This window comes from Pagrus pagrus (assembly GCF_965226575.1).
Source record: "Pagrus pagrus genome assembly, chromosome: 15".
NCBI lineage: Eukaryota > Metazoa > Chordata > Actinopteri > Spariformes > Sparidae > Pagrus > Pagrus pagrus.
Genome location: NC_140199.1, coordinates 25,847,555 through 25,919,144, shown reverse-complemented (window position 1 = coordinate 25,919,144; position 71,590 = coordinate 25,847,555). Strand labels below are relative to the sequence as shown.

Here is a 71,590-nt window from a genome sequence, read left to right as displayed (position 1 = left end):
TGCTGTGTGATGAAACTGAACATTTTAGAGTAGCCTTTTATTGTGGCCAGCCTAGGCACACCCATGCATGTGCTCACATAGGGTCCAAGTGGTGCTTGAGCCCCTGCCCTTTTTGCCTCGTATTAAAAAGTGCCCTTTGTGTGTGTTTTTTTAATGAATACATAAATTCCTGTTGTGCATAGGAATGTAAAAAAATGGCGGTATTACAACGCCACGGTTATCTACCGCACGCATTTCCTTGTAATACGGTGTTGTGTGTGTGTTGAGCCTAAAGCCGCTTCTGTGTCCACTGCGGCTCCGCTCTGTCTCTCACAGAGGAGAGAGAGAGAGAGAGAGAGAGAGAGAGAGAGAGAGGGAGAGATATGCACTTTCTCCTACAATGTAAAACATTCAACGAAACGAGGAACATCTATTTTAATAAGTTCAATTCAGTAATCTCAGAGTTCAAAGACCTGAACGACATCAAAATTAAAAATACTCCTGGGAGAAGGAGATGGGGCATACCTTGCTGCCCAATATGTGTCAACATGCCACAACCTGAGGGACAGTGAGTGACCAACACACACAAACACACACACTGTATATACTGTATATATAATTAATGTAAATCAATCTTGGTGTTGTGTTTGTGTTGTTATTTGTTATGTTCTGTCCGAGTGTTTGGACAGATGCTTTGGCAACATTGTTGTTAAACTTTCATGCCAATAAAGCCCCTTTGAATTTGAATTTGAATTTGAGAGAGAGAGAGAGAGAGAGAAGCCGCTGCCTCGTCGAGAACTCCACCACGCACATAGATGAGACGTGACAGTGGAGCGACTTGAACCTTTGTGAGTTATAAATCCATTAACATAACTTCCTTGTGGGGGCTAAGAAAACTCAGACTCAGACAACTTTATTAATCCTTTTGGGCGGTTCCCTCAAGGAAATTGAAGCGCCATGTCACTCACAGCACTGTTACACACACAGTAGAAAGTATACATATAAATTGAACAGTTTGACGGCACGGTGGACAAAGGAGTTTTCTAGTCTGTTTGTCCGGCTCTTTGGAGCCACAAGTCGCCTTCCACTCATTCAACGTGCTTAAATATGAGTCATATTTCAGAAAAGCGCCCATTTGTGCTTGTTAAGCTAACTGCTTGTTAATAAGGGTTGTAGCACCCTATAATGTAATAATTTCCTGAAAATGTAATAACGCCTGAAAATGCAATAAAATTTGCACTTAACTCAATTGAAAATGTAATAAAACCCAATAATGTAATAACTTCACCAATAATGTAATAAAATAATCTGACTGATATTGTAATAACATTTTTACCGATAATGTAATACCTTATTACATTATTGGGAATTTATTACATTTTCAGGAGTTCAAAACTGATAATGTAATATATATGTTCATTTTCAGTCCAGAGTTCTACATTTTGTGTTTTGAGAATCTAAGAATGTTATATACACTGGATTTGAAACAACAGAATAACTATTGCTTCCCTAGATGTACCTCTTCACTTCACAGATTTCCAACAAATCACTACCTCATGAAAACAAAACAACTTTCAGTAACACTTCATTTGAAGAGGGTATACATAAGCATTCATACTGTAACACCTGCATACACATTACATGACACCTGACATAAACATAGGCCTACATATCAACTTGTAAATGGTTATTAAATCACTTTCAATGTCAAATGGACATCTTACTCTATGTCAAGTGGCATAGTGGTCAGCTGACATACTGTCATACTGATACTATATTATGAGATTTACCTGTATAAATAAAGGTTAATAAAAATGTCAGCATCAAAATGACAAAACTTGATGACAAGTGGCATCCTTTTTGGGGTTTATACAGGGCTTCTGAAGTTGTATGATGTTTCTATGATAGTACAATTCAAATTTGGTGAACATACTGTATCCTGGTTTGGGCTTCCAATTTTATATTTATATTTGCACTTAAGGAAACTGGTCACCTTACTATGTGACTAGACTATTTCTAGAATTGTTTCTCCTGTGCAATCACCTGCTGAATTTCAACTTCATACTGTCAAGGGACGGCAGTATGAGGACCCAAATGCGGACAAATGAGGAAGCAACAGGTGGAGTTCACACGTTTTATTTTTGGCTTGGAGGGAAAGCAGGGGTGAGGGTCCAGGGTGTCCGTGGAGGGGGCAGGTTGAGAAGGGAGCAGGCTGGTGTAGAGACAGGTGGAGCTGAGTGGGCAGGTTATTACCGAAACAGAGAAGAACAGAGTTACAGTGTTTCTTTTCTCAGGTCTCAATATAGGCTATTCAAGCTGTGTACTGACTGAACAGTGACGATTTGGCAGCGTGGATGTGGCAGGGCTGAGTACAAGTAGGCTGAGTTGACTGCAGGTTGGGATGCAGCTGATTGGGCTCTGCTCTGTCTCCGGCAAAAGTGAAACCACTCTGCTCACACCACACGCACACACGCACACTCAAGCAGCAGTGCCCGGTTCTCAAGATAATTGAGCCACATTCAGACAGTCAGAAATTCCTGCCTTTATAGATGAGAAACATGCAAAATGACCATGTCAATTGCATTGAAGTTCTGTGATTTTTATTTGTATTTAATCTTTATTTATACAAGTAAATCTCATATACCAATATGACAGTATGTCAACTGGCCACTATGTCACTTGACATAGAGATGTCAATTTGACATTGAAATTGATTTAATAACCATTTATGAGTGGATTTGTAGGCCTATGTTTATGTCGGGTGTCATGTAATGTTTATGCAGGTGTTATGAATGCTTATGTATACTCTCTTCAAATGAATTGTTACTGAAAGTTGCTTTGGTTTTGGTTTGTGGTTGTTTTCATGAGGTAGTGATTTGTTGGAAATATGTGAAGTAAAGAGGTACCTTTAGGGAAGAGTTACCTGGGGTCTCCAGTGCTACTCAGAAGCTTATATCTGAGCTGGAGTTCTGGGCTCCCAAGGAGGAAAGTCCATCACCCACTCAGTAAGACCAGGATGTTGTTGCATGTCCCTGAGTATTTGCACATATGCATATGGCTGTATGGTACTCAAGGTCTGCAATTTAACCAAACAGTTATTCTGTTGTTTCAAATCCAGTGTATATAACATTCTTAGATTCTCAAAACACAAAATGTAGAACTCTGGACTGAAAATGAACATATATATTACATTATCTGTCAAGTATTACATTATCAGTTTTTAAAAAAAAAAAAAACTCCTGAAAATGTAATAAATTCCCAATAATGTAATAAAATTATCAGTCAGATTATTTTATTACATTATTGGTGAAGTTATTACATTATTGGGTTTTATTAAATTTTCAGTTGCGTTAAGTGCAAATTTAATTACATTTTCAGGCGTTATTACATTTTCAGGAAATTATTACATTATCTAATATGACAGCTGTGTAGGCTGTTAATCTTGCCACAAATCTTAAACTTCTTCCAGATATTGAGTTTATTGTGACTTTGCTGTTGTAAACATTGCTGTTCCTACTAACATTCACAGTAGCAGTCAGAGTAGTAACTTCGTGGTTTTGTCACATTTTTAGATGTGTAGCCTGTATTTCTAGTTTGCACTTGCCCTCCCATGATTTTCTTTTTGTTATGCAAGCTGTGTTAATGTGTTAATAAATGTTAATAAATAGCCTAATAATAAACCAGTGTTTTATTGCTTTTAAGAATTGCAGCTGAATTGCATGTCTTCCAAACCTCAGTATTATGATAATGTGAATAAACTCATGTTGACAATAACTTGTTGACACAAAAGAAATGGCAATTGCATATCACTCACAGCTACACAGGATAAACAGCTAAGTAGTTAGCTTTCTATAAGTACTTTGTTTATTCATTTTACATTAAGGCCTGAAAAAAAATTTGGTGTGCGCGCACATACTGCCCTTTTCTGACTTTGAGCCCCTGCCCCTCGATAATCATTTGCACGTCCCTGGGCACACCTGTGCAATAATCATGCTGTCTAATCAGCATCTTGATATGCCAGACCTGTGAGATGGGATGGATTATCTCTGCAAAGGAGAAGTGCTCACTAACACAGATTTAGACAGATTTGTGCACAATATTTGAGGGAAATGGTCTTTTGTGTATATAGAAAATGTTTTGGATCTTTGAGTTCAGCTCATGAAAAATGGGAGCAAAAACAAAAGTGTTGCGTTTATATTTTTGTTCAGTGTACATGAAGCACATTTATAGTGTCTGATGGTGCAAGAACAACTCTTCAAATATGAACCAAAAGCAGGGAAGTGACTTTGTAGCTAAAATGGTTTAACTGTCTTGCTGCTACTTTTCCAACCACTGAGATGACATATTGCCATTAATTTTTGATTAATAGTCTCCAGTAGATCCCACATTCGATCCAGGGTTGTTTTATAATATTAAAGACCAGCGGATTCAATTATTAAATGAAATAAATGAAAATAATTCTGCTTTTTTTTTGGTAAAAAAAAAAATGTTACAAATTTGCGTTCTCTCACAACAAAGTGTCACCTGTCTTTAGGCAAATAAATGCTGAGATTTGAATATGTACCTATTAACAAAAGTAAAGTGCAGATTTAAAAAAATGGATTTCAATAATGTAAAGTGCTTTGTAACTCAGGTTTCATATAGCTTTACTCACTGTGTACAATTATTCGATCACCAATTCAAAATGTAGCTCCATCACTGTGTGTTTTGCCACCAAACCAAATTAACTGCCTTGAAAGGAAGAGGATGATAAGAAATCAGGAAGTAGATGACTAGACAATGCATTGGTGTTGCCTGTTCATTTGTCAAACTGCACTTTCTCTGCGACATGGCTGTTCATCTCAGAATTCTTGTCATCCTCACGGGACTCACAGGTCAGTCACAGGGGTCGTTTTATGTGTAAAACTGTTTAATATCATGTTTGAGCTGATCATGTCAGATGATGAGTAATTAAATATACATACATATATTCTGTTATTATTTAAATGTCAGTCAGATGAGTGGGATGAGTGACAGCATAGACACGTCTGTCTACTATCAAACAGTAAACATCATTTTCAGTGGGCAGGTAATATAACAGAAGAATATTGTTTGCTATATCTGCAGTAAATCATGTATCTCTGTTTGTTGCAGGAATTCGCAGCATAACTACAGTCAGTGAAGTGTCAGTGAAGGCTGGAGGTTCAGTCTCTATCCCATGTCTCTATGAGTCACGATACAAACACCATGTGAAATACTTATGTAAAGGATCTGATTAGAACTTCTGCTCGGATGCAGTTAAAACAAACAAACAAAGTTCAGGGAAGTTTTCAATCTCTGATGACAAACTCCAAAGAATCTTCACTGTGACCATAAAAGATCTGATGGAACAGGACACTGGTCATTACTGGTGTGCTGTGGAGATTAATAATGGGGGAGATGTAGGAAAGTCTTTTCACCTGTTAGTCACTACAGGTAAGAACCCTTTAGATATCTTTATTCAGTTCCTTTGTTAAATTTGAACAATTTGTAAGAAATACACTGAGGGTTCATTGGCTACCCACATTATTCTGCTCAATCATTTTCCCCTGAAGGTACACCCGCTCTTTATGTGGATCATCAGGAGATTAAAGGATTTGTTGGAGAAGAAATAACCATCAAGTGTTACCATCCTAACCCTGGAGAAATGAAGTGGTGCAGGCTGGGCGGCTCCTGTGTGACGAGGTCGTCTGGATCAATAAAAGGAACAACAGTGACCATCAGTTGGAGCGTTAATGTTTTCACTGTGACTATGAGTGGACTGAGGACAGAGAGCAGCGGCTGGTATTTGTGTGTCAAAGGAGATTTCCAGATGCCAGTGCATTTAACTGTTACTGAGAAACCTACCACTAGTAAGTACTACAATTAAAACAGTATGAAATATCAGTTTATACATATTAGTCAGGAGCAGTCTTTTAGTAAATGATGTGATTTAACATAGAAGAGATAATAGCACTAAATATTTGTCATCTTACTCATCAATGTGTTGTTTTGCATTAAAGCCACTGTTGCAGCAACAACACTCTTAACCACCACTCCTCAGCCTGGGAATACCACCACTGCTTTTGCAGACAAAGAAACCACCACAGTTCAGGGTGAACAGCAAAGGTAAGGTATGAAGAGAACTGCGGCCATTTTGTGGCCACATTAAACAAAAGCTGTAAAGTAATCTCTGTACATACTGTTCATATAAGAACTGGGTTTATAAGGTGGTTTGGTGTTGAACTTGAATTATAATGCAGTAATATTTGAACAAGGGCATCTTGTTTATCTTAATTACTTTGCATGATGTGTTTTTACATATTCATTCATGCTGCAGTGATTCAGTTGACCTAAAGATCCTCATCATCCTTCTGAGCTTGTTGATCTTCATCATAATTGTCATCTTGTTCATCTGGTTTATGTTGAAAAAGCACAGTAAGTCTTAATATTTTTGTCATTTATAAATATCTATTTCTAATACAGACTACAGTGCATTAAGAGTAACAGGAGTTTTTACTGTTTCACTTTTAGAGCAGGCCAAAGCTGCAGCATCAGCCTCAGCGGTAAGATACGGTTATTTTTTCCCCCCAACTTTTCACAAAGAAGGCTGTCAGGATGGACCGTATACAGGCCATTTGTTTACTACTCCAAATGATCAGAGAACATGTTCTGATGTAGAGATAGATATTTATTTATATAAGATAAAATAGAGATTACAGTTATCAGATAGAAAATTAACAGATTGGGTTTACAATTGCAAAGTGTTCCAATTATGGAGGCTAAGAAAGTGCTCACAATCCTGGCACTTTCCAAGACTTTACCCCAGGACTTGCTGGCCTTGCTCCAGAGCAGGGTTAGCCCTGAGCTGTGTGTGGTTATCCCCTGAAAAGACGGGGCTAAAAATTGCCTGTGTGAAACAGGGCTACAGTAAACAGAGTAGTCATGAAGTATTCAAGAATGTCACATTAGCTGCGTGTTCCAACGGACATTTAAGCCATGGCTAGTAAAACTGCATTGGGAATTTTTCCTCCCTGGCTTAGGTTAAACCCTTGGTTAACAATTTGTGTGTGATAACTTTTTGACTTGTGAAACTTGCCAAGTCAAGTCAATGTCTGTTGTCATTATATGATGATATTTATATTGCCCAAAATCTCAACCTTTAGCCCAGGGCTATGCAGTGTGAAAAGCCCTTTGGTTGTGAAGTGAATTGAGTTTAATCAAAATCAGACAGTGATAATGTCATTCATAACTGTCTCTCCTTCCTCATGCAGTGTGGACATGATGTACAGCTCTGTGGTTTTCAAGAGGCCAAAAGGTTTGCAGAAGGTAAATGTCAAGAAAACCGAGTCTCACACTGATTGTCACGTTGTTCAGGAGTTTTTTTCTTGACCGTTCTGTTGTAGTTCAAAAAATAGTTTAGATGTTGACTAGTAAATTTATCACCTTTTCCCCAAAATCACAAATCACATTGCCTCAGGGGTTTTACAATCCGTTCAGGGTCAACTCTTAGCTCAGGGCTATGCAGTGTAAAATGCTCTTCGATCTAAAATGACTTGAAATTAATCATAAACAGAGAGTGATCATCTCATTCATAACTGTCTCTCCTTCCTCATGCAGACTTCATATACTGAGAGCGATGTGGACGTGATGTACAGCTCTGTGGTTTTCAAGAGGCCAAAAGGTTTGCAGAAGGTAAATGTCAACAAAACCCAGTCTCACACTGATTGTCACTTGTTGTTTAGTAGGTTTGTTTTTCCAAAACATAACATTATATTTTTGTTTATCTGTTTTCTATATTAATTTTTTTACATCTTTCTTTTCCTGCAGGTTGAAGCAGATGATGACAGTGTCACATACAGCACATTGGCTTAGCACCAGCACAGCCTTCAGCCATGTCTCCTCTGTTTGTCTGTCTATATTTAAGTCTACTTGGATGAGTTTTTTAAATGGTAGTGTCGTAATGTGTTATCTGATGTCATCATTTGGTTGAGCAGTAACTTCTCTCTACTCTGTTTAACACCTTCTCTCTACTGGTTCCTCTTTTGCATTTGAAAGAAGCTTTGCCCTGTCTGCTTGTCTAGTGTTTGACAATATTAACAACTAGTTGTTGTTGTTATTGTTGTAGTATTTATGACTCTTAAAGGTCACATTAAGTTTGCATGTGTTTTGCATTTACAAAGAGGTGTATGTGTCTGTTATAAAATCATATAAATCTTCATCGGTCAGTCTTGTCCTCTCTTCATGACATTTTTATTGTCAGACAAAGCTGCTTCACAAACAGATGTTTCTGTAGAGCCAAACAGCGCAGACATCAGCTGCTTAGTGAAGGCTCTTAGACATTTCTGGATCAACAGTCAACTGAAATAAAAACATTGGCAACAGATGAAACAAACTGCACTGAGAGATAGACTGCTGCTCTACATCGCACATCATTTAACAATTGTTGTAAAATAGGGTATGAATAGACTTGCTGTGAAAAACATCTGTGAACACAAACACCAATGAGTCACACTCAGGACCTTTGTTGCATTTCTGCCTCATTTTCTGTTCACTCTCTACTACCTGTGATAAAGACATAAAATACTTGTGTTTCTGGTTAGAAAAGGATCTTATAAACAAAAAGGTCTGTCTCCTTAGGAGCTGTTTCTGTAATGTTGTCAGACACTTGGAATAACAACCTCAGCCTGTCAGTGGCAAAAACAAACACTTTTAGTGGACTTAACTTTGACCTTTGTTGCATCTCTCCCTCATTTTCTGTACACTCTCTATTATCTGTGACAAAGACATAAAAAGCCCCTCAAAATATTTATATGTGAATGTTACTGCCATCTCTCAAATTAAGTGTTAATACGGAGAAATACACATACGGGCTGGAAGAGCTTGATCCCCTAACCCTGCCTGCTTTGTTTATGACACAGCAACAGCAATGTTCATTACATGTCTTTAAACCATCTCAAAAGTGCCCTCTCATATGTATATTCCAGTCAGCTCATAAACTTAGAGACATGGCCATTTCATTTCACTCATACGAGTTCACCAGAGGGCCTGGAGCTCCACCTGCCTGTTGGTCAGAGCTGCTGCTACCAAGATTTTGTCTTGTGATATTTCAGAGTGAGACTTCTCCTGTGTGCTTTGCTATTGACCCAAATGAACTGCCTTAAAAGGAGGAGGAAGATAGATTTTTAAATGTGTGATTTGATTGTGGTGGGGTATACTCCCCTAGTACAGAGCAAGGTGTAGTGCTGGTGATTGCAGCCTTGACTCAACTCCTCCCTCAACAAATTCCCTAATCAGGGCCAAGCTTTAAGGCACCTGTGTGCCATTGTTCTGCCTCTGCTGTGGCTGGCAGTGTTTGGTGTCCCAGCAGCTGCCCATGTGAGGAATCTCTGTTTGCCCCTTACTAGAGTGCTTTCTGTATTCAAGTCTGCAGGGGCGGTTCCTCATATGGGCAATATGGGCAGCTGTGCAGGGCGGCATGAGCGCCCGCAAAAAAGCAAACAAACAAAAAAAAAAGAGAGCGGACAGTTGCCCACAGTAACCGGCTCTGTAGCAGCCGCCTCTGGGCTTTTCGCGGCGGATCGCCCCTGGTGCCGACCCGTACCGGCTGCCTTAAATTTGTTTGCATTCATTATATCCGGTTTTTGTATTGCTCATTTACACATCAAGTCAACTATGTCATGTTGCCGCGTGGGAAGTGGGTGGCTGGGCGCCCCCTGTTTTGTAAAGGTGTGTCTGCTGCTGCTGAGAAAGTCTCACATACAGAGGCTGTGGAAGAAGGGGGAGGGGGAGGGGGATAGGTTCACCTCTGACCTCAGCTCTCCCTGCTGGTGCGGGGAAGCGGTGAAGCAGGGGATTCATCTAGTAGTGCACAACTAATGCAATTAGTAGGCTAAAGTCAATCGCGTCACGAATTGCTTCCAAATGACGCACATTTCAGCCACTGTCGGTTAGAGGGACTATATTGAGTGACACACACTAACTGCACAGTCATGCTCCAAAAGCTGTGACCTATCAGATTCTGTGACACTAGAGGGCTGACAATGGAAAAAAAACAAACATGTGAGTTATGAGAGTACTACAGAGTCACCATCTTTGGTAACGGTGACAGTACAATAGACAGCATGACCACGGTAAAAACTTTTGCAGTGACAGTTTGAAGTGATAGGAATAAAATAAAATCCCCATCACATGTAAATGCAATTACCCTGATAATGTTTCTTCTGTGCTGCTGTTAACAGCTCTGTCACACATTATTCACCACGTGTTGCACAAAAGTAGACCTGTGAAGAACAACTTGAACTTTTAAACTGAAACAAGAAATACATTTTTGTAAATGTCTCGACGACATACAGTTTGACGTACTATATGTCGTCGAGACATTTACAAAAATTTATGAAGTTGATGAGGTAAAACATTAAATATATCGTCTTTGTAGTGTTTTCAATTGAATACATGTCAGAAAGGCTAGTCAAGTTTCCACATTCTGTTCAGTGTTTTACACTGCGTCACAACTTATTCGGAATAGGGCCTGTAAGAAGGTCTACATTCATTTAAGCTGGTTTGGAAGGGTTGAATGGCAGTCCTGCCAGTGATAGTGAAGCTGTATTCAAATGATTGTGCTGTTAGTCAAGCAAAAAATGCAACATAACATAATATATAATGAGATTAATGTCTAATTTCATATTCACTCATCACAGGGCTCACAAACTGGGAGTGATCCTAATGTGCACTACTCCACCATTGTTCATAATCAACATGTGGCAGCCCAGAAGAAGGTAAACCACACAAGGAAAACTAGTAAACTTAAAGACATTAAACACAGTTTCTAAAAACACATTTGCCCAAATGTGTCTTTGTTTGTCCTCATCCAGCATAACCGTACACTTGAAGAGAGTGTGACGTACAGTACCACTGTCATGAAGGATAGTGTGCAACAAATGCTATGTGATTAATCTGAACTCGTATCAGCATCTCAATCATCAGTTAACAAGTCAATTAAATTGTTGTTAGTCCATAATGATTCAGCATTCTTCTCTCTGTTCTTGTTTTCTGTCATTAGACTGAACCAGCAGACGGTAGTGAGATATACAGCACACTACAGGAGCTCCAAAATAAAAAAATCTGATGTACAACTTTATGCACAGTGTCTTTCTGTCATTCTGAATAAATCAATGTATCCTGCAGTCTGCATCAGAGATGTGCTATCTTGGAGACTCCCTGTGTTATTTTGTACAATCTGCACACACACAGTTTATCTATGTTGAAATAAAATGATGAAAATCTTCTTTTCCCCAGAAGCACATGCTTAAAAGTCAAGAATTCAGGTGTTAAGGAATGGCACCATGGTGCTATGTTGAGACAGTTGAAAGTGATGAGAGGAAGTTGTCAGTGTGGTTTTGACACACACATGCAGCACCTTTAGTGTCTGATGGTGCGAGGACAACAGTCCAAATATGAACCAAAAGCAGGGAGGGGACCTTGTGGCTAAAATGGTTTAAGTGTCTTTCTGCCTCTTTTCCAACCACTGAGATGACATATAGCCATTGAAGACAATAATGATTCACAGAGCACTTTAATGTATTTCATGGTATATGTGATCATCTAATTGTTTATTAATAGTCTCCAGTAGATCTCCTGTTTGAGCCAGGGTTGTTTTATAATATTTGGGATAATCAAAGGCCAGCAGATTCAGTTACTGCGTTAAATAAATTCAAATAACTTCTGCTTTTTTTTGATAAAAAAAAAAAGTGACAAATTCCTGTTCTCTCACAACAAAGTGTCATCTGTCTTTAGGCAAATAAAAGCTGAAATTGAAATACGTATCTAATACCAAAAGTAAAGTACAGATTTTTTTTGTGCTTTATAACTCAGGTTTCATATAGCTTTAGTCACTAGATACAATTGTTCGATCACCAATGCAAAGTGTAGCTCCTTCACTGTGTGTTTTGCCATCAAACTAAATGAACTGCCTTGAAAGGAGGAGGAAGATAGATTTTTGTTCAAGAAATCAGGAAGTAGATAATTAGACAATGCATTGGTGTTGCCTGTTCATTTGTCAAACTGCACTTTCTCTGCGACATGGCTGTTCATCTCAGAATTCTTGTCATCCTCACGGGACTCACAGGTCAGTCACAGGGGTCGTTTTATGTGTAAAAATGTTTAATATCATGTTTGAGCTGATCATGTCAGATGATGAGTATTTAAATATACATAAGTATATTCTGTTATTATTTAAATGTCAGTCAAATGAGTGGGATGAGTGACAGCATGGACACGTCTGTCTACTATCAAACAGTAAACATCATTTTCAGTGGGCAGGTAATATAAAAGAAGAATATTGTTTGCTATATCTGCAGTAAATCTCTGTTTGTTGCAGGAATTCACAGCATAACTACAGTCAGTGAAGTGTCAGTGAAGGCTGGAGGTTCAATCTCTATCCCATGTCCCTATGAGTCACAATACATAAACAATGTGAAATACTTATGTAAAGGATCTGATTGGAACTTCTGCTCATATAAAGTTCAAACAAACAAACAAAGATCAGGGAAGTTTTCAATCTCTGATGACAAAATCCAAAGAATCTTCACTGTGACCATAAAAGATCTGATGTATCAGGATACTGGTTATTACTGGTGTGCTGTGGAGATTAATAAAGGGAGAGATGTAGGAAAAACTTTTCAACTGTCAGTCACCAGAGGTAAGAACCCTTTAGACATCTTTATTCAATTCCTTTGTTAAATCTGAACAATTTGGAGGAAATACACTGGGGAGGGTTCATTGTTTGCTCTGGAGTCTGATTATTATACCCACATTATTCTGCTCAATCATTTTCCCCTGAAGGTACACCCGCTCTGTATGTGGATCATCAGGAGATTAAAGGATTTGTTGGAGAAGAAACAACCATCAAGTGTTACCATCCTAACCCTGCAGGAATGAAGTGGTGCAGCCTGGGCGGCTCCTGTGTGACGAGGTCGTCTGGATCAATAAAAGTAACAAGAGAGACCATCAGTTGGAGGGTTAATGCTTTCACTGTGACTATGAGTGGACTGAGAACAGAGAGCAGCGGCTGGTATTTGTGTGTCAAAGGAGATTCCCAGATGCCAGTGCATTTAACTGTTACTGAGAAACCTACCACTAGTAAGTACTACAATTAAAACAGTATGAAATATCAGTTTATACATATTAGTCAGGAGCAGTCTTTTAGTAAATGATGTGATTTAACATAGAAGAGATAATAGGACTAAATATTTGTCATCTCACTCATCAATGTGTTGTTTTGCATTAAAGCCACTGTTGCAGCAACAACACTCTTAACCACCACTCCTCAGCCTGGGAATACCACCACTGCTTTTGCAGACAAAGAAACCACCACAGTTCAGGGTGAACAGCAAAGGTAAGGTGTGAAGAGAACTGCGGCCATTTTGTGGTCACATTAAACAAAAGCTGTAGAGTAATCTCTGTACATACTGTTCATATAATAACTTGGTTCAATAAGGTGGTTTGGTGTTGAACTTGAATTATAATGCAGTAATGTTTGAACAAGGGCCTCCTGTTTACCTTAATTACTTTGCATGATGTGTTTTTACATATTTATTTATGCTGCAGTGATTCAGTTGACCTAAAGATCCTCATCATCCTTCTGAGCTTGTTGATCTTCATCATAATTGTCATCTTGTTCATCTGGTTTATGTTGAAAAACCACAGTAAGTCTTACTATTTTTGTCATTTATAAATATTTATTTCTAATACAGACTACTGTGCATTAAGAGTAACAGGAGTTTTTACTGTTTCACTTTTAGAGCAGGCCAAAGCTGCAGCATCAGACACAACGGTAAGATACGGTTATTTTTTCCCCCCAACTTTTCACAAAGAAGGCTGTCAGGATGGACAGTATACAGGCCATTTGTTTACTACTCAAAATGATCAGAGAACATAGTCTGATGTAGAGATAGATATTTATTTATATAAGATAAAATACAGAATACAGTAATCAGATAGAAAATTAACAGATTTGGTTTGCAATTGCAATATGTAATTGACTGGCAGTGATACAAGTTAATATTGTTATATGGGAAGTAAAACTTTGTTGCAATTACGTGAAAGCAAAATGTTTAGGGTGCGATAATGAATGGCTCCTTTTTCAGTCTCTAACATTCAGTTTGCTCCTTCCCCTCAGGCTGAAGTTGACATCACTTACTGTAATATTGAGGAAATGAGAAAAACTTCAAGCCAGGTAATCCATAACTGCAGAGATATCAACAAAATGAATGTAAAATGTGTAAAAGTTTCAGAGGATCTTCTCCCTTTTAAGGCTGCATGATTGAATCAGTAAAGGTTGATTTTTTTCAAAGATAAATCTTTTTTGTTTTTGTAATTAAGAATTTTTGTTATTATATAAAAAACAGCAATCACTATTTGTTTATTATGACCCAATCAGTACTAAAAAGTAAAAGTCACAAAAGGCACACTCAAATATAAAATCTTATTTCACCATTCACAACGGAATCTATCTACAACCCTGATTCAGAGAAGTTAGGAGGCTGTGTAAAACATAAATGAAGACTGGAACACTCTCTGAAGTCAGATTTCAGACGTACCTTACCACTCCCGAGCTCCAAATCCAAGATTGCTGCCCTGCTTATCAACAGCTGTGAATACTGTAGAATATACTGTTTATTAATTGTGTGTGTCTCATTAAATCAGTCTTACACACAGTACTGTCTAACTTCTATCTGTGGACATGTTGCTTTGGTGGAGCAAAATACTGTGTAATGTGTTGTCATCCACTAATATTACTAACAATGGCTAACCTGGTATTCTGACATGCACTGGAACTTAGTCATCTCGGATATGATGTCAGAAAATGAAGCGCACCATTAGTCTTCTTGGCTCGAGGCTAAGAAATCATTCACACTGGCACAATCCTTGCACCTTCCCAGACTTTAGCCCAGAGCTTGCTGGCCCTGCTCCAAAGCATGAGCTTGTCGTGCTAAGGTCTAAAGTGAAGTGTAGTTACTCTGCATTCAAGAATGTTCAGCAGACATTTAATATCTGAGGCCAACAGAATGCAGCATGAATTGTATAGCCCTGGGCTTAGATTAACCCTGGTTAACATTGGCCTTCAACATTTCTGCAGGGTCAACTCTTAAAAACACCCCTTGGTTGTAAAATTACTTGAAATGAATCAAAAACAGAGAGTGATCATCTCATTCATAACTGTCTCTCCTTCCTCATGCAGACTTCATATACTGACAGCGATGTGGACGTGATGTACAGCTCTGTGGTTTTCAAGAAGCCAAAACGTGTCCTAAAGGTAAATATCAACAAAACCCAGTCTCACACTGATTGTCACATGTTGTTCAGTAGGCTTTTTTTTTATTTGTAGATGTTGCCTTTTAATTTTGTCACTTTTTTGGAAACATAACATTATATTTTTGTTTATCTTTTTTTTATACTAATTTTTTTACATCTTTCTTTTCCTGCAGGTTGAAGCAGATGATGACAATGTCACATACAGCACATTGGCTTAGCACCAGCACAGCCTTCAGCCATGTCTCCTCTGTTTGTCTGTCTATATTTAAGTCTACTTGGATGAGTTTTTTAAATGGTAGTGTCGTAATGTGTTATCTGATGTCATCATTTGGTTGAGCAGTAACTTCTCTCTACTCTGTTTAAGACCTTCTCTCTACTGGTTCCTCTTTTGCATTTGAAAGAAGCTTTGCCCTGTCTGCTTGTCTAGTGTTTGACAATATTGACAACTAGTTGTTGTTGTTATTGTTGTAGTATTTATGACTCTTAAAGGTCACATTAAGTTTGCATGTGTTTTGCATTTATAAAGAGGTGTATGTGTCTGTTATAAAATCATATAAATCTTCATCGGTCAGTCTTGTCCTCTCTTCATGACATTTTTATTGTCAGACAAAGCTGCTTCACAAACGGATGTTTCTGTAGAGCCAAACAGCGCAGACATCAGCTGCTTAGTGAAGGCTCTTAGACATTTCTGGATCAACAGTCAACTGAAATAAAAACATTGGCAACAGATGAAACAAACTGCACTGAGAGATAGACTGCTGCTCTACATCGCACATCATTTAACAATTGTTGTAAAATAGGGTATGAATAGACTTGCTGTGAAAAACATCTGTGAACACCAACACCAATGAGTCACACTCAGGACCTTTGTTGCATCTCTGCCTCATTTTCTGTTCACTCTCTATTACCTGTGATAAAGACATAAAATACTTGTGTTTCTGGTTACAAAAGGATCTTATAACCAAAAAGGTCTGTCTCCTTAGGAGCTGTTTCTGTAATGTTGTCAGACACTTATAACCTCAGCCTGTCAGTGGCAAAAACAAACACTTTTAGTGGACTTAGTTGCCCTTAAGGGTTACATTGCATGCACACAGTCAAAACACTGGAGAGATTTTTCATTACTCCACATATCACTGGAAGGATCTCTTCTGTAGCAGGATCTGGTTGTTGAAGAGGATGTGGGGAAAGTAAAGCAAATCATACACATATATTTTTTACATGTCCGGTAATAAAGTCTTTCTGGGAAGAGGTAGAGAAATCCATTAAAGACATCTTGATATTAAGGAATCCCTGACATTCAAAAATTGGCTGGGTATTAACATGCACCATAGAACAAAACTAAAGGAGCGAAAGGTGTTTAATATGTTGCGACCAACTGCACTGAAGCAGCTGACAAGGATATGGAAACAACCCAAAACACCAGAATTACATAAAGTATTTGAAATGGAGAGGCTTGCAGTTGTGGCTATAAGCAGCTTGGAGAGGTGGAATAGAGTATATTTGGGGTCATCGACAAGGTGACAAAGTGCTTTGATAGCCTGGTGTAGGACAGATGTTGTGTACATGATGCATTCACATACACCAAATGCGCGTGCACGCGCACACACACACACACACACACACACACACACACACACACACACACACCTTCATCATCACTGCCGTTTTATTTTTTTTATTTTATTTTACTTTTGAATTCTTCTGTTCTGTCTCCCCTCTTTTTTGTTTTATTTTTGTTTCTGTTTATTTTTGGGGAGGTTGTTGCTGTTTGTTGTTAAATGCTATAAAAATGTAAATAAAAAAAAAAGGGTTACATCGCAGCAGAAATTTTTGGAAAATGGGGCCCCGATGTAAAATGTCCTTTAAAGGCTACATAAATTACTGATATAACAGCTAAATTGTAAATTATGCTTTTTCTTTTTCTGTTTTTAAAGGCTTTTTCCTCCATCTTTTACAGCTATTTTCAACGTTATTTAAGTTGGTTGAAGTTAAAATGGCATATCTGTAAAATAAACTAGAATTAGCTCCACACCTGAAATGAAAATATTAAATCTATTGACCCATTTTAAATATATCCAGTGAAAACATTATTTTTATTTTTGCGTAGTTTTATTTAATTACCAATCACAAAGTCTGCTGCCATTCATTTGTCTCACAGACATTGCTGCCAGTGCTGCAACTATAGCCAACAATGCATAAGGATGGTAAAGACTCACTTGAATGATCAAATAGCACTTTTCAGCCCCCTTTAATGTTTTTGCAAATCACCATGGAACTTCCAAGGGAATTTCTTCCTAACTTGCATGAAGTGAAACATTTTGCAGATTTCCCAACATCCCCTTTATGTTGCTGATCACTTCCTGTCATCCCCAGTTTCCCTTCACTTGTGTATAAAATCTCTTCATCAAAATAGCCCTTGTTCTGCGCAAAACACCACAACTTTGTAACACTGTACAGACCATATCCTTTGTACATGTTTGCCAAGAGTAGTTTAAATAAGAGGCAACAAAAGTTGACCAAACTAAGGAAGTACTTTTTACTCAATCGTTGTGTTGACATCTTGGCATTCAGGACTATCTTGGTCAAGAAGCTTAATTTATTTTATGACCATGACCATAGGTGTTCCAGTAGGTAGGCTATCTGATATTGTGGAGAATATCCACTCATCAGATTATAAATGGATGGGCTACTTACTGTGTGCAAGGCCTACTTATAATTATACCAAAAAACCCTGTGGCCTGATGCACTATTGACTTCATCGGCCAACTTATGTAATGCCACTGCCTTACTTACAGATACAGTTGCATCATCTTCCTGTTTCTTTGGTCAAGTAGCAATACCACTCAGTAAAATGACTCTGTCTGTCTGCATGATAATGACTGCAATAACATCATCATTTGTGATGACCTACCTTTGTTTAATTCATAAATTGTGGAGACACTTATAATGTAATATGCAACAGTTAATATGAATGGCTACAACACGCAGGTCTTAGGAAGGAAGGAAGTCTTGTTGCAGGAATTTACAGCATAACTACAGTGATGTAAGTGTCAATTACATCTGGAGATTCAATCACTATTGAATCATTTTGGTGGTATCCCAAGGTAGATTAGGATCCTGTATATCCTATATGGCATCCTGTATCCCATTATGTATCCTGTCATATTATTCTGCTAATCATTTTCCAGGTCTAAATTGTAAGGGAGGTGCAGTTTCCCTGCTATTTCTATGCTGTATTGGCTTAAATAGTAACCCACTGCAGTTGACAGATATATCACGGTTCCAATGTGTTTATTTCCACCTCCACAACTACATTACTTATGCACAACTGTCAGTTAAGTCAGCCTTTATGTAGGAAATTAACCTATTAAATTTAGCATAAACATAATTGAGAAACAACATGACAATATGCAGCATTAACAGACATGTCTGAAGCGGGAACAGCCCTGATAACTCTGAGACAGTGGATTTATCCATTGCAATTCAGCACAGCCCTCTACTGGACAATGGAACAGATGCAGTATATTATAAACTACACTGTTGTGCACTTTATGTTAACCACCAATAACAATACAGTTGTTTAGTGCATTTATCTCAACAACTGAAGTAATCAGTAACACTACCAAACTGAACTATAGTTTCATAAAGTTACAGGGGGAAAAAAATAGTATTAGAAATACAGTTAGCAGCAATATGTAGTAGTTACACAGTCATCTGCCACAAACAGTCTGTCTGACAGCCAGGGGTGAAACATCTTTAAAAAAGGACACCAGCTGCTTGTGGTGAGGCACCAGCGGTTAAAAAGTCATGACGCATTTATGTTGAAACAGCTGCAGCCGGTAAAGGTAAAATGGTAAATTAAAGTATTTCTACAAGAGCTCTGTGATAAACTTTAACAATACGGATTTTACAGTGCTATCATGGCAAATTAATTTGACAACTAGAATGTATTGCCATGGAATAGGGTTAAGATAGCCAGGGTTCCCAGAAAAAGAATCCTCATGACTTTGGTGATCCCCTTTTCACTTTAGATGCATCAAGCCAATATAACACCTACTAGTAGATTACCATAAAATTGTGTAGTCATTTGTGATTTCAGAAATATGTATCATGCTCACTTTTGGTGATGCTTTGATCTTTTCAGCTAGGTCCAATTTTTTAGTTCAGAGTTAAATGTCTATTAACTACTGTATAAGGTACTGTAGATCTCCATGAAATTAGGTACAGATACATTGAAATAACCTTTACAATAACTTTTGTGATACCTTATCTTTTATCTAACAGCATCATCAGGCCAAAATGTAAAGTTAGTCCAATACTTACAGTATGTTTGGTTTCTGACCAAATTAGTATTAATTTTGTCAGTTATTCTTCGTCTTTATCCCAACATTAACAGTCCCTAAGAGTTTTTTGTCATAATTAATATGTATGTATGTTATGTTGGCATTTTGCCATGTACATTAAAGGATAAGTACCGTTTTTTACAACCTGGACCTTATTTCTGGCAAAACATATGGTCATTTACTCACCCAGATAACTTTGGTGTCATTCGGCGTCGTTCGGACGAAATTAGATCCAGTGTAGCGGCGATATATCCATATAATGGGAGAGACGGGGCAGCGACACACAGCCTCTATATAACGCATTATCTGCCACGAAACTAGTTAATTTCATCAATATTTTGTTATGAAATGCTAGTGCTATTAGCCTCTGAGTCCGGGCTCGTCTATTGTCAACATCCGGGGTCTGTAGGCTGATCTACTACCTCTGACCTGGAAGATGTCGTCTCTGAGCTGCGCGCGCACCCGCGACAGCGCGGCTTGTTTACCTGTAGCTGCTACTGCTAGTTTGACCCCGGATGTTGATAACGGACGAGCCCGGACTCAGAGGCTAATAGCGCTAGCATTTCATAACAAAATATTGATGAAATTAACTAGTTTCGTGGCAGATAATGCGTTATATAGAGGCTGTGTGTCGCTGCCCCGTCTCTCCCATTATATGGATATATCGCCGCTACACTGGATCTAATTTCGTCCGAACGACGCCGAATGACACCAAAGTTATCTGGGTGAGTAAGTGATCATATATTTTGCCAGAAATAAGGTCCAGGTTGTAAAAAACGGTAGTTATCCTTTAATACTAGCTCAGAACACTGACACTGTGCCTTTAAGGACAGCCTCACAGAGCCTGTGGCCATACATACAGCAACTTTTGAAACTTAACTTAGTATATCTGTGATGACAAATATGGGGCTTACTTTCGTGTATATTTCAATTATTGTCGTTCTCCTTAACCATGACGTGTTTGAGTTATCTCAAAGTGGTAAATGGTTATTCATTTAATGAACATGATAATTATTTAATTTCATGTGAACTGCTTGATGCAAAATTGAACACTTCAGAAGCTGTTTTCAGACAGCGACATTTGGTTAGCTCTGTCAACAAAGGCATACATGTTATTTATAACATGTTATGTATATTTTAGCATACATGGTAATTCTGTTTTTTATGTTCTAATTGATGTATTTTTGAAGCTGCATACAGCAAGGGAAGGAAAAGTGAAGTTACACAAGAGAAACACTTCAGCGAGGGAATCATGCAGTGATATCAAGAGCATTTCATTTTATTTTCAACTGACCGTACAACTTTCTGAAAGCACGCTGTAGCTGCATAGATATTTATAGACATCATCTTAATAACCAATGTAAGACAACTTCCTGACAGTTGGAGGAAGAGAAATTTAAAGTGGTACAATTAGGAAATTTAGGAAGTAGACAGTCAGTCCTGCTGTGCACCGGCTCGTGTCATTTTCTCTGCTCACTCACTGACATGGCTGTTCATCTCAGCTTTCTTATCCTCCTCACTGTACTCACAGGTCAGTCAAGTTTTGTTCTACAGTTTTTATTTAATAGATTTTGACTATAATGAGCTAGTATGTGAAACAACAACTGATATGAAAGTCTACAATATGCAAGTCATATGAAGGAAACTATTATTTTGAATATGTCCATTAAAATGTTGCATTTGTTCTTGTTGCAGGAATTCACAGCATAACCACAGTCAGTAAAGTGTCAGTGAAGGCTGGAGGCTCAGTCTCTATCCCATGTCTCTATGAGTCACGATACATAAACAATGTAAAATACTTATGTAATGGATATTATTGGAACTTCTGCTCATATGCAGTTAAAACAAACAGACAAAGTTCAGGGAAGTTTTCAATCTCTGATGACAAAATCCAAAGAATCTTCACTGTGACCATAAAAGATCTGATGGAACAGGACACTGGTTATTACTGGTGTGCTGTGGAGATTAATAATGGGGAAGATTACGGAAAGTATTTCCACCTGTCAGTCACCGGAGGTAAGATCTCTGTACATTTCAAATCTTTTGTTTCTTGTTTGTTTGTGGAGAAACACTATAGAGGGTCTCATTGTTCGCTGTAAAATTTCTTTTCAGTTTTTGTCAGTCAAAAGTAATGACAATACATGTCAAATTTGTGAAAGTATGCATCCATCAGTTGTTAATGCTGTAACACTTTTGAAAAAGGTATCCACAAATTGATTTGTTTCCCCTCCAGGTACACCCAGTCTCTATGTGGATCATCAGGAGATTACAGGAGTAATTGGAGATAAAATAACCATCAAGTGTCACCATCGTTATGCTGGAGTGATAAAGTGGTGTAGGCTGGGTGGCTCCTGTGTGACGGAGCCGTCTGGATTAATAGATGGAACAGAAGTGACCATTGATAGGAGTGTCCCCAATGTTTTTACTGTGGCTATGATTGTGCTGAAGACAGAGAGCAGCGGCTGGTATTGGTGTGTGCAGGGAGACTTGCAGATGCCAGTGCATTTAACTGTTCATGAGAAATCTACAACTGGTGAGTAATTTCCGTAATTATATATTCTGAATATAAATTTGTAAATTATAATCTTGATGTAATATAGATAAGATATTATGATTCATTAGTACGGCAACAAGTTCAATTTGTGAATCTCACCTCTGTTTTGCAGAAAAAGCACCAACCACAGTTGACAGTGAAGAGCACAGGTCAGAAGTTTTGCATGTACATGAAGCTACATTGTTTTTGTTTAAACCAGTCTGTTTATCTTAATTCATTTGTATTGTGTGTTTTAAATGCATGCTGCAGGGATCAAGTTGACCTAAAGAGCATCATCATCCCTTTGAGTTTGTTGATCCTTGCTCTAATGGTGACCTTGTTCATCTGGTTTATGTTAAAAAGACACAGTAAGTCTACCCTGATATTTAATAAATCTAACTCATACCTGTTTATTTATTTACCTCTTTATTATTCATGAATATTTATACTTTAAATGTAGACTATTGTGCATTCATGTCATTGGGCAGTGACAGTTTATAAAAGGAGTTTTCACTGTTTCACTTTTAGAGCTGACCAAAGTAAAATCGTCAACCACAACGGCGGTAAGATATGTTGATTCATTTCCCAGAAACAAGACATGCTATTGTGAACGTTGGCTTAACTTGCAGTGATACCAAGGGAAATCAAGCTAGTACAGGAGAATATCAAACCCTATGGGGTTTCTTTTTTTAAGCAGGTCATATAATAATCATATAATTTGGTGAATAGAAAAATGGTGAATTCCAGCCAGAGCTAGAAAAGAGAAGAAGAAGAAGAAGAAGAAGAAGAGCTTCTAGGGCCGGATCTACTAAAATCCCAAATTGCTTGTACTAATCTGCGTGGGCAATCTAGAAATTTGCGTGTGAGGTTGAACCACGGTTTGCGGGCGATTTACTAAGAGTGATTGCATTAATGACAACAGGTGCAAACGCGTTGGAGACACGCCTATTTAAATGAGGGTTTAGCGTGTTTCATGGTTTTCAGCATGGCAAGTTTGAGAGAGCGAAAGCGCAAAGTGAAATTGGACCCTTTGGAATCAGAAGTGTTGGTAGAGGAAGCGAATAAACATTTCAATGAGCTGCAGCAAAGGTATCTGGCGGTCGCGCAAAGGAATGCCGTGTGGGAGAAAACCGGTGAAAAAAGTTAATGCTGTTGGAAAAAACAGGCGAACAGTGGATGAAGTGAAAAGGAGATACCAAGACATCAGAAGAAGAACAAAAGAAAAATTGGCGTATAATAATATAAATATAATAATAATAATAGTAAACTTGCAAGGAGTTTTGTTATTGCAGGTAGGCTATTGCGTGACTCCTTCTCGTAGCTGGCTCCAAATCCGCTCTGAGTTCCTCCAACAGCTCCAAAATGGCAAGGCTGGATAGGCGATATGTTCTAATGATAGTTTCCTCATTCATCCCAAAAATGTTCACACGAGGGTGAAAAATGCGTTCTCGGCGTCTCCTTCCATTGTGTCGGCGACTCCTTCTTGCAACAATAACGGCAGACATGTGTGCGCAATTACGCATACAAACCGTTTGCACCTCCTTTTGAGACGTGTTAAATATAGACGCAGTTTCTATGAGCAAAATTGCTTTCCGGTTTGATAAATCACTTTGCGTGTGCTAAATTAATATATTTACATTTTCTCCACCCACAACACGCACAATTGCGTGTAAACGCCCCATGTTGCATATTCATTGCTGCAAACTTACTAACTGAATGCAGACGCGCTATTTTGCACCTTTGACAGACGTAACCCTTTTTGCGCACTGTTAGTAAATCAGTTTGTACATTTTTTTGCGTGTGCAAGGAGTTTGCACACGTTTTAATACACGCAAACCTTTAGTAGATCCGGCCCCAAGTGTACTATTTTGAAAATAACCACAGAATGGTATAGAATAAGGTTTTAGTAACTCTGGTCATTACACTGATTTTGTGTTTGCCTTAAAAAAGGAGTGGGGGGGTCGAGGTGCAGGGTCTAGCTGAAGTCTGAACAAGTGAGTCTTGAGTCTTTTGCGGAAGATGGCGAGTGATTCTGCTGTCCTGACGTTGGTCGGGAGTTCGTTCCACTACTGGGGCGCCAGAGCAGAGAAGAATCTTCTTCGCTGAGTGGTCTTTGTTTCCTTTTAGCGATGGCGGTAACAGCCGGCCAGCTGATGTAGTAGAGCAAAGTGCTCGCGCTGGGGCGTGTGGTCTGAGCATTGTTTGGAGGTAGATGGGTGCAGTTCCATTGACGGCCTTGAAGGCATGCACCATCGTCTTGAATCAGATGTGGGCCACAACAGGAAGCCAGTGGAGGTCACAGAGGAGGGGGGTCACATGGGAGAATTTGGGTAGATTGAAAACGAGGTGCACTGCAGCGTTCTCGATACGTTGCAACGGTTTAGTCGCAGAGGCTGGGAGTCCAGCCAAGAGCGAGTTGCAGTAGTCCAGGCGGGAGATGACCAGCGAAGGGACCAGGAGTTACATTACGTCCTTTGTGAGGAAAGACCGAATCCTGCGGATATTGTAGACGGCAAATCTGCAGGATTGGGCCACCACGGTGATGTTGGGGGTGCAGAATAGTGCGTCGTTGAGGATTACACCCAGGTTCCTCGCAGTTGATGAAGGTGATACCATGATGTCCTCGACAGTGACTGACAGATCCTTGAGGGGTGTGAGGGCAGTCTTTCCCCAGGATGAAGAGGAGTTCAGTTTTTACTAAGGTTGAGCTTGAGATGATGCGCAGTTGTCCAAGCAGAGATGTCTGCCAGACAGTCCGAGATGCGCGTGGCAACGTGGGTATTGGAGGATGGGGGCAAGGAGGGGAACGGTTGGGTGTCGTCAGCATAACAGTGGTAAGAGAATCCATGTGATGTAATTGCAGAGCCTAGTGATCTAGTGTATAGTGAAAACAGAAGCAGTCCTTGTACTGAGCCTTGAGGGACACCAGTTTCCAGAGAGCAGGGTTTGGACAAGGAGCCATTCCACGTGACCTGAAAGGTGCGATTTGTCAGATATGATGTGAACCAGGTTAGAGCAGAGTCAGCGATGCCAAGTTCGGCCAAAGTAGAGAGGAGGATTTGGTGGTTGACTGTGTCACAAACAGAGGATAAGTCGAGGAGAATGAGGACTGACAAGTGGGACGAGGCTCTGGCGGCATGGAGCGACTCTGTCACTGTGAGGATGGCCGTCTCAGTGGAGTGAGCAGTCCTGAAGCCTGACTGCAGTGAGGGAAGGGGAGGGGGTAGAGGTGAGGAGCGAAGAGAACATGGAAAATAGTTTCCTGGGGTTGGAGGCAGAGGAGTTGATCTTTTGGGGGGTGGGGGGTGATCGTGCTGGACGGGAGGTAATGGGACAGAGAGCGTTTAAAGAGGAGGAGAGGGAGGATAACAGAGTAGAGGAGTTGATCTTCAAGGGGGGAGAGAAAGCGACAAAGTGGTGGTCGGACACAGTGAGCGGGGTAACTACAGGACCTTGTGAAGACAAGGTGTAGCCCAGACTTCATAAGCTGTGAAAAGGTTCAAAGAAGAAAGAGTAGAAGTTTGTTATTTAGTCTGTCTATGTATGTATGTGTGAGAGTGATAGCTGGCATTTATAGGGTTAACCACGTCTCCCTGAGCAGAGAGCGTAGTGCGTCATGACGTCACGGGCCAACCGCGTTGCAGTTGCGCGCAGCACTCTGGGAGTTAGGTAGAACGAGAGGAGAGACCACACCGTCTGGCTGTGTGAGGATAACTCTGCCTGAAAAAATATCCAGAAGTGGTTAAAACAGAGTAAAATGATCAGAGTTTTCGGTTGATGTTTCCTGCTCAGCGGTCAGGTTTTTTGTGGATATGATTCGGTGAGACTTGATGTTGAAAGAGGACAACAGTGACACCAGTAGTCGACGTTAGAGAGAGGATACCAGCAGTGGACAGCCACCAGGCGGCTTCCCAGACACCTGTTCGAGAGACGGATCCGGAGAACCAGATGGCGGGCTAGAGCAGAGGAATGAAGGACAACTAAACTTACCTCCCTTACCTGCGGTGTGGTAGGACAGTGATACTCACAGATTAAAGGGCCCCAACGAAAAAACTGAGCTCATAGCAAAAGAAAAAAAGACAATACAGACTAAATACACCAACAACAAAGGACACAATTTTTTGTTTTTATTTTATGTTGTGCACGCTTTATTATTTTTCATATTCAATTTAATATTGTTGTCATATTGTTCTTGTTGTCTGATAATACATTTTTGGAAACTAAATTTGGTGTGAGTGTGTTCAATGTTGATGTTCCACCCTGGGCTCCATGAGCGTTTCCTTAAAATTCTGGTAACTAGTCCAAACTGAACTGAAATTGAAACCTAATACTACTTGTGACCTTATCAGGCAAAGAGGGGTTACAACAAGGTCAAGTTGGTTCCCGGCCCAGTGGGTGGGTGGAGAGGGGGAGAGTGTGAGGTCAAATGTGGAGAAGAAGCTGATGAATTCAGATGAGCGCAGCTTCTCTGGGGAGATGTTGAAGTCACCCAGGACGACGAGCGGTGTACCATCATCAGGGGAGTTTAGGAGTGCGTCCATCTCATCATAGAAGTCACAGAGAGGACCAGGAGGGTGATAGATCACCACAATGTTGAGCTTGAAAGGAAGGGTGACAGAGACTGTGTGGAATTCAAATGCAGATCTGGATAGGTGGTCGAGGGTAAGGACCTGGTAGGACCACGTGTGTGAGATGAGTCCAGTTCCTCCTCCTTGACCTGTTTGTCTCAGGGGGTGTGAGAATGAGTAGGCAGTTGAGAGGGCAGCTGGAGTGGCAGTGTTTTCTGGAGTGATCCAGGTCTCCGTAAGGGCCAGGAAGTGGAGAGTCTGCAGGGAGGCATAGGCTAAAATGGTGTCAGCCTTCTTGACTACAGACTGGCAGTTCCATAGCCCGCCTAGTACTTCAAGTTCAGTACCGGTGGAGAATGTTGGGTAACAGAGATTGGCTGGGTTATAGCCTCGAGCAATGGGAAATCTTCTCCGGTTAGATGTCCTGACTGGGATTGGGAGGGACTCATGGCTGCGATCTGTGGTGGACAGTGAGTTACTTGGACTTCCTCGATAGACTCCCGCAGAGAGACTCCCTTAGTCTTCGTTTGGCTGTCCTGATGCTGCAGCTGAGGCTGTAGTGACTAGCCCATATGTTCTAAATTTACCTCATGCAGCCTTAGCTCCACCCTGCAATCAAGCCTATTCAACACACCTGACTTGGCAGAAACTCACTGATAGCTACTTAGCTTCAATTGAGACAAAAAATCTAGACAAGATTAAATAATTCAACTAACTTTCCTCACAGAATGCCTAAACACTGAATCTACAATTTCTCCTTACTCACCAGCAGTAGTTCACAACTTGCTTCACATGGACAAAATGCGTAAAAAACAGCGTTAAGCTGCCTTCATTTTCTGTAATAACATTCAGTTTGTTCTTTCATCAGGCTGAAGAGGAAGTAACATACAGTGATGTTAAGCATGTGAGACAATCTTCAGGCAAGGTAATCCGTAACTGGTACCATTAACGACAGTAAAAGACACTCAACTAGAACTTAATGTCTCACCGTGCACATATGTTATTGATTAAAGCAAAAAGTAACAACAAAAGAAACATAAACGGTTAAACTGCGTAACTGATCTCTGTTTCTTGTCTGTCTCTTCCTGTCCACTCAGAGGTCAGATGCTGTGATGAAGAGTGATGTGGACGTGGTGTACAGCTCTGTTGTTACACAGGGTGAATTTTAAAGCAACACTAGGTAGTTTGGACTCATTACTACCCCCAGCTAGTTGAGGAGCGCAATTATCTGTTACCTGTGTTGTAAATACTGTCGCTGTATAAGCATCCCTGGGGAAAATGAATACACATGAATTTGTTGACGGAGCCGGCGAATCATGAATGAGTGTTTGTAGTAACCTGCCGCAATGCAAAACCTGCATTGTACAACATGAGGGGAAGACTGCGACTGGCAGTGGGTCACAATCATCTGAAAAAACCTCAATCGAGTGCCAACAACAAGCTAGATTCAGAGATAGCAGTTGGTAGTTTGTTAGCATATAGGCTGCACAGCACATTAACATGTTAGAATTATTCTCATACCGAGTTGGTTATAGTGATTGCACCGACTAAGGTACTTCCAAAACACGATGCTTGGGCATGAATGTGTTTAGTAACATCTGAAAATATAACTAAGTTTTCGGGAGTTACTAAATACAATCACAAGTTGTGACGTTGTGTTCGGCGTAATAACTACAACCAACTCGGTATGACAACAGTAAGTAACGGTTACATGCTGGCATTCTGACATCCCAAAAGTCCGACATACCGCCATTCCGACATGTCACCATTCCGACATACCACTTTTCCAACATGCGAACGTCCCGGCATTCCGACAAAGTTTCACCATAATCCGCAACCCCATAACCCTAACCCTAACCCTTTTAAAAGATGTGTCGGAATGGCAAGACATTTAAAAAAGAAATAAATACCACCATTCCGACCTTAGGAGGCAAAACATGTCAGAATGATGGGATGTTTCATTAAAGGTTTAAGTGTTGCCATTCCGACAATTAGGGCCTAATGTCGGAATGACGTTATGTCGGAATGGCGGTTGCCTCCCATAAATAGCATGCTTACGTTACCGATGACAACAATAGCCTAATGTTACCTCCTGACCACACTGTTCAACAATTACGTTGATTATCTGCATGAACTAAGGAATCTGCAAGTTTTCAAGACAAGATGTTCATAGTGTTTTAGTAAGTTAGTCATCGTTTACTCATACACTTTCTCACATTCATGGTGAAGCTTCTTCACAGTTTTTTAGCCACGTTAACAACATGGCTGTAGTGATGAGGGTCTAAGTCTGTCTACCTGCCACTGAATTATAATACAGAGCCATGTTCCCAGCGAGCAAAAAGTGGTCTAGATCATGTCTTTTAGATGTAATTTAAGGACATCCAAGACGTCTCAGAATGAAAGTTTTTTATATGTCTTTTCTGGACGTGGTATAGACTTTAATATGTTGTTTATCAACTAATTCTGGCTGTCAGTGGATGCCCAGCTCATAGCCAGTATGAACGTCTATTTTCAACTAATTCTGGATGTCAGTAGATGCCTAGATTATGGCCTGACTGGACGTCTTTTTTCACCGTAATTTATCGACAAATTCTGGCTGTCAATGGACGTCCAGTTCATGGCCTGGCCCGACGGACAAGATATAGACCTATTTTGGACGTCCACAGACGTTGCCTGCTCAATGGGTTGTAAATTGTGTTATGCCATCCAATACATTTAAAAGTTATTACAATTAAGATAATTGGTCGTTTGAATGTAAGATGTGCTTTCACATGTGTTTTATTGGATAGTACCTTTGATTGATGTGTGTTTTGCCATATTAAGATTCGTGCTCCACTAGCCTGTCCTGCTATTGTGCAGTTGGAGTCGGCTCCTTTTAAATGTTTCAGTGCAGTGTGTACACTGATCTTCAACAGGGCAAGATGTGGAGCAACACTTTTTTTGACTGTAGATTGTAGACTGTTTTTTGGGTGTAAGAAAATCATCATACAAATAAAATACAAATTTTGTGTTGATTTGTTGTTTGTGATGTCCGTGGAATAAACATCAGTGTTTTACTCACTCCGTGCCTTATCATTGGATATTCAATCAGGGGGAGTTGTTAGACCACACATGTCAGAACCCTTTACATCCTGCAGTGGCACCAAAGGTTTTTTAACAAGTTGCCACTACAGTCAGGTCAACACTTTTTGTTTATGACCACTAGACTCAGATTTGCCTTGTCCTTAGAGCTAATAGTAAATGTTAGCATGTTTACACAAAGTAAGAGGATGAACATGGCAAACACATGTACCTGATAGTATGTTAGTATGGACACTGTGGACAAGTTTAGCATGCTAAAGTTAGCATTTAGCTCAAAGCACCAGTGTGTACAGTGAACAGCCTCAGAGCTGCTAGAATGGATGTAGATGCTTTATGGTTTCTCTTTAATCTTTCTTCCTAATTGTTAGTATTGTTCTGTTTTCCAACAGCTCGAAGCAAAAGCTGTGACTGTTACACGACAGATGTTACCCCTACAGCGGCATCTGATCATCTACTCAGTGTTTTTTGTTCTTTTTCTCAAATGACAGTGTTGCAATGTGCTTTCATCATTATCGTTTGGCTTTGCAATAACTTATTCCTACTTCTTGTATTTTGAGGTTTCACACCTCTTCTCTATTCTTTAGTAAGGAGGTGTAAAAACCCTGGGCCTAGTTTTTTTTGTATATTAAGTGAAAATCAGGAATTAGAAAATCATTCCGTCAGTGCGCTTGTTCATGCAGTTGAGTCTTACTCTGCTCTCTCTGACATGGCTGTTACCCTCAGCTTCCTCCTCGTCTTCATCGTACTAAAAGGTCAGTCGAAAGTCATGTTACAATTCATACCTATGCCTTTTTAGGCTTCTAATGGTCAGGGCAGATGATGTTAATGAGGACAAGTATATTTAGTAAAATCCTCAAACTTTGTTTAATATTTTAAAAATAATATATTGGCATGAAATGTAAAACAACAGCTAATGAACATCTACAACAGGCAGGTCATATAAAGGAAGATTGTTTTTTGTGAATATATTCATTAAAGTGCTGTATTTGTTCTTGTTGCAGGAATTCACAGCATAACTACAGTCAGTAAAGTGTCAGTGAAGGTTGGAGGCTCCGTTTCTATACCATGTCTCTATGAGTCACAAAACATAAACAATGTAAAATACCTATGTAATGGATATTGTTGGAACTTCTGCTCACATGCAGTTAAAACAAACAGACAAATTCAGGAAAGTTTTCAATCTCTGATGACAAAATCCAAAGAATCTTCACTGTGACCATAAAAGATCTGATGGAACAGGATACTGGTTATTACTGGTGTGCTGTGGAGATGACGGGGGGAGATGGAGGAAGGTATTTTCACCTGTCAGTCACCAGAGGTAAGATCTCTGCACATTTCAGTTTTTGTCAGTCAAAAGTAATGACAATACATGTCAAATTTGTGAAAGTATGCATCCATCAGTTGTTAATGCTGTAACACTTTTGAAAAAGGTATCCACAAATTGATTTGTTTCCCCTCCAGGTACACCCAGTCTCTATGTGGATCATCAGGAGATTACAGGAGTAATTGGAGATAAAATAACCATCAAGTGTCACCATCGTTATGCTGGAGTGATAAAGTGGTGCAGGCTGGGCGGCTCCTGTGTGACGGAGCCGTCTGGATTAATAGATGGAACAGAAGTGACCATTGATAGGAGTGTCCCCAATGTTTTTACTGTGGCTATGATTGTGCTGAAGACAGAGAGCAGCGGCTGGTATTGGTGTGTGCAGGGAGACTTACAGATGCCAGTGCATTTAACTGTTCATGAGATCACTAGTAAGTACTATAAGTGATTAAAATTTATTCTAAAAATCTCTAGCATAAATGTTAGGATTCAAGCCTACAGAAGTGATATGAGCATTAATTATTATCATATAATGGTAATCATTGGGCAATTTTAAATTATACACCCACAGCACATTTAATCACCTTGTCACCTACTCCTGCAAGTGAAGTGCCCACAGCTCAGCATGAACAGCCAAGGTTGGTGTAGCCTTTGCTTTACCTTATAGTATTCAGAGAACTGCAGCCATTTTGTGGTCCATCTTTATATGTGTTTTACTGACACTTAATAAGTTTGAGATTCATTTAAATTAACATTTACAGTTTTGTGAAACTGTTGTATGTTTTATAACCAAGATGATGAAACGATTTTAGGCTATATTGTGATGACTATGAAAAAATAATCTATTTGTTTGTTTATTTTTAATTAATTTCTATTGTGTGCTTAAAATTTGCAGTTCCTCCAGTTTCTCAACAAGTTTTATCATCCGTCTAAGCCTTTTGGTCTTTGTTTGTAATGGTGACCTCGTTCATCTTGTTTATGGTCAAGATACGGAGTAAGTATACAGTAAAGTGATGAGTTCATGTGAAAAACAATGTGCTTATTCTGAAATATCTTCACTTGACTGTGCAATATAATAATACACATTGTGCAATATATATTTGTATATTTTATATAGTATTTATGTGTACAGTGTTTTTTATGTTATTTATTATTGTAAATACTTGCTGCTGTCAATATCCTGTGCTACACTGAGCCAAATGCAACGAAATTTCGTTCTGATCTGCACTGTGAGGTGTACTTTTGAATGACAATAAAGAAAAGTCTAAGTCTAATGTTTAGATTGAAATGAGGATTATTGTGAATTATTGTCATTGAGCATTCTCAGTCAGTCATTTTATTGTCTCTCTCTTTAGACCAGACAAAAGAGTCTTCAGCCACAACAACGGTAAAACATGCAGATTCATTTCCCAATAAAAGTTTTCACAGAGAAGGCTTTTGACTATGCTATGTACACTGTACATTTTTTATTGATAAGAAGATACACCACAACTGGAACTGAACCAATCATGTCTTTGATCATAAAGCTATACTATAGTTTGGAAAGATGGTCATGTTGGTGTAATCTAATAACTTGTGTATTCTGTAAATGACATTTGTTTGTCTCCTTCTCAGGAACAACAGGAGGAAGTAAGATACACATCAGACGGTGCTGTAACCTTCAACCTTTAAAGCATAGTATGTTACACACACCAGTACATTTAAATGCTTTCTTTGTTTTACATTCGTCACCTGTAACTAAATTAAACACATTTGAAATTGATCAAAATTTCACATGTATCTCTCCTTCTTTACTCATAGGTCCCATGAGAAGAGTGAAGTGGAAGTAATATGAAGTTCTGTGGGGAAGGGTCGCTATTAAATACACAAACCCAGTCACTTTACACATACTTTCATTCAGTATTTTCTGCAACCTCTCTGTTGTTGGTCTCACCAAATGAAAGTGTTACATATTAATTAAGTCACTTCATTTGTTTTTAGTTGATTTGTTTTTTTCAAACTTGCATCAGTCTTTCTTTGCATAGCATAGTGTCTGTCACGATCTCATTTTGTGTGGGATTATTTGTGTTTTGGTGCTCGGTTCTGTTTTCTGTTTTGCTTGCAGAGGTGCACTGAGAGGCTGGGCGGAGTTTGCTGTCCCTGGAGTCGCTGACGCACACGCACCTGCAGCAGGTTGGCAATCCGCGCCTGCTGATAGCCCTGCTCTCCACGCTACCTGCTGCCAGATGATTTCGTCGCTCAGACGCGGTAGATGGCTCAGTCGATGTTTGTTAGTTGGTCTCTAGTGTACTCGTGTTCCCAGTTTCAAGATCTAACTTTGCTTTTCTCTGCCTCCAGTGATCTCCTGCGCGCTCGTCTGCCAGTGACTCCGTTCCCAGAGAACCAACTCTCTGCACCTCTGCAGTACACAGCCTTGCCCTGCATTTAGCGGAGCGTCTACACGCCGCGCAGCTCACCAGCGCCACCGTGAGCTACTTTCAATAAATTGCCTAAATGACCTGATCCTGCCTCGTGTCCGCTTTTGGATCCTGCAAAACTTCATTCAGTGTCACAGTGTCATTGCTCTTCCTTCCTCATTTCCACCTTTCATTTGTTCTCTAACAGGTTGAAAATATTTTGTCTCAGCAACAATTGTGTTCCCTTTTTTTTCAGCTCTTGACATGCTGGCTTTGGCATGTTTTTTTAAGCTTGTCTGCATTATGTATGTTGGGTTACTATTGGTATCCTAATTTTATTTTCAAGATGTAAACTCAAAAGATATGATAAGATAAAACAGGAAAAATTATGAGCCTGAAAAGTTGTCCAGGAGGACGCGTGTACAATGTATTGAATTAAACACTTTTACTAATATTTTTATTGTATGTGCCCTTTTCATTCCTTTTAAAATTTGTGCACTTTTATATTAAATATTAAGATAATAAGTTGTGATGTTTAATTTAACTGAACAAAGATAACACTCAGTGTATGGTGGAGTATATTACCCTTTATTATTACACGGCTCTATTGAATGCTGCTCTCTGATTGGTCCATCGCTGCGTTCTACGGTCTGTTATTTCTGTATAATGACCGTCGTCAAGTATAACAGACCGTTGCTAGGGACGGCGCTCTGATCCGCCCCTGCAACATGTAGCAACATAAGCAAGACAGCACCGCTGTCCAGCTGCTCTCTCAGGCCTCGAAAGTCGTCAGATCATGTCTGTGACTGGACACATGAGAGCAGCTAGGGACGGCGCTCTGATCCGCCCTGGCAACATATAGCAACATAAGCAAGACAGCTGGACTTTCAACGCGTTACACCAACCACAGCACGCTGTCCAGCTCCTCTCTCAGGCCGGCCCCGAAAGTGAAAGTGAAAGTTAAAACTTCACCGAGCAATCCTTGTCGCTGCTGAATCATTGTGGGTGATTATTTATTATTTATTTCAGTCGTAAGGCCGTGTAATAAGCGGGATAATGTATAGTTAGTCGGTTGCTTCGCGTCGGGGTTCCATACAACCTGTCGGGGTTTATTTCTCCATAACAACCTCCGAACTATACATTATCCCTTACTAAATAGCTTTGTGAAGCATCAAATATCCCAGCTAGCAATTTTTTGATCTAAAAACGTTCTGAGAATGTTACCTAGAATGTTCTTGTAATGTTTTCAGCGGGAAGTTTTCTCTAAGTTCCCAGAATGTTCTAGGATAACGTTCTCTTAAAACATTCTAAAAATGTTTTGTGATAACCTCCTTAAAATGTGACAACATTGCTAGAACATTATGCCCTGATGTTCTTGAAAACGTTTTCAGATGAAAGTTTTTCATGTTCCCAGAATGATACTATTTTAGAGTTGGATAACATGCTTTGAAAAAAAATCTATAAATGTTTTGTAAGATTTCATTAAAATATTTAAACATTTCATCTTAAGACTAAAATGTCCTGACTAACCACTGGTCACACATGTAAAAGTTTGATAACATCAATATTCAAAAGTCTCTCAACAGAATTATTTATTTCCATTCATTTATTTAAAACAAGGATTAGGGTTAGGTTTTTTCACTTCCACTTTCCCCACCCAACATTCTGCTACAACCAAAAAAGCAAAAAAACAACAAAAACTGGCAAAGCCCCCGAACAAGTGCACTTTAAACTTAAACTTAAATATTTGGCATCATCTTAATATAAATCATTAAAACAATAAAAAAAATCTAAAAAAAATTCTACAGTGCCTATAGAAAGTCTTCATACCCCTTCACTTCACACAATCTACACACAATATATCATAATGACAAAGCAAAAACAGGTTTTAAGAAATTTTAGCAAATTTATTGGTCCCTGTTTTTGCTTTGTCATTATGATATATTGTGTGTAGATTGATGAGGAAAAAGATACATTTTATCAATTTTAAAATGAGTCTATAACGCAACAAAGTTTGGAAAAATGAAGGGGTATGAAGACTTTCTATAGGCACTGTAATATGATGATTGTGTGTAAGAGATAAACCTTAATTTTTGCCATAATGCTAAATAATAATTTATTATTTGGTTTGTGAGAGCGATCTGATGCTGGTGTGTGCCATGGTTTGTGTAGGTGAGAGGTGAGAGGTGTTTGTGTTCATGTTGTATATGTGTCGATTTAGTGTGGTCACGCTGTATAGTTGTTGATTTAGTCCGAGTCCTCTGACAACAATGTGGGGCTTCTGCTCCCCTCAAGCACTGCTGCATTTTCATTACTCTGAACCATCGATGGACTTTCATTGTCTTCAGTCACAGATGGTCCACTTGCATTATCCACCTGCATTATAACAAAAATAGTGTTTAAAAATTAGATTGAAATTACAGGCCATTGAATATGCTGTAAGTACTGGAAATAACCAAGTAATATCCAAGTAAAATAGATGTAATATCTAGTAATAGCATTACAATGACTTTTAATTACTATATAATATTCAAGTAAACAAGACAGTCAAATAACGGCGTGGCCTCCCTGTGCAGGTTCGTTCACATACTACACACCTAGTAACTCGCTATATCCAAAGCTAAAGCCTGCACAGGGAGGCCACGTCATTATTTGACTCTGTCTTCATTACTTAAATATATAGTAATTACCAGTCATTGTAATGCTATTACTAGATATTACATCTATTGTTCTTTTACTGTAATTTAACTGGTTTAAAGGGTCTTTTATTTTTTAAAGCTGTGACCAGCAGCTAGTTCAAGTCACTTTCAGTCAGTTCTATCGGTCTCAAATCTGAAGGGTGCAATAACAATCCATGCCACTATAACACTATACAAATCATTTATTTACAAGAAAAGATAAATTAAACTAACAGTTAAAACTGGTAACTCCAATCTAGTCCCAGGCAAGTGAAGTTTTTCATTTATCAAAACCAGTCACCAAAATGCAATTTATACCTTGTAAGTCAGCAGCAATGATGATGCAAACTTACCCAACTCCCCCCCCCCAAACAAAAAACTAGACTGCACCATTGCACACATTCTTATTTGTTGCGCATCAATATGCTCAAATATCTAATTTCAACTAGAATTCATACAATACTAGCCCAAACACAAGCCTAATGACAGAAAGGCATCTCAATGTGCATCATAACTCACATGCCACCTCTAGCAAACATGCATATCTGCTCACAGCTTATCACAAATTGCGTGCTTGTTTTTTTTTCGCCAAAAGGAAAATGAGGGTGACAACGCATTTTTTTTAACATTTGTTTTTGAACGAATGCTTAACACTGACCTGCGTCCGTCTGTGGGGAGCATATCTCAGGGTATGATATACAGGTTTCAACCATCTTCTGCAGGGTCTCGGGGTGGTTCTTCTGGCTGGCCTCTAAAGATGAAGAAAGACGGACAAAAAAGATCTAGAAAAGCAGATAGTTGAAGTGTTTTAAGATGAACTTTATGTAGCTTAAGCTGGACTTAAAGTTCTTGAGGCAGTAGTTGAATTAGCTGAAGCAGTATCTGAAATGATAATTGATTGTTTTTTAGCAGCGCTTTTCTAAGTACTCAAAGAGCTTCAATTCATCCACCACCGATGTGTGGCACCCACCTGGATGATGCACGCAGCCATTTTGCGCCAGAACGCTCACCACACATCAGCTATCACAGTGGAGAGTAGAGGAATGAAAGTGCCACATCAAGGGATGATTAGGTGGCCATGATGGAAGGAAGGCCTGTGCGGGAATTTAGCCAGGCCACCAGGGTTTGGGTTAATGGGCCTTCTGAACAATGGGCAGTCCCCGCTTTCACCCGTCATCTCCTCCAGTTGGTCATGCCCAGAATATCAAAAGAAAGGTGAGACCTCCTGCTACACCAGGATGTACTCACCAATTTAAAGGTAGGCCTATGTGTAAGAATCAGAATGACACCGATGGCCATTAGGGCAACTGCAGACAGCAACCTGTTGCTCGCGTGCCAGTGACCATAACAGTGACAGCATGGATTTTGCGTTTGTTGCTTTGTTGCTGATAAAGTAATTAGCAAACGGCAACCTAGCCAATTTATCAGCCCTGGGACGGCTGGGAGTCTGGGTGGATTAGCGGACGTCATTGTGGTGTGTTTGGTCGTGTCTTGGCTTGCATTGGCTTTGGGGAGGTAACTTAGCCTGCTTCTCTGGAGCTGGTGTGGGTTGGGACCTTTTTATAATAAAAAAAAAATCTGTCATCTAAGGCCGTAATAACATCCTGAAAACATTTTCTGCATGTTGCTTTGAGAATGTTCTTCCTTTGTTATCGTGTAACATTGTGGGAACGTTTTATAAAAAACGGATCGGAGGTCGAACATGCTGAAAACCTTTTCCGAGTGTTGCTTTGAGAATATTCGTCCTTTGTTAACATATCACATTACAGGAATGTTTTAGAAAAAACATTCTGTAATCTGAGGCCTTAATAACATCCTGAAAACATTTTCCGAATGTTGCAGTGAGAATGTTCTACCTTTGTTAACATAAAATTGTGGGAATGTTTTATAAAAACCGTGATGTAATCTGAGGCCTTGATCAGAATAAGAATCAGAATCCGAAATAGTTTATTGATCTCCAAAGGGAAATTGCTTACGTTACAGCTGCTCCCATTCAAAGTTCTGAAAATGCAGAAAATAATAATAATAATAATAATAATAATAATAATAATAACAACAAAAACAAAACAAAAATACAAGAAATGTACACTCCACTAGAATAAATATACATTATACACAGAGTATGTGGGATGTGGGAACATTTCCTGCTAGCTGGGATGTAGAACTTAAAGAGGACCATGTAACTTATCAATGTATTGTGTGGTAACAGAAGGGAGCTGGTGATGTTGATACAACTATTTGATCACTTTTGGTGAGAAAAGGACTTTTTTGTCAACTTTGCAAAAACTGGACTGCTAAGTCAGTATACCTCAGAAAATGTTATATCCAAATGTAGATTTTTTTTTAAAGTTTTGAAGTTTTTTGGCATTTTTTATTGATGTCAGAACACTGACACTGTGCCTTTAAGGACAGCCTCACAGAGCCTCTGGCCATAAATACAGCAACTTTTGAAACTTAACTTAGTATATCTGTGAGGACTAATATGGGGCTTACCTTCATGTATACCTATGTATTTTAATTATTGTCATTCCCCTTAACCATGACGCGTTTGAGTTATCTCAAAGTGGTTAATGGTTATTAATTTAATGAACATGATTATTATATAATCTCATGTGAACTGCTTGATGCAAAATTGAACACTTCAGAAGCTGTTTTCAGACAGCGACATTTGGTTAGCTCTGTCAAAAAAAGCCTTACATGTTGATATTTTAGCATACATGGTAATTCTGTTTTAATACATACGTAGTTATGTTCTAATTGATGTATTTTTGAAGCAGCATACAGCAAGGTTTCAGAGTCCATCTGGTTTTCTGCTTCAACACATGGTGAAGAGGAAGTAAAGTTACACAAGAGAAACACTGCAGCGAGGGAACCATGCAGTGATATCAAGAGCATTTCATTTTATTTTCAACTGACCGTACAACTTTCTGAAAGCATGCGGTAGCTGCATAGATATTTATAGACATCATCTTAATAACCAATGTAAGACAACTTCCTGACAGTTGGAGGAAGAGAAATTTAAAGTGGTACAATTAGGAAATTTAGGAAGTAGACAGTCAGTCCTGCTGTGCACCGGCTCGTGTCATTTTCTCTGCTCACTCACTGACATGGCTGTTCATCTCAGCTTTCTTCTCCTCCTCACTGGACTCACAGGTCAGTCACAGGGAACATTTTATAGTTGTGTATGTCTAATGCTTCTAATGTTCACAAGATGATATAATAATAACTGCTGGTTAGACAAGTTTTGTTCTACAGTTTTTAATAGAATTTGAAGACTATAATGAGCTAGTATGTGAAACAACAACTGATATGAAAGTCTACAATATGCAAGTCATATGAAGGAAAATATTATTATGAATATGTCCATTAAAATGTTGCATTTGTTCTTGTTGCAGGAATTCACAGCATAACCACAGTCAGTGAAGTGTCAGTGAGGGCTGGAGGCTCAGTCTCTATCCCATGTCTCTATGAGTCACGATACATAAACAATGTAAAATACTTATGTAAAGGATCTGATTGGAACTTCTGCTCATATGCAGTTAAAACACACAAACAAAGTTCAGGGAAGTTTTCAATCTCTGATGACAAACTCCAAAGAATCTTCACTGTGGCCATAAAAGATCTCATGGAACAGGACACTGGTTATTACTGGTGTGCTGTGGAGATTAATAATGGGGGAGATAATGGAAAGTATTTCCACCTGTCAGTCACCGGAGGTAAGATCTCTGTACATTTCAAATCTTTTGTGAAATCTTGTTTGTTTGTGGAGAAACGCTATAGAAGGTCTCATTGTTTGCTGCAGAATTTCTTTTCAGGTTTTGTCAGTCAAAAGTAATGACAATACATGTCAAATTTGTGAAAGTATGCATCCATCAGTTGTTAATGCTGTAACACTTTTGAAAAACGTATCCACAAATTGATTTGTTTCCCCTCCAGGTACACCCAGTCTCTATGTGGATCATCAGGAGATTACAGGAGTAATTGGAGATAAAATAACCATCAAGTGTCACCATCGTTATGCTGGAGTGATAAAGTGGTGCAGGCTGGGTGGCTCCTGTGTGACGGAGCCGTCTGGATTAATAGATGGAACAGAAGTGACCATTGATAGGAGTGTCCCCAATGTTTTTACTGTGGCTATGATTGTGCTGACAGAGAGTAGCAGCTGGTATTGGTGTGTGCAGGGAGACTTACAGATGCCAGTGCATTTAAATGTTCATGAGAAATCTACAACTGGTGAGTAATTTCCGTAATTATATATTCTGAATATAAAATTGTAAATTATAATCTTGATGTAATATAGATAAGATATTATGATTCATTAGTACGGCAACAAGTTCAATTTGTGAATCTCACCTGTTTTGCAGAAAAAGCACCAACCACAGTTGACAGTGAAGAGCACAGGTCAGAAGTTTTGCATGTACATGAAGCTACATTGTTTTTGTTTAAACCAGTCTGTTTATCTTAATTCATTTGTATTGTGTGTTTTAAATGCATGCTGCAGGGATCAAGTTGACCTGAAGAGCATCATCATCCCTTTGAGTGTGTTGATCCTTGCTCTAATGGTGACCTTGTTCATCTGGTTTATGTTAAAAAGACACAGTAAGTCTACCCTGATATTTAATCTAACTCATACCTGTTTATTTATTTACCTCTTTATTATTCATGAATATTTATACTTTAAATGTAGACTATTGTGCATTCATGTCATTGAGCAGTGGCAGTTTGTAAAAGGAGCTATCACTGTTTCACTTTTAGGGCTGACCAAAATAGAATCGTCAACCACAACGGCGGTAAGATATGTTGATTTATTTCCCAGCAACAAGACAGAGATGTGCTATTGTGAACGTTAGCTTAACTTGCAGTGATAGGGAAATCAAGCTAATACAGGAGAATATCAAACCTTGTGGAGCTTCTTTTTTTAAGCAGTTCATATAATAATCATATAATTTGGTGAATAGAAAAATGGTGAATTCCAGCCAGAGCTAGAAAAGAAAAGAGCTATAAGAAGAAGAAGAAGAAGAAGAAGAAGAAGAAGAAGAGCATCAAGTGTGTTATTTTGAAAATAACCACAGAATGGTATAGAATAAGGTTTTAGTAACTCTGGTCATTCCACTGATCTTGTGGTCATCTTAAAAAAGGAAGTATTTATTTACTGTCATGTTTAAGTCATCAAACCTGATCGAGTCTGATAAAACAGCGTAAAGCTGCCTTCATTTTCTGCAATGACATTCAGTTTGTTCTTTCATCAGGCTGAAGAGGAAGTAACATACATGGCTGTTAAGCATGTGAGACAATCTTCAGGCAAGGTAATCCGTAACCTGTGGTACCATTAACAACACTAAAAGACACTCAAACAGAGCTTAATGTCTCACCGTGCACATATGTTATTGATTAAAGCAAAAAGCAACAACAAAAGAAACATAAACGGTTAAACTACGTAACTGATTTCTGTTTCTTGTCTGTCTCTTCCTGTCCACTCAGAGGTCAGATGCTGAGATGAAGAGTGATGTGGACGTGGTGTACAGCTCTGTTGTTACACAGGGTGAATTATAAGATCTGAACCCAGCCTCATACACTTTCTCACATTCATGGTGAAGCTTTTTTGCACAGGTTTTTAACCACGTTAACAACATAGCTGTAGTGATGAGGATGTAAGTCTGTCTACCTGCCACTTAAGTATAACATAGAGCCATGTTGTAAATTGTGTTATACCATCCAATACATTTAATAGTTATTACAATTAAGATAATTGGTCATTTGAATGTAAGATGTGCTTTCACATGTGTTTTATTGGATAGTACCTTTGATTGATGTGTGTTTTGCCATATTAAGATTCGTGCTCCACTAGCCTGTCCTGCTATTGTGCAGTTGGAGTCGGCTTCTTTTAAATGTTTCAGTGCAGTGTGTACACTGATCTTCAACAGGGCAAGATGTGGAGCAACACTTTTTTTGACTGTAGATTGTAGACTGTTTTTTGGGTGTAAGAAAATCATCATACAAATAAAATACAAATTTTGTGTTGATTTGTTGTTTGTGATGTCCGTGGAATAAACATCAGTGTTTTACTCACTCCGTGCCTTATCATTGGATATTCAATCAGGGGGAGTTGTTAGACTACACATGTCAGAACCCTTTACATCCTGCAGTGGCACCAAAGGTTTTTAACAAGTTGCCACTACAGTCAGGTCAACACTCTGTTTATGACCACTAGACTCAGATTTGCCTTGTCCTTAGAGCTAATTAGCAAATGTTAGCATGTTTAAATGAAGTAAGATGATGAACGTGGCAAACACATGTACCTGATAGTATGTTAGTATGGACACTGTGGACAAGTTTAGCACGCTAAAGTTAGCATTTAGCTCAAAGCACCAGTGTGTACAGTGAACAGCCTCAGAGCTGCTGGAATGGATGTAGATGCTTTATGGCTTCTCTTTAATTTTTCTTCCTAATTGTTAGTATTGTTCTGTTTTCCAACAGCTCGAAGCAAAAGCTGAAAATGTTACACAACAGATGTTACCCCTACAGCGGCATCTGATCATCTACTCAGTGTTTTTTGTTCTTTTTCTCAAATGACAGTGTTGCAATGTGCTTTCATCATTATCGTTTGGCTTTGCAATAACTTATTCCTACTTCTTGTATTTTGAGGTTTCACACCTCTTCTCTATTCTTTAGTAAGGAGGTGTAAAAACCCCGGGCCTAGTTTTTTTGTATATTAAGTGAAAATCAGGAATTAGAAAATCATTCTGTCAGTGCGCTTGTTCATGCAGTTGAGTCTTACTCTGCTCTCTCTGACATGGCTGTTACCCTCAGCTTCCTCCTCGTCTTCATCGTACTATAAGGTCAGTCGAAGGTCATGTTACAATTTATACCTATGCCTTTTTAGGCTTCTAATGGTCAGGGCAGATGATGTTCATGAGGACAAGTATATTTAGTAAAATCCTCAAGCTTTTGTTTAACATTTTAAAAATAATATCTTGGCCTGAAATGTAAAACAACAGCTAATGAACATCTACAACAGGCAGGTCATATAAAGGAAGATTGTTTTTTGTGAATATATTCATTAAAGTGCTGTATTTGTTCTTGTTGCAGGAATTCACAGCATAACTACAGTCAGTAAAGTGTCAGTGAAGGCTGGAGGTTCAGTCTCTATCCCATGTCTCTATGAGTCACAATACATAAACAATGTAAAATACTTATGTAATGGATCTGATTGGAACTTCTGCTCATATGCAGTTAAAACAAACAAAGAAAGTTCAGGGAAGTTTTCAATCTCTGATGACAAACTCCAAAGAATCTTCATAGTGACCATAAAAGATCTGATGGAACAGGATACTGGTTATTACTGGTGTGCTGTGGATATTAATAATGGGGGAGATGTAGGAAAGCCTTTTCACCTGTCAGTCACCAGAGGTAAGAACCCTTCAGACATCTTTATTCAAATCCTTTATTAAATTTGAACATTTTTTGAGGAAATACACTGAGGAGGGTTCATTGTTTGCTCTGGAGACTGATTATTAGGCTAACCACATTTTTCTGCTCAATCATTTTCCCCTGAAGGTACACCCGCTCTGTATGTGGATCATCAGGAGATTAAAGGATTTGTTGGAGAAGAAATAACCATCAAGTGTTACCATCCTAACCCTGGAGGAATGAAGTGGTGCAGGCTGGGCAGCTCCTGTGTGAAGAGGTCGTCTGGATCAATAAAAGGAACAACAGTGACCATCAGTTGGAGGGTTAATGTTTTCACTGTGACTATGAGTGGACTGAGGACAGAGAGCAGCGGCTGGTATTTGTGTGTCAAAGGAGATTTCCAGATGCCAGTGCATTTAACTGTTACTGAGAAACCTACCACTAGTAAGTACTATAAGTGATTTAAATTTATTCTAAAAATCTCTAGCATAAATGTTTGGATTCAAGCCTACAGAAGTGATATGAGCATTAATTATTATCATATAATGGTAATCATTTGGCAATTTTGAATTATACACCCACAGCACATTTAATCACCTTGTCACCTACTCTTGCAAGTGAAGCGCCCACAGCTCAGCATGAACAGCCAAGGTTGGTGTACACACACCAGTACATTTAAATGCTTTCTTTGTTTTACATTCGTCACCTGTAACTAAATTAAACACATTTAAAATAGATCAAACTTTCACATCTATCTCTCCTTCTTTACCCATAGGTCCCATGAGAAGAGTGAAGTGGAAGTAATATGAAGTTCTGTGGGGAAGGGTAGCTTCCTTCCTCATTTCCGTCTTTCATTTGTTCTATAACAGGTTGAAAATATTTTGTCTCAGCAACAATTGTGTTCCTTTTTTTCAGCTCTTGACATGTTGGCTTTGGCATGTTTTTAAGCTTGTCTGCATTATGTTTGTTGGGTTACTATTGGTATCCTAATTTTATTTTCAAGATGTAAACTCAAAATGTAAATGTATAGAGATAAAACAGGAAAAATTATGAGCCTGAAAAGTTGTCCAGGAGGACGCTTGTACAATGTATTGAATTAAATACTTTTACCTATTTGTAAACTTACTTCACTAATACTTTTATTGTATGTGCCGTTTTCATTCGTTTTAAAGTTTGTGCACATGCATATTAAACGTTAAGAGAATAAGTTGTGATGTTTAATGTAACTGAATAAAGATAACAGAGCAACACTCAGTGTACTGTATGGTGGAGTACAATACCCTTTATAAATAGCTTTGTGAAGCATCAAATATCTTGAACTCAAAGAGGAACATGTAACTAAAGGGAGCTGGTGATGTTGATAAAACTGTATTTCATCACTTTTGGTGAGAAAAGGACTTTTTTTCATCAATTTTGCAACAGCTGGACTGCTAAGTCAGTGTACTTCAGATCATTTTATATTCAAATGTAGATTTTTTTCCCAAAGTATTGAAGTTTTGTGGCATTTAAAAATGACTTTGAACTTCACACTTTTCTGAATTAAGAATAACTTATGTATCGATTAAAACCACTTAAAGTTCATTGAGTCTTATGTTTTATTATAAGAGTGTTTTTGTTTGTTTATTTTTATTTTCTACTTGTTAAAGTTTGCTGCATGGAATTACTTTGAGGACTATCGAGAAATGATAACTCCTGTTTGTGCTTGAAAATGTTTAATACATTTTTACTTACTTTGCATCTACAGCATTACATTACAACATGTAGTCTATATTGTTGTTGGGGAAGCTACTAAACTGGGACAGCAGTAACAGCAAAACTACATTTAGGAACAAATTAAGGAAAATTAATTAAGGAAATTAAGGAAATTTAGGAAACAGCTTCTGCTAGTTACGATAAACAAATTACTTCAATTGTGTCCAGAACAATTCAGAAATGCACAATATGTTGCTCTTCAAAAGAGGCCAGTTATTTAGCTCAGTGCTATGGCGCTGGAAATGGGCTTTCATTGAGTTATTTAAAGGGGTAAATAAAAGAATAAGCAAGAAACAAGGCATATTATATAAAATGTACATGAGAATGAGAATAAATAAATAAATAAATACATACATACATACATACATACATACATACATACTTACATACTTACTTACATACTTACCACTAGCACAGTGACGCTGTCATGTCTGACGTGAAACCATTTTTGTTCAGGCACATTTGTGGCCGCCCGGGGTCCTGAGCCGGGATGTGATAGGTCTGGATTTCATTGCAGTGCAGTCTCCTTCAGCTCGCCCTCCAACCGGTGACGCCTGCCTCGGCCGTGCGGTGTGAGGAACATCTCTAATAAAGTCACTTTAGTTTACCGGTAGCCCCATCCTTTACTGGTAAGCGAGCCATTTATTCAGTCTGAAGCTGTTAATGAACTCCAGAACTAGCAGGAATGAGTTTTTAAGCGTGCTTTACACACACCGGTACTCTGCAGGCTAGCAAAGTTAGCAAAGCTAGCTGCACTCGGCATGCTGCGTCTGACACATGTCAAGCAACAGCAGGGGAGTTTGGCTTTGTATTGCACGTCTCGTGCCACGGATAAAAGTGGCAGGTGTGCTACAAAGATGCACTCGGAAAATATTTTAAAATCTACTACTTTAATGTCAGCGATCGTTACGTTAACCTCCCTACGGCCTAGTTAGCAGCAGTTGGGTAGCAGGCTGGTGATGCCAGTGAAGAGGCTAATTAACAAATCCCGCTAATTGGTACTGGCATGTGCCTTGCCACACCTAGCTGTGCCTGCCAATTCACGTGGAGTAGTTTAATAAAGGCCAGGCCTGAATTAGTTACTCCAGTGCGGCAAAATGGCTCCTCTCAGTCAGTAACCTTGTCCACCGGTTGTCACACTTGGACTGCTGTGACTACCTGCAGCACTGAAATGCTGTTACTGTGTCAGAGGTGTTTAAAATAAAAAGCGAAACTAGACTTGTGACTGTCATAGTCAGCAATTAAAACCACAACTTGTAAACGGAAAGTTATTTCATTTTGGAGAGAGGGTTTGACAAAGTGCAGCAAAGGCCAGATGATATCCCACAGTGTTGTACTGTCTGAGCTGACTGATGCAATAGAGACAGGTTAGGCTTTGCAGCGAGAAAGATCCAGCATCTGGTCATTAACATGATAGTATCGAGATATTAGTTATACACACCAACCAATTCAAGGTCTAGCTCTCCACTCAACAGGTGTGACAACCATGGAAAGAACACTGTAGTAACCAGCATCCTCATGTGAACCAGGCTAGGTTTTGTCAGCCAGTGCTTTGCACAAATCTTTTGATTAAGGACTGTGTACTCTTTTTGCCCACATCATTTTCACAAGAGATCATAGTTTCATGGAAGTTGTATACTGTAACCTCACAGTACAGTACTAAGTCATGTGTGCATGAGTCTTATATTCATATGAGACAACAGTCCCAGCAGTCCCTCGAGACCACATATTGGTGCCCGTTATGTCAAGACACTTTTATCATCAGCTTGCTACCTAACAGTTTAACTGAGAGATTTACAGCAGTTATATCAGAGTAACATACATGTCACAGCCTATATGGCACAGTGTAGGTGAATTGAATTGTTAGGTCATTGTGCCAATACATTTTGGGTTTCTTTCTATTTTTTTCTTTGCAAACAAGCTGGTGAAAATGCACTGAAGTTCTGAATAATATTTTTAGCATTGTCTTTTGCTTCTGTCTACAGATACAATGGCTGTGCCTCCCTGCTACGCTGACCTGGGCAAGTCTGCCAAGGACATCTTCAACAAAGGCTATGGTAGGGTTTCTCATAATCTAGCAAACTTGTTCCAGGGTGTTAACATTTCCCCACTACCAAGTCTTGTTGATGTTGTATTCGAGCTTTGAAATTATTTGAACAAAACTCATCTTTTCTTCAGGATTTGGCTTGGTGAAGCTTGATGTCAAGACGAAGTCGGCCAGTGGAGTGGTAAGGTCATTTCTTTGTGGATTAAGAATGGAAGACTGACCTACTTCATAGTCACTAAAGTTGCATTTATGATGTACAATTGTGCAATATAAATGTTCAGTTCACAACAATTCATGGTTATGGCACTTCCCGGATCTGTTTTTAAAAATACTTTATGGCGTTTTCACTCATAAAGGTAGCAAGCCATCACCAAGAACAATAAAGTCCAACCACAGTAAATGTGCCAGTTGAGACTACAAAGCCTGCAAGTTATCATTATATTATCATAATTATAGCGAATAGTATGTTAAGATATTTTTTCTGTAAAAAAAAAAAAAATGTTGAACAGATTTCACTATCTATAGCCCAACTTGTTTGGTTTTTAGCATAAAATATGGGATTTGGGGATTTATTTATTTTTCTTAAGGTCCATAGAATGAAACTAAATGAGTTTCTGTTTTGTAGTAACATCATCCACAGTAACTTGTCTTTAATTTTCTCCTGTTATTGTAATTTCCATGAAATTGCCCCCTGCAGGAATTCAAAACATCTGGTTCCTCCAACACTGATACCAGCAAAGTTGCAGGCAGCCTGGAAACAAAGTACAAGAGGTCCGAATACGGCCTCACCTTCACTGAGAAGTGGAACACTGACAACACCTTGGGAACAGAAATCACTGTTGAAGATCAGGTCAGGAAAATATTCAACATTTATTATAACGGGTTTCAAAAATAAATATCTAACCAGTGAGCATGACTGGTCAACATTAATTTCTTTCAATGTCAAATGGCTTCCATTATTGTTTCTTACAGATTGCCAAGGGACTGAAGTTGACTTTTGACACAACCTTCTCACCAAACACTGGGTAAGATCATGGTGTAATAATAAAGAAATTAATGGAAGAATTAGTTTCACGCAAACATAGTCTGCTCTGCCTGTTCCTTCTCTACACAAGTAATTTTGGCAACCTGATCTGTGCTGTACGTGCTTGTGACAAGTGTAGTTGTCGGCCATGTGACCCCTCTCTCAATATGGAACTGGTCCGTTGTAACACACTGCTGTGATTGGCTGTCAGGTTTCACGAGTTTCTTTCAATGATGTTTTGCAGTTTGTTGTTCTCTGGGAGGGATAAAAGTGCCCAGATGCTCAGGCAATCCTTAATGCATTTTTATGAGGTGTTAATCACATGAGGAATATGGCCCATGGCTCAGAGGAAGTGTATCCTGTTTCATATCAGGTGTGGGAGGGTTGGTGAGAGTGGAGTAATGTGGCTACAGACTGGGAAATAAACACCAGCACAGAGCCCAAGGAAAAAAATAAGATTTTGGCAGTGTCATGGCAAACTTAACTTCTGAGTCAGCCATGACTCAAAGGTCCTTATTTAAATGTGATTTGTGTTGAAATGGCAGAGTTCAGAGTTCCAGCAATGTGTCGTCTGAAGAAAAATAATGTTCCTATCCCATTTGCTATTTGAGCTTACTGCTGGCAGAGTGCGTGTGTTAAGAGTTATCTCTGGGGATCAGTGGTTACTGATGTGGGTGCCGCAACACCCTGGGTTGCTTTGAGGATGAGCGAAGGGGCATTTGTTTATTTCTGTTAACCAGTGTTCATTATTTTAATGTTTCACTACTTTTAAAAACATTAGGCAACACTGACTTCAACTTTATTGAATGTTACATTTTGAAAGATATTGAAACTGATATGACCGATATGAAAACTGTGTGTATATTGTTCCATATATTTATCAGAAATTTTTTACTACTTAAAATCGGCATCAGTTCTGTTCCTTTTATTGACTGAACAGTCGATAATCTCTTTTGAATGATCAGATGGATATCTGGCATGCCAGAGATGCCGTAGTCTTGACACTTCTGTGCTATAAAACTGAACTTGCTGCATGGCAGACCATATAGTCTGCATCTTCAGCAATCTGAAGCTATATATATATATTTTCTTCTTACTTCTCCTTCATAATAGAATTGCACAAAACATAATGCTGCCTTTCTTTTTCTTTGTGAGCTTTACTTAGGACTTATTTGAGTAAACTTTTTTGAATCGTCACTGGACAAAAAGCAATCAAGGGTTCCGTGCTCAGCGTAAACGGTCACGTTGTGGCCAGTCAATTGATTCGTACAGTGTGAGCATGATAGTCACAGGTTCTGTACAGAAAGGACGATTTAAAATGTCTGGTAAAAGTGAAACTCGATGAGATAAATGACCTGCGTAGGTTGTCTCATGCTGCCTAAATTGCAAGCGTGCAATGAACTTGATATCATAGTTTGAAGCATTTAGATAATTTGTACTTGTTCATTGTTTTAAGGTAACACATTATGCAAGGAGATATTTATGCTCACCAGTCAACTTGTCAAACTAAATTTCCTTGTAGCACCATATGCAGTAAATGCATCCCTCTCTCAAATGCTGTTTTAATGCCTAATCTGACTTCATTGGGATTTCAGTTGAGGTTAACCAAAGATGTATTTCTCATCAACAGCAAGAAGAGCGGCAAAGTCAAGACAGCCTACAAGCGCGAATACGTTAACATGGGCTGTGACGTCGACTTTGACTTCGCTGGCCCCACCATCCACGGAGCTGCTGTCATCGGCTATGAGGGCTGGCTCGCCGGTTACCAGATGAGCTTTGACACTGCCAAGTCAAAGATGACCCAGAACAACTTTGCCATTGGCTACAAGACGGGAGACTTCCAGCTGCACACCAACGTGTAAGTGCAAGACGTTTCAGATAAAGATTGGGTTTTATAACCTGTTTGCACTTTATTCTGTAATTCTGGGTTCAGTTTGCTTGATCTAGAATTATTTATTTTCCTTTAATCTATAAATGGCCTATGAATAGATGATCGTCATTTTTTTATATAGGTATATACAAGTGAGAGAAGGGTTTTGTTTTTTTTTTTGCTGTTGGGAAATTGATCAAACATAGGGACCCTCTCAATGGGGATGGATAAGAACATTGTTATGTGTCTAGTCAAGCTGCAGGGAAGACGATGGGCACATTATGTTAAACAATGGCAACAAAATGTTCAGCATTAATTTCCAGCTTAAAGGATAAGTACCGTTTTTTACAACCTGGACCTTATTTCTGGCAAAAGATATGGTCATTTACTCACCCAGATAACTTTGGTGTCATTCGGCGTCGTTCGGACGAAATTAGATCCAGTGTAGCGGCGATATATCCATATAATGGGAGTAACGGGGCATCGACACACAGCCTCTATATAACGCATTATCTGCCACGAAACTAGTTCATTTCATCAATATTTTGTTATGAAATGCTAGCGCTATTAGCCTCTGAGTCCGGGCTCGTCTATTGTCAACATCCGGGGTCTGTAGGCTGATCTACTACCTCTGACCTGGAAGATGTCGTCTCTGAGCTGCGCGCGCACCCGCGACAGCGCGCCTTGTTTACCTGTAGCTGCTACTGCTAGTTTGACCCCGGATGTTGATAACGGACGAGCCCGGACTCAGAGGCTAATAGCGCTAGCATATCGTAACAAAATATTGATGAAATGAACTAGTTTCGTGGCAGATAATGCGTTATATAGAGGCTGTGTGTCGCTGCCCCGTCTCTCCCATTATATGGATATATCGCCGCTACACTGGATCTAATTTCGTCCGAACAACGCCGAATGACACCAAAGTTATCTGGGTGAGTAAATGACCATATGTTTTGCCAGAAATAAGGTCCAGGTTGTAAAAAACGGTACTTATCCTTTAAGCAGCATCTACAACATCAAACTGCATGGTTTGTTCAGTTTCATCCATAAATATCAGATGCTTTTACTGCCTGTTTACATGTCAGTTTGTCAGAAAAAAATGTTTTTGCATTGAAGCTTGTTTAAAATGAGTCACAATTACAGTTGGTCTTAAAACTATTGATTTTAAGACAGATTTCTCCTGTAATGATTTCATGCACAGCTCAACACTACAGAGGTAGACGTGTCGCCATTTCAGAGGTCTTCTTGGCTAATAAATGTATCGGTTACCCCCAAATAAAAGGTGGTTCCCAAGAACAGCAGTGTTCCATATTAGCAGGATTTCCATGTTTGTGACTAAACGATCCAGAATTGAGAAGTGAAAGTGGATTAATGTTTCTACAAGCTGATGGCATGACCTTCAACATATAATATATCACTCTAGTCCCACATTCTGTTTACTGTAGTGTGAGATCTCTCCTATGCTTGTGATTTTTAAAGCAATGACGGTGCTGAGTTTGGAGGCTCCATCTACCAGAAGGTGAGCGACAAGCTGGAGACTGCAGTCAACCTGGCCTGGACCGCTGGCAGCAACAGCACACGCTTCGGTATTGCAGCCAAATACCAGCTGGACAAGGATGCCTCAGTCACTGTAAGTACAGCAGCAGAGACTTTCAGAGTGGGGTTGTGTGAATATTAATTGTCACCAACTGACTTTTCTTCTTTCTTTTTTTTTCTCTCCATAGGCTAAAGTGAACAACAATAGCCTTGTTGGTGTTGGCTACACCCAGACACTTAGACCAGGTAAGTTGGTTTACAATAAAGGTACATTCATTAAGATTAGATAATGTTGTAATAAGCATTAACTAATAGTTAACTGTGTCTAGTTATCACTTACTAATGGTGGTTGTTAGACAAGGTATTATGCATTATTTAATAGTTTTAACAGATGCTATTAACATTAGTTGGTACAGTAATAACCATTCCAACAGTTCCTCATTACACAATAAGCATTGATTAACTTAACAAATGTGTCTTAACATTAATTACATGTTCACCCTATTAATTATTATTGTTATTATATTAGTAGTAGTAGTATTACTAAGTAATAACATATGGTTGAAGTTGTTAGTTGACATGTATGTCATGAAGTTCACAGCTAAACCACTGTATTAATAAAAAACTATTAATAAAATGTTTAAGGGTAATGATCTTATTACTAGTAATCTATTAAATAATGTAATATGAACACAATCAGAAACACAGTTAACTGTTAATTATAGGTGCAATATGTGACAATTTGCCACACTTTCTTCATACTCCCAACAAATAGGGGCCAGAATACCAGAATAATTCCTAACTGCTACTAACTGTATTCTTTCTATACATCCATGACTGTAGCTCAGTTTGCTCTACAGCTAGCCCAACTACCAGAGGAATGTTGGTGTTTACACTGCTAGCACAGGAGCTTTTAGCTGCTGGGAGAAAGAGAGGTTTTTGAGGGCCCAGGGCTAGCTGGTCAGCATGCTGACTTCAGCAGATATCTCTTCAACACAATTCAAAGACTCAAGATTTTATTTAGGTTATGAATGTAAAATTTCCTGCATATTGAACCTTTAACATTAGTTGATGCCTATTCCTGCATTAACTAATGTACCTTTATTGTAAAGTGTTACCACAATGGGTTTATAAAACAGTTGAATATTTGTGTTTTAGAGCACACAGTAGAGTCCTTGCACACAGCACTTTAGTTTTGAGAACACACTCTTTAAATGACTGACCTCAAATACAACCAGTTATAGCAACTTGCTAACAAATCTGTTTTCCTGTCAGCTGTCATTCTCAGAACTCTAAGAATACAACAGTTTTGAGGAACGTCTGTTTTTTTTTGCATTTGCACATATAATGGCTAATGTTGGTTCCTCTCTCCTGCGCAGGCGTGAAACTCACCCTGTCTGGCCTGGTCGATGGCAAGAACATCAACGCAGGAGGCCACAAGCTGGGTCTGGGTTTGGAACTGGAAGCCTAAGCTTTCTCCATACTGCAAGGGACTAGGGAATATCAGAAGAATCTGGCCTTAAATGTATGTCCAACTCAAACCAGCAAGGGGATATCTTCGGAGCGATCGGTTCAAAGGCTACGACAACAAACTCTAACTTGTTGAGTACCACTTCAAGTTGGTGCTTCTATCATTGGTATATTTTACCTCTGTTGCTTTTTACTTTGTAGCTGCATATATTCAAGAGAAAGTTGGTGGCATATTATTTATAAATTATGTCATTGTTCCTGTCCAGTACTGCCATAATAATGAAATCCAATCCGTTTGCCTGTCATCATGTCGGTGTGGCTTTTGGTGATAATCCCTGACATCAGTTTACGGTTTTGTGTGGTGAGCGTTTTCATACCTTCTTTCTGATTTTACAATCATAACCATCTGATATTCCTTTGTCATCTACAGTTCTCATTTTCAAATCATGTTAATTACACTAGACTTTTCTGCTATTATTTAAATACTGCTGCACCCTTCCTGTTCATGCACACAAGGACATACTAAAGCTCTGTGATGTTTTGTTTTGCGTCGGCCATCAGGGTTTGTGAAGTTCTGTTAAAGCTCCCTTTAAACTGGGCAGTTTTTAGGGATGCTTTTAAAGATGGGTCTGTACGTTTTGAGAGAAGCGTGTTCACTTGGCCGACCAAGCAGACTCAATTTTTGTTCATTCTGTACTAACAGACAACTGGGGGGCACATCATTAATGTTCACAGTAATGCCAAACTATCATTGTCCAGAAGCGGTGTAACTTAAAGTTGCACCTGTGCACTCTTGGAAAGTTCTTACCTGTACTGGGCAGTGACAGAGCCCGCAGTCATGGAGGTCCTTATGTGTATGTATGAATTTTCAATAAAGTCTTTGAACTCCAAAAAATGTGTTTCTTAATATGTGATGTTTATCAATACAGGTTTCTAAAAGGTTTACTCAGAGTGGGATGTGATTGGTTGTGTTAAAACTGGGCAGTAGTTATGAGTTACGTTTCCTAGCTTATCTGACATGTACTGTTTTCTTGAAGCAACATGAGTGTTTACAAACCTAAAGCAGCTTCAGAAACTTATTGTAATTCACACATTTAGTGTTGGACAGTTGATTTTTAGTTTTTGTTTTGACATCTATACACCCTCCACCAAAAAAAAAAGTGGAACAATGTTTCGATCAGTCATACTGTGTATTTAGACTCCAGTGTCTTAACAGTCTTGTGTATGTGTTACACACCTGAATTTTATGCAGTTTTCGCGATTCCTTCCTGCAAATGAGCTCAAGCTGTCAGATTTAATAAGGAGTGCTAAAGCTGCCTTTTAAAGTCTTTTGAAATGTGTCAGGGTTAGTGTGCCACTTGGGTATTTTCAGGAGCTTGGCTCTAAGCCGAGGCTCTGATTCAGTCTTTGAGTGTTGAGAGGCGTCTTAAGTGATATTTTGGGAAGGAGGATGTGTAATTTCACAGCAAACTCTTTTTATATACTTATACAGTACTTTGGGGATGTAGGGGTCCCAGCACTCTAAAGTCCATTATTAATTTCTCACGTGTGTAGGCTTAACACCTTACCATAGGGAAAAACTAAAAGAAAATGGAAAGTTAGAAAGGAAACAAAAACAAAGGGAGGCCAGCTCAGATTTTTATGCCTCTGCCGGAGATAGCCGTGGCCAGAGGCATTATGTTTTTGGATTGTCTGTCCATCCATCCCATCATGAAAACAAAATCTCAAGAACAGCTTGCCAGACTTTCTTGAAATTTGGAAAGAAGGTCCACCAAGGATGAACCGATTATATATAGGAGGTCAAAGGTCGAGGACTTTGGGACCTCCTGGCATCCCATTCTTGTGAATATGCTATCTCAGAAACACCTTGAGGGGATTTCTTAAAATTTGGAACACATGTCCAGTTGGACTTGAGGATGAACTGGACAGTCAAAGGTCGAGGTCACTAACCCTAACATCACAAATCATATTTTTTAGCCATTTCATTAAAGTATGATAAACAATTGTACTCAAATGAACAGCAACTTGACTGGTGCATGGAGGCATACAACCTCCATGTAGAAATTCTAGCATTACAAAGCAGCAAAACTGAAGAGATTCTCTGTGAACACAAAAACACCGGACAATAAACTAGCTAATGGGCCAATGTGAGCAATTCTTCGCTGGGAGCAGTGAGAGCAGTGAAGAACAGCCTTCAGTAGAGATGATGAATGATACGAGAGAAGACCATTTTTAAGGGCGAACAATGATCTCCATTTATCCTGAAATATTCATCTATCCACATCAGCCTCTTTTCTAGATTTAGACATGTAGTCTCCCCCGTAAACACACCAGTGTGCACATGCTAAAGTTTAACAGTAAATCTAAAGATTGATTTACTGTAAATCCTTTGTGATATGTATAGAATGTCATTGCCTGTGTATAGTAGTGATTATTGTGATTAATTCAGCTGCCTGATATTGATATTGCTGGTCTTCATTTGGTCTCAGCATCCGCCAGAAGGAGGTTATTTGCACACATAGACACATTTTGACATTAAGGTACATTAATCTATTAATCATTAATTATATATACATACATTTTATCAACAATATGACCAGCAAAATATCCAGAGGCTTTTTTGATATTGCATTTATTAGTCAGCACACACATTCAAATCTAACTTGGCATCTTTTACATTCATGATTACATTATTAAGTCAAAAGATTTGAATACATCTCAAGTTGAATTAAAGTTCAAAGGCAAAGCTGTTGCCAACAGAAGACTCATGCTCTCTCCTCTCTCTGTGCTTGCATCAGTGCACACATTAGTTAAGCCATTCTCTGTTTTCAGCTTCACTGTCCCTGATATTTGCCTATCAACTGCTGTTGCATGTAATTTAAGGTGATAATGTTGCATTTTCCTCTTATTTCTCTGACTTGCTGCTCTCCACCTTTTCAGCTTTACCTTCAGGATTATTTATTTTCTCTGAGACTTCAGACAGCTTTGATTTCTGAACCTGGCTGCTCTCCACCTTTTCAGTTTTACCTTCAGGATTATTTATTTTCTCTGAGACTTCAGACAGCTTTGATTTCTGAACCTGGCTGCTCTCTGGCGCCCCCTGGTGTAACTCTTTGTTATCTGCATTGGTAGCTGTCTTCTCCTTTGGCAACTCAGTTTGGACTGTTTGGGGTTTTTCACCACTGCTTGGCTTCTGATCCTTAACTTCAGGAAGACTTTTCACATTAGATTTAAGTGATGACTCTTCAACCTGGCCTTTATTGCTATCATTTTTAGCATCTTGGACACCTTTTGCTACTTTGCTCTCACCTTTTGCAGGTTCCAATTTACTTATTTCCTTTTGATCTGTATGGCTGTTTTCCTTTTCCTCACTCTTGGTTGTTGTACTTGATGATACTTGAGCCTTTACTGAAAGCTCCCCTGTCTCTACAGACAGAGTGCTCTTTGTGTCTGCTGTAAAATCTGCCGGTTTCTCAGTTGTTTCTGAAGCCAAAGTGGCAGCCTTTTCTTGCACTTGAACAACACTGCTTAGCTCTTGAGTTTTGTCTGGTTCTTTGGACACTTGAGCCAAGGTCTCATCAACAGTCTCCTTCACTTGAGCAGCGATAACGCTGTCTTTCTCGCCTTTTTCATCAGAGTTTTCCAGACTTTTCTCCTCTGCTGGGACCTTTGGCTTTAAATCATCTGCTTTTGAAGGGAGATCTTTCTGATCTGTTTCCATTTTCACTGCAGCATCTTTCTCTTCTTTTGGTTTTTCTGCTACTTTTTGATGTTGCTCTTTTTCTTCCTCATCAATGTTCTCACTTAATTTGCTTTGAGTATTTGTATCTATGCCACTGTCTCCTCCATTGTCAACTGCTTCTTTACTTTTCTGACCATTTTCACCATCACTCACCTCGCCTCCATTCTCTAAATTCCCTGGTGATGCTACTTGATTCTGCTCACTGTCACACATCTGCTCACCATCTTCCTCTCGACTGTCTTTATTATCATCATCCTCCTCCCCCTCCTCACATCCCCCTCTGTCTCTTTTCTCCTGCTCATCCTTTCCCACCTCTGTCTCCTCTGATCCTGTCTCCTCAAACTCTGACATCTCAATTTCCCTGGTGGTCTCCGTTATGATCTCCTCTACAAACTTGTACTGGGGCTCAGCCCGTCTGTGCGGGCCTCCCGGACGACTGAGGCAAGGCAGGGTGTAAACGGGGGACTGGTGGTAGATGTAGGGCAGGGAGATGTGGGTGTCGGACATGGCGGAGAGCCGGGCCTCCTCACCGCAGAGAAGTTTCCTGCAAGATAGGAAACACAGATTAAATCTGAAATTACCCATGTACAGTACTGATACTTTATTTTAATCCTATATATGAGAAAGATTTGAGGCATGTTTAAAATACTAGTAAAGGGTATTGGTCTTATAAGATAATCATATACAGTTTTGTATTATTTTATTTCCTTTATTTATAATCAGTGAAAGGAAATTCTTGACAATTTCTGTGTTCCCCATACTGAAACACTGTATGTTTGCATTAGACACACATACACACATACTTTCTTTAATTGTATTGTAAAATGCTTGCATTGGAAATAATAATGAGGGCTGTCACTTTTCAACTATTTTACCTTAAAGGGACAGTTCACCCCCTAATAATTTTTCCCCTCTTCCCCATAGTGCCATTTATCCATCTAGATTGTTTTGGTGTGAGATGCCAAGTTTTGGAGATATCAGCCATGTTGGATATCTGCCTTCTCTCGAATATAATGGAATTAGATAGCACAGCAATGTCATAACCATGGCCCGTCATGCCAAAACAATCTGGATGGCTAAATAGCACTACAGGGTAGAAGGGAAATATATTTAATTCTGATTTTGGGGTGAATATTGTTCCTTTCAACCCACGTAGATGCAGCACACCTCACCTGTAAGACAGTATCTCCACATCCAAAGCCATCTTGACATTCAACAGGTCGTGGTATTCCCGCAGGTAACCGGACATGTCAAATTTGCAGTTTATAAGCTCATTTTCAAGTTCTTTGATTGTGTTCTGGAAGAGAGGAGAGGACACATTATTAGACATAATGTGCACGTGAACACTGAAAATGACTTTATTTAGAAAAAAAAGTAATAGGTCACACTTTATAAACCATAAGGAGTTGTTAACTGGTTATGAAACAGTCTCAGTTTAATACTGACACATCTCTATGACCTACATGATCAAATAATACCATCAGTGAGAAGTTTGGCTACTTCTTTATTTTTTATTATAGTTATTCTTATTGCCTGTCAACAGGTTGGATTCCATCTTATGCAGGTCAGATAAGTCAGTAAATTAAAAGTATTTTTATAGCGGAGTGTTGTAGGATGAATTGACGCGTCTCACAGCCTGAGGAAAGTAGCTGCTAGTCTGGTAGTACTGCATGACACTAAACCAGCGTTTACAGTTTCATCCTCATCATGTTAATATTACATTGCCACAAATAGATATAATACCTCATCGCTCTTCATTCCATAAACAGCTGTGTTTACACGATAAAAACGCTGTTAAAATATGCTGCGTTGTTCTTTCCTTTGCTTCCATAACAAATGCATTTGCTGGGCAGCACAAGAGCTGTACACACAAGGCAGTCGTGCTCATACCACTTCTGTCCACAGGGGCCGCCAGAATCAACAAAACATGACCTGGTTGCTGCTTTAAGTAATAATCAACAAATACATCTCCTGATGATTTAACGCTTGTATCAGTGCAGGATGTCTCATGAATTCAGGTTTCTTCTAACTGACATCAAGTTTTATATTTCTGGAATCCACCTAATTTTGTTACTGAATCTATATTCCTTACTAAATGATGATCTATTAAGTGTGAACTAATCACATAACATCATAACTTCATGTATTAATGCTATGTGATAAATCGTGTATTCATTCATGCATTAAAGCCTCATTATAAAGTGTAATCAGACAGTCCGACCTGGTAATGAATCATTTCTTCCTTGTGGCGATCCTCCACGTCATGAAGTTGCTTCTCCATCGCTTCCCTGGTGCCTTTAGCGCAGTCCAGTTCGATGTTCTTGGCCTGCAGTCTCTTCCTGTACTCCTGAATCTCTTGCTGGCTCGCCTTTAACACCTCCCTCTTGGTCTCAGCCGCCTCAGTTAATTTTGCAAACTGGGCTCGGAAAGTTTCTCCTACCTGCTGGAAGTCGGACACGGTGTGACCTTCCAGCTGTGCCCTGATGTCCCGGAGTGCCGCAGTGACGCCGGGGTTGCCAAATTCTTGCTCCCTGACTGTCACCTGCGCATCCTGGATTTGGTCGAACAGCTCTGACACCTCGGCCTCATGGTTTCTCTTCAGGAAGTGGATCTCGTCCACGAGAGCTTGTGCTTTCTTGTCCAGCTGTAGTTTAGCCTGATACGCGTCGCTGATGTCCTTCTTGAGGACCACAATGGTGCCCTCGGCATCGGATCTGCTGCGCGCCTCCCGTTCATGCTGTCTTCTCAAGCTGGACACCTCGTCCTCTAAATTCTGATGCTCAATTTCGATCTGATGCTTCTGATGAGTGATGTCTTGAACCAGCTGTCTTAGTTTCCTCAGCTCGGGTCCGTACTCCTCCTCCAAACCGGATGCGGGGTTCGCTTTCCCTCTGATGTCCTCGATCTCCCTCTCCAGCAGATGGTTCTGGTGCTCCAGATGATGCACTTTCTCTATGAATCCTGCAAGACGACCGTTCAGGCCGTGCATCAGCTCCTTCTCGGTCAACTTCCCAGATAACGGGTCGGTCAGATTCATGCCCGTGGGCATCCCTCTGGTGTCTGATGTTGAACGTTTCGGTCTGTAATGTAAATGCGCATCTGGAGTGCTTCTGTGCGGGCAGCCGGGTCTGTTATCCATGCTGTGAGTCGTGCTGTCGCGGTGAATGTCCGGTGCAGAGTCGCTCCATGCGGGCTTTTATGACCGACGCCATCTGCTCGGTATGCAGATCGGAGCTGTCCGCGGTGCTGAGAAGGTGTAGCGTCAGCTGATGCTTAATGAGAGCTTACATTACACTTTGTGCAGGCAGCAGTGACGTCATCAACTGTCAGCCTCAAAAACAGTCAGCCCTCTATCATCATCATCATCATCATCATCATCAGTATTATTATTACTATTATTATTATTATTATTATTGTTGTTATTATTATTATTATTATTATTATTGTTGTTATTATCATCATCATAATCATTATTATTATTAACATTATTATTATCATCATCGTTATTATTATTATTATTATTATTATTAATTGTAGTATTCCTATTATTATTACTATAATTAGTATTATTGTTGATCTTGTAATCATTGTTATTATCATAATTATTACTGTGTGTCAGAGAGATTAAGTTGTTAAAATCACTGTTTTCAGTGATCAACCTTTTTTTCAAATTTTTATTTACAAAGTAAAAAATGCACAAACTGTAAGCAAACAATTACTTACAGTTTCAATTTCTTTTCAAGTGAACAGACACTTCTGAACACATAGAATAATACATAAAATATTAACACAGAGACAATAAGATATGGTAAAAACAGGGTAAAACAAAGTTATCATTAAAAAAAGTAGTAGGACCTTAAAAAATAGGCACTACATTGGTGATGTCTTTTTCTGATAATACATAAAGGTCTTTGGCACGACTTAATGTAAAGTGGGATTTCATTGTGACACATATTCACATGAGGATGGGTTCTATACATTTAGCCTTATGAATAAGTTTATCAAAATATTGACCATTAGGTCTTTGTGTCATTTAATAAGATGCCATAAATATTACTATTATGATTGTTCTATGATCAACCTGCTTTACTGCAGTTTGCAGATGACATCACTTAAACAGCACATGTCAGTCAGTGTGTCCTACAGACAGATTTAAACTCACACCTTTATACAGAAAATACAGCCTGAAGTCAAGTCATTGGGTTGCTTACAGCCGTGCAGAACTCACTTTGTTAAACATATGAATAGTTTGTTCAGTTTTATGCCAGTTTTGTGTACTTAAGTACTCTACTTAAGTGTTTACATTTTACGCTATTGTAGAACTGGAGGAAATTATCCCCTTGTGGTATGACTTTTCTTAGGAAACACATATTAACCATTCATTTTAGTTGCTTATTAGCATATAAGTTGCATTTTCGGCCCTTGTTAGTCATTATAAAGCATTACCATATTCTACACAGGCCGATAACTAAGACTTTTCCTTTAGTAACCTCCAAAGTTGTTGAAGGAAAAGTTATAATTAGGGAGAACAGTTCAGAGAAAATCAAAACTTCCATCATGTGTGCAAATGTGAAATAAATTAGCCTACTGTTTGAATGTCTTAGATTCTGTTTGATCAATTTTCACACATTGCTGCCAGTTATAAGCAATTATTAATGCCTCACGATACGATGCGTTGCGATGCAATATGATAGGAAATACTTTATTAATCCTTAAAGGGGGAAACTGAATGTCACCAAACATTTAGGACAAACAAGTAGGACAATAATAAAGAAGACATACACATCTCAAGGCAGTACAAAAAAAGAGGACAGCTCATCACCGTAAATAATAAATAGTGTAAACATCAATATGACTGTAACCTAACATATTCATCACAGTCATAGCTGGCAACATTCCACAGTACTTAGTTTGGTCACAGTTCAAGTCATCAACAACATATCGTCATCATACCAATTCACAGTGATTAAAAACTTCACTGCAGCCGGAGACTTCCTGAATCTCGACATAACAAGTCGTATTATAAACAGGCTATCAACCTAAATCCTAATTTCTGCTTATTAAAAGTAAGTAAGGAAGCTGTTTCACAAGAATTATAATCTTGATATCATTTCCTCAGTTTGGACCTTAAAAGGTGGTAGTAGCATAGCATAAGAATAGCCATTCTCCCACCTCATAAATATTGTCTATTCTAATGTAACTTCCAATTTTAACAGTGTCCAAATAACTCTTCATGAAGTCTTTCTAACTATGATAAATATGTTCCACATTCTACAGTGAGGTCTTGCTCATAACTAATTCATTAGTAGAACCTGTGTGGGTTAATAAGTGTCAAACTATAGTGAATAAGATATGAGTAAGGCCTCACTCAAGTAATAATTAGGAGGTTATTGAGAGAAACCGCTTGTAATTATGGTCATGCAGGATAAGTTATTAAAAAGTGCTTTTTAATGACTAATAACAAGCATAATGTACACTATTAAGCAAGTAGTAAATGGTTAATATGTGTACCCCAATATAGAGTGTTACTGTACCTTTTATCCCCACCATGTCTACTTAAAGCACACTTAGCTGATAATATGTCTGTACTTTTACATTAGCAGCATTAGAAAGCAGGACTTTTACTTGTAATGGAGTATTTCTACTTTTTGACTACATTGGAATAATACAGTCAAACACAACAGCAGTGTATTCTCTAACAGACGTTCAACCTGCCTGTGACTTTTAATTCTGACTAAATATTTCTGCATTTTAGTGTTCTTACTTTTACTCAATGAGAGGATCTGAGTATTTCTTCTTGCCAACATGCAGACTCTGTCATTTTCCTGTTAAACTCATTAAATAGTGATTTTCATGCCCACAGGTGTAACACATACATATGTGTTGTTATTTTAGCTTTTACAGTCCTAACTGTTCTGTCCCATCTCATTACATGTTTCTTGAAAGCATTAAATCATATTATCATTTTGTCCTGCTGCCATTTGGCTGGTAAATCATTTAAAAACACCAAATCTGATGCAGTACAACACTCATGTTGTATGTGCTTTTCCATGTCTATACATATATACTGTAACATCTCAGGCCATTGGAGACTTAAATAACACCTTGCAGGTTGCACCCGTGCAGCCATGTTTGCACCATGTTTTTAAAGAAAGCGAGTCCTGCTTGCCTTCAGCTGCTACTACACCTGGAATGTTTTATATTCAACCCATAGTTAAAGTGTAATGTTTTACCATCTAGATCACAACAACAAGACACTAAGCAGTGCGATGAAACACACAAAGACTTTTGTGTTTGTCTCACTATAAAGAGCTGGAGCTTCTTTACATGCCTTTCCTCTTTGCTTTATTCCACTTATTTTGATGTGTCAGCTGTTGTGGTCACAGTATAATGTAGCTACAAACAGAGCTGATCATGTAAACAAAAATACATATTTCATGTTCTCTTATGAAGAAAAGCAAACCACTATTTTTAAATGTTTGTCTGATCCTGAGCTGCAGCTATGTGATATTTATTGATTTACGAAAAATGACATTTTGATGCTTGAAACCATATGTTTGGCTTTTCTTTCAGCCCTTTTATGATTGTTATCCTTGTAAACTAGAGAGGGAGTTGTAATGTTTATTGTAATGATTGTTGTAGCTGACAAAAAGCACAGAGGGCAAAGAGTCCACATAGTTTTTTAAAATTTAATATCAAAAGCAACGTTAGGTTAAAATAGATGTAACTTTTATATCGTAGTTATTTTAGCGTTTGATGGCAATGGTCAGCCCGTCGCCCACAGTGAGCATGCTCAGATCGATCCTCTCGTCCTTGTGCAGCTTCTTATTGAGAGCATCCAGACCCTGTGAGGTGACGTCAGCAGGAGCCGGATTCACGACCTTTCCGCTCCACAGCACCTTGAAATACATTTTTAAAAAGCCTGTTTCACTCTGTTCACAGTCTAAACATGCTCTCTAAAAGATGTTCTACTTATGTGAGATGTACTTACATTGTCGATCGCAATGATGCCCCCTTTTCGTATGAGCTCAAGGGACTTCTCATAGTATCTGTCATAGCTGACTTTATCAGCATCGATGAACACAAAGTCAAACGTTCCTGCCTCCCCGCCTGCTATCAGTGCATCTGAAGAAACAGAGGTAAAAGCTAATAAATGCAAAACTGTGTTTTATTAGAAATTATGACAAAGGTTAAAAGCACTTACCCAATGTCTTCATGGCTATTTCATGCTGTACATTGATCTTGTTTTCAACTCCGGCCTGTACAAAAGGTTCAATTGTGTCAATTGAGAGTTGTGCATAGATTTAAAGTGTTTATTTTCTTCTTTCTTTAATTGTTTTCTAAAGAGAACGTTTGGCAAGGCTAAAACAGGGATTGATTTCCTGCTTGGCTCTGCATCTTTATGTGACACCGCTTCCTGAGCAGACACCTTTTTTATTCGCCAGCAGCATTTAGTGAGGACATATTGACAGGAGGTAGATGCAGAGCATGCTGTCAGCTGCACAATCTCCCTCTGACAGAAGCAACAATCAATCTTACTAAACTTGCAGAATGCCAAATTCAAATGTTGCACGAGTGCCAGGTTGGGTAATACAACCTGTGCTATTATGGATTTAAGATTGAAGGTTTGAACAATGTCTGTATGGATGATTGAATGTGAGTCATGCTGTTTAGAAAAATTCTCTCACCTCCATAAAAAACGGCTTGGCAATGTTCACATAGGTTTCTTCTATTTCACAAGCCACCACAACTCCATTACTTGGCATGGCCAATGCCATGCTCAGTGCATTGTAGCCTGTGTACATCCCTGCAGAATATAATCAAATAAATGTAGTGAGTAACATGTACAATATAAAATGTATATATAAAATGGAGTGCAGTGGAAATATTAAAGGAGCAACAAACTAAATCAACAAACTCTTCTTTTCATGTCTGAATAAACTGAATACACAAACTGACGTTAAAGAACAACACAATTTCATACTGTTTTACTTTGTTTATATGTGGCGGACCCTGCCACCTTTCTAGGTTCAAACAGTGTTCTAGGACCTTTTTTTTCCTCTGAGAACAGCTTGTTTATTCACTTATGGAAAAACTAAATATTTCTGAGTTGTATTATTACCTCATTAATAATGTAAATATAAAGATTCTGAGTTTGAATTTTTTCTCCAAAACTACATAGTGCCCCTTTAAGTGGCAGAAAATGGAAATAGTCAAGTGAAGTACAGGATTTGAGTAACTTAGACGCATTCCATCACTGACTATTGCATATTTGAAAAAGTAGAAAAAAACTTTTGACGGAAAAAGGAACATCATCATCATTCCTTATGTCGCGGGAATATCTGAGACACTCAGGAGGATCTTCAATCACTTCAAACCTAGCAACACGCTGAGGCAGAAACTTGTCCATCCTGAGGACAAAACACCCAGGCATAAGCAGAGTAATGTAGTTTCTGCTGTTCAATGCAGCCAGGACTACACAGATTTGTCCAGTGGGGAGACAAAACAACCTCTCCATAAACCAATGGCACAACACAGGAGAGCCAACTCCTCAGGTCAACACTCTGCTGTCCACTTACATCTGAAGGAGAAACATCATTCCTTTGAGGACAACAATGTAAACATCTTGGCCAGAGAAGACAGATGGTTTGAAAGAGGAGTAAAATAATCCATCTGTCAAACTGGAACAGCTGTCTTTGAAAGGAGGAGGTGGCCTTCGACATTACTTATCACCCACCTACAATACATTACTGAGTTCCCTCCCCAGACAGCTTAACAACCATTCACACCTGGGCTCACCTTGCCTTAGCAACCCGCATGAAGGCTGGTTGGGTCAACGACCCACAACTGGCCCTGTAACTCCCCTCCAGTTAGTTAGAACTAAAGAAGCCACTTCAAGAAACTGAAACAAGTCCACTTAGAAAGTCTTCTGTGGTTAATTAAGATGATAAATTATCTCCAGTGATGTCACTCAGTGACTAAGTTGCATTGTGGGCAATGTAGTTGTCTTGTTTTGAAAAGGAAAAATGTGTGGAATAAAAAAGTGATACCTCTGGTTCTGCTGTATCATTTTTAATAGTTTGTTTTTAAACTGTCAATAGTGCAATGCTAGACCAGTGGACAACATTTCTAGACCTGGCACCTACATTACCCACAATGCCACTGAGAAACTTCACTGGAGGCAATTTATCAGATGACATGCAGTTTCCTCTGGAGCCACAACAGGCTTCATACTACTTTTTTCACATATGTAGCAATACTCCCAAAGACCTGTGAGCAAAATTAAATGTGTAAAATGAATAAGTTAAACTATAATATATTCAGTGTTTTTTTTGGTTAGTTTTTTTGATTCAGTTGCTTTTAATATTAAAATTATTATGGTCCCTTCTCATCTCTTGATCTCACCAATCTCAATAGCTTTAGTTGCATTTATCAGTCTGATGAGATTTGCCATAAACTGTGCTTGTTCACTGGCAACCATCATGACACTCCATTGGTCTTCAAGGGTTCTCTGAAATGAAAAGATAAAATAATTTAGTATATATCACTGGACTGTGTTACTTAATGGATAAAAAACATTCCCTGGTACTACCCCTTAGCTTGCATGTAGCTGTACAGGGTTCTTTGGCACTATGCCGCCCCCTAGTGGTCAACAAATATACTGCTTATAGTTTAAAATTATTGACAGTTGTGATTATGTTTTGTTTTGTTTCAGGTTTGTTGTTGTATAGAAAGGAAAGATAATCAAATATAAATATGACACAAAACACAAACTAAACACATCAAATTCTGAACAGGTGTGTCTTCAGCTACTTCTTGAAAGTTTCCAGAGTGTTCCCTGATGTTTCATCCGGTGGCAGTGAGATCCAAACTTTAGAAGCGCCAAACTTCAAAGCCACAATCATCTTTAGTTTTTAGCCTGGAGCGCCGGGTGACAGACCAGCCTCGGTCTGACCTAAATAACTGCTGGTGGCCTCTGCATGTTGATCAATGTTGGCAGCCTGCCCATGCTAAACTAAAGGTGATCAGAAGAGTTTCATAGGGAACAAATTTAAAGATATCAACTTGGGTGTAACATTGGAACTTAGGTCCGAGCAAGACCAGCGAGAAGGGAATCACAACATTCAAAGTTTTATGAAATGAATGCTCGATCATCGCCTCCATGTCAGAATGAGACATTAGGGTAGAGTTTTTGGTTTTCTTACCAGCCTGAGTTTGGTGAGGACTGGATGCTCCCTCAGTGAGTTGTTAACAACATACTGCAGCACGGCGTCGTCCTTCCCTCTGCTGTGGCTCTTCCCAACAAAGGCAGACTCTCCCACACCTGAGCGAAGAGGAACAGAGCAGCAGCAGCTACCATTACCACTAATCCAAGAAATGTCTGTCACCTGCCAGATGATACACAAAACCAAATCTATCTCTTACCTGATAGTACAACAGCAAGTCCAACACAAAACAGCATTTTAATATCTGCAGCCATTGTGCTCTGGGCTCTGGGCTTTGTTAACGGAAGGCTGAACAGCTTCAGATTAAATCCACTGGATCTCTGTGTGTCAGTCCTTTTTGTACAGTCTGTGTTTGCTTTGTTTGACCTTTGAGACGGAGGCTCAGCTTATTGATTTGTGAGAGACGTATATTCCAAAAGTAGGGACTTTTTTGTAGATAGACAATTATTATTTAACAATGAAATATTTTGATATCAAACAGTACAGCTAATCTTTATTTATTACTTTTTAAAAAGGCACAGTAATCTGACTAAATTACTGAAAATCACAGTAGAGTCACCAACACTGACCCAATTTGTTCTTTTTATTTGCCAAAGCTGTAAATCTCAAAATACCTCAGATAGTCTGTCAGCTATTTTGCAATCCAAACAAGCACTTTGAACAGTTTTATCTGTCTACCTTAATGTATACTACTACTCAGTACTGTATGTCAGCGCAATTCGTGAGTGAAATGTAAATGTTTGGGTATTTCACAAGACGATTCTTTCCTCCCAATGTGTAAATTCCTGCATGAGAAGTTGAAAACCATGAAAAACACTCTCCAAATGTGACAAAGTGAAAAAAAATGGCTCAACTTTAGTTTTAAATTGTTCTCAGCTGAAGGAAGTGAGACTATAACTCTCTACGTCTCAGTTCAGCAAGTATACAAAAATTGTCAAAATATTGGTTCCAGAGTCACAGTTCATTGTGAAACAGTTCAGATGTGTTTGGGGTTCAGACGGGTCTTACCCTCATTTTTTCCACCTCTTCACAGTCCATTGCTGACTAACAATACTGCCTCCTAGTGGTAGAAGGGTGAAAGAGGATTTGCTTAGTCATTTGTTTATATATTTTCTGGTGTAGTCTTCCGTGTTTTTCCATGATTGGAGTGATTAAATGTGCTCCCTTTAAGACGTGCATATTTCCAAAGGTCTGTAGACGTGTGGCTTTCCATGGCAAAGCATAGAGAGGTTAGCAGGGAAGAAGAATGCCAATTTAAGATCTCATGTAATTGCTGAATCTCAGACATTACAGTTATTATTTACTTTTACTTTCTTTTGCTCAGATGTCAAATGCAGGGTTGTTTCATAAGCAGTGAACAGGGCTGCTATGCTATTCAGAGCTGAGTATTTGTTGGCTGAAATGAAATCTGACTGCTGCATGCTGCAACAGTCATAAGGTTAATAGCTGGTGTTTGTGTGATGGTCTTAGTGAGTATTTCAGGCGATGCCATTTGGACCAGTGGAATGTAACTAAGAACATTTACTCAAATACTGTGCTCGCGTATTTCCATTTAAAACTTTTGCACAATTTGGAGGCAAATATTTAACATTTTACCCCACACCATTTATTTGACATCTACTACTTTGCAGATTCAGATTATCAATATGAAATATAAACCAACAAATAAATTATGATATGTTATTACAGGTTAATAGAGTAATTGAAATTAGGTCCACCTTCACATGCAGCAACATTAATGTCATGTCCACATGAATACATCGATAATTATGAAATAATAATATAATAAGGACCGAAGCTAAGCAGGCTTTGAAAGGTATTGCTTTGTTACTTCTGACTTCATGAGTTTTCTCTGCATTTGCTCCTGTGAGATACACATTATACCATTCATACCATTATTGACACTGGACTCTCAGATGCAGAGTGAGAGGTCAACACGAGCACCCTATCCTGTCAAACTGCCAGCAACAGTGACAAACAGGAAATATGTTAAGTGGTGACATCAGAGCAGAGCCTGTACACAAGTATGAGTGCTGCATTAAGACAATAAGACTATAAAAAACTACAAACCTCCTCTTTAATATTTGAAATCAGGTTTTCACAAACTTTACAGGAAGAATGTATCTGGTTCCTTCTGTCACACCTGATTGTTTTTTAACATTTCACGTGTTCTTTGAGCTCATCTGTGAAGCAGGCAAAGTTTAATGAGCAGTGCTTTGTTACCGGTGGAGTGTTTTCATGAGCCACACTTTAGATCATCTCGCCTCACAGCTTCAAAAATAGGGAACAGGGAAGACGGTCGCCAGGAATGTTCAAAAAGGAATTTTGGGGATGTGAGTGGGATGCGAGGTCTCTCCAAGGACACAGAGCTTCCTGTGTCTATTCCCTAATCAAGAATGCACGGATACAAACAAAAACACGCCGCCGACAAGAACACATCAATTAAATGAGCTGTGACACGGGCTGTCTCCGAAAAAAATGTTTGAGTTGTGACGAGGAGAGGAAGAGGATGTCTCAGAGTGCGCGCACAGTTCTGCTGAGGTCCTCTCGGTGAAAATGAGATGCCGTGTTTTTCCACCATCTCTCTCCAGCTGCTTCGGGCCTCTGCTTATGTGACGCTAATTGTTTCTGCTACTTGTGCCAAGTACCTACTCTTCCCCGGCACATTCTACAGACAGGCCCTGGTCCCTCAGCTGCTTTTTGTGTCTGTTTAAGGAATGAAAAAATGTGTGCTGCCATCTGCAGCGAGCGCACCACTGTTCCTCCTCCCGGCCGTGACTGTCAGAGTGCCACAATGATACACATTCACACGCTCTCTCGGAGGTGGAAAGAAAGTATGTGGTGGAGAAACAAGAAAACAAAACTTGACACGTACAACTGCTAATATGAAACAAAATAATTCAAGAGGTTCCTGTTTTGATGCATTTAGCATGTGGAGGGGGAAGACGATGAAAAAAAAAAGGTTTTAAATTTTGCAAAGCATGCAGAGAAGAAATGTAGGTATAGATTTAAAAACAAGCCTGCCTAAACTGGCCTGTATTTGATTTTCAAGCACTTAAAACTCCTGGAACACCTCAACTTTTAGGGCTTTCGTCTCTCCTGAGTCCATTCTATCTGCATTTTCCCTTTATTGTGTTGTCTAGTACCCATACATGAACAGCAAGTGGCAGTGTTGTTTAGCTAATCCACACTTTTCTCCATGCATACACAGACTCATGGCACAAAGACAGCCAGGCCTTCACTCCCCTGTCTGGGAACTAATATCACTTTCCTCTTGTTGAATTGACCTGTGACACCATCACAGAGTACACACGGGGCGCACACATATTGACATGCTTGTAATGCCACATGGCTGTTACATCATCTGTGTTTCTATCACAGGGAGACTTGCTTCTTCTGCGCTCTCTAATAGCAGCAGTCAGCTTGGCATCGTCTCAGCAGGCAGATAAGCGCGCATGAATATTAAGTGATGCTAATCACAATGGAGAGACCGACGTCAAAACGACTGACAGACATTTCTCCGCATTCAATTGACATCCTCAGATTTGTCCTCCGTCTGACAAGCGGCGTCTCCCGACATGACAAGTCTGTTTAAAGCTTCCGGAAGAGGCTCGCACGCGTGCGCATGCACCGGCACACACGATTAGAGATGCACTGACACTGATTTTACTCAAACTGGGCCACTGTGCTGCTGTGCAAGACCCAAACGAGTGTTTCTAGAGTAGACACACAAAGAGCATCAGTTTATGTAGGCCACTCGGAGGGTTGCTGAATGTAGATGAGGATATAGCAAAAATATTCCCCCAAAAAACTGCTTTTCACTCCTGAAAATGTGGATTTATCGCTGCTGCATGAGTATTTTGAATGTCTAGGATAAGCCTTTCAATTCATTATCATCCTGTCTTTGTGTCTTCTAGGCGTACATAACAAAACAGAGGATCTGCTTCAGGAGGAAAAAGAAAAAATGAATGGCAGGTGTGGTTGTTTGACTTTCAAATCACCTCAGCATCTATACTATTAACCCAGCGTGTAAATAAATACAGAATTCAATTTCCATGGAGTCAAGCGATAAGTTGACAGTCCTCAAAAAGATCAAACAGGCTGCTTCAGGGCACGTGAGCCATGGTGAAGAAAAGCCTTGGGTATATGAAAGGTGTTGACACCCTGAGCAAGCCACGAGAAGAGACAAATGTCATATCCCCAGAAACAATTACTGGGTGAGCCACTGGTTTTCTAAGCCAGCAGGTCTCCTAGCTACAGTCAGAGCCAGAGGAAGGATGCTCTGTCTTTGTAGCGGCG

At 39.1% G+C, this 71,590-nt stretch overlaps 4 protein-coding genes and 2 long non-coding RNA genes across 6 annotated transcripts; 4 read left to right on the top strand and 2 right to left on the bottom strand.

Moving 5' to 3' along the window:
• The first annotated feature begins 5,771 nt into the window (after positions 1-5,771).
• Positions 5,772-8,114, top strand: LOC311270372 (uncharacterized protein). Its single transcript, XM_084375195.1, has 7 exons — positions 5,772-5,849; positions 6,000-6,105; positions 6,317-6,414; positions 6,511-6,542; positions 7,251-7,305; positions 7,597-7,671; positions 7,807-8,114. The coding sequence occupies exons 1-6, from the start codon at positions 5,810-5,812 to the stop codon at positions 7,608-7,610; spliced, it is 345 nt and encodes a 114-aa protein (XP_084231321.1). The 5' UTR covers positions 5,772-5,809; the 3' UTR covers positions 7,611-7,671; positions 7,807-8,114.
• A 24,381-nt stretch (positions 8,115-32,495) lies between these two features.
• LOC311270239 lies at positions 32,496-33,001 on the top strand. The gene is made up of 3 exons (XR_014624198.1): positions 32,496-32,527; positions 32,755-32,817; positions 32,941-33,001. It is a non-coding gene; the product is annotated as an uncharacterized lncRNA (long non-coding RNA).
• A 7,733-nt stretch (positions 33,002-40,734) lies between these two features.
• Positions 40,735-42,283, top strand: LOC311270146. Its single transcript, XR_014624193.1, has 4 exons — positions 40,735-40,813; positions 40,970-41,004; positions 41,464-41,520; positions 41,696-42,283. It is a non-coding gene; the product is annotated as an uncharacterized lncRNA (long non-coding RNA).
• Positions 42,284-45,859: 3,576 nt separating this feature from the next.
• Positions 45,860-54,218, top strand: vdac2 (voltage-dependent anion channel 2). Its single transcript, XM_084376009.1, has 9 exons — positions 45,860-46,005; positions 47,362-47,433; positions 47,555-47,604; positions 48,121-48,273; positions 48,396-48,448; positions 50,078-50,305; positions 51,797-51,947; positions 52,042-52,099; positions 53,233-54,218. The coding sequence occupies exons 2-9, from the start codon at positions 47,367-47,369 to the stop codon at positions 53,322-53,324; spliced, it is 852 nt and encodes a 283-aa protein (XP_084232135.1). The 5' UTR covers positions 45,860-46,005; positions 47,362-47,366; the 3' UTR covers positions 53,325-54,218.
• Positions 54,219-55,945: 1,727 nt separating this feature from the next.
• On the bottom strand, positions 55,946-60,347 carry LOC311270509 (neurofilament medium polypeptide). The gene is made up of 3 exons (XM_084375423.1): positions 59,287-60,347; positions 58,238-58,362; positions 55,946-57,609 (listed from the first exon to the last, which is right to left on the bottom strand). The coding sequence occupies exons 1-3, from the start codon at positions 60,202-60,204 to the stop codon at positions 56,229-56,231; spliced, it is 2,424 nt and encodes an 807-aa protein (XP_084231549.1). The 5' UTR covers positions 60,205-60,347; the 3' UTR covers positions 55,946-56,228.
• Positions 60,348-63,740: 3,393 nt separating this feature from the next.
• On the bottom strand, positions 63,741-67,579 carry comtd1 (catechol-O-methyltransferase domain containing 1). Its single transcript, XM_084375829.1, has 7 exons — positions 67,491-67,579; positions 67,271-67,389; positions 66,471-66,576; positions 64,754-64,872; positions 64,270-64,324; positions 64,057-64,190; positions 63,741-63,964 (listed from the first exon to the last, which is right to left on the bottom strand). Exons 1-7 carry the CDS (start codon positions 67,543-67,545, stop codon positions 63,812-63,814), a joined length of 741 nt encoding a protein of 246 aa, XP_084231955.1. The 5' UTR covers positions 67,546-67,579; the 3' UTR covers positions 63,741-63,811.
• Between the last annotated feature and the right edge of the window lie 4,011 nt (positions 67,580-71,590).

What these genes read in the sequence shown, in the direction of transcription:
- LOC311270372 (XM_084375195.1), top strand. Translation starts at nt 5,810, where the DNA reads ATGCCAGTGCATTTAACTGTTACTGAGAAACCTACCACTA. An exon ending in TACTGAGAAACCTACCACTA is followed by an intron (nt 5,850 to 5,999) that starts GTAAGTACTACA and finishes TTTGCATTAAAG; the next exon opens with CCACTGTTGCAGCAACAACA. An exon ending in GTTCAGGGTGAACAGCAAAG is followed by an intron (nt 6,106 to 6,316) that starts GTAAGGTATGAA and finishes TTCATGCTGCAG; the next exon opens with TGATTCAGTTGACCTAAAGA.
- LOC311270509 (XM_084375423.1), bottom strand. Translation starts at nt 60,204, where the DNA reads ATGGATAACAGACCCGGCTGCCCGCACAGAAGCACTCCAGATGCGCAT. An exon ending in AAGAAATGATTCATTACCAG is followed by an intron (nt 58,363 to 59,286) that starts GTCGGACTGTCT and finishes CCTCTCTTCCAG; the next exon opens with AACACAATCAAAGAACTTGA. An exon ending in GTGGAGATACTGTCTTACAG is followed by an intron (nt 57,610 to 58,237) that starts GTGAGGTGTGCT and finishes CCTATCTTGCAG; the next exon opens with GAAACTTCTCTGCGGTGAGG.
- vdac2 (XM_084376009.1), top strand. Translation starts at nt 47,367, where the DNA reads ATGGCTGTGCCTCCCTGCTACGCTGACCTGGGCAAGTCTGCCAAGGAC. An exon ending in CGAAGTCGGCCAGTGGAGTG is followed by an intron (nt 47,605 to 48,120) that starts GTAAGGTCATTT and finishes TGCCCCCTGCAG; the next exon opens with GAATTCAAAACATCTGGTTC. An exon ending in ACCTTCTCACCAAACACTGG is followed by an intron (nt 48,449 to 50,077) that starts GTAAGATCATGG and finishes TCTCATCAACAG; the next exon opens with CAAGAAGAGCGGCAAAGTCA.
- comtd1 (XM_084375829.1), bottom strand. Translation starts at nt 67,545, where the DNA reads ATGGCTGCAGATATTAAAATGCTGTTTTGTGTTGGACTTGCTGTTGTA. An exon ending in AACTAAAGCTATTGAGATTG is followed by an intron (nt 64,873 to 66,470) that starts GTGAGATCAAGA and finishes TATATTCTGCAG; the next exon opens with GGATGTACACAGGCTACAAT. An exon ending in CCAAGCCGTTTTTTATGGAG is followed by an intron (nt 64,325 to 64,753) that starts GTGAGAGAATTT and finishes CCTTTTGTACAG; the next exon opens with GCCGGAGTTGAAAACAAGAT.